The sequence below is a fragment of the Lissotriton vulgaris genome, chromosome 8 (genome assembly GCF_964263255.1).
Source record: "Lissotriton vulgaris chromosome 8, aLisVul1.2, whole genome shotgun sequence".
NCBI classification, from domain to species: Eukaryota; Metazoa; Chordata; class Amphibia; order Caudata; family Salamandridae; genus Lissotriton; species Lissotriton vulgaris.
In genome coordinates this window covers 384,254,605-384,326,693 of record NC_141696.1, presented here as the reverse complement: position 1 = coordinate 384,326,693, position 72,089 = coordinate 384,254,605, and positions in this window count along the sequence as shown.

Below are 72,089 nucleotides of genomic sequence, written 5' to 3'. Positions count from 1 at the left end.
AGAAAAATGCTTTTAAAAGCATTTTTCTAAGTTTTCGCTATTTACCACGAGGTTTGACCTCGCGGTAAATAGCGGGACAAAATTGCAAATTCGCAATTTTTAAATGGATGATGAATTGCATTTAAGGAATCTCAAATAGAGATTCCTTAAATGTAATTTCTCGCAAAATAGCGAAATCGCTATTACCGATTTTTGCATTTGGGATGATGAACCCCAAATGCAAAAATTGCACTCGCAAAGGGACAGATTTTGAGAATCTGGCCCTTTGCAAGCGCAATTCAGCTTGATGAATCAGTCCCTACATCTCGGGAGTACCGCAAACCAGGATTTCAATACCTTGGTGCCAAATGCTTTTGCGATATCTAGGGCAGTTGTAGAGTAATTGTCACCACATCAAGGTTTATTTCTGATTATGGTACAATTTATTTTTATTTTTTATTATTTTGAAATCTCTATTGCCTTTATTTTGTATACAGACCACTGAAGTTGCTGCATCAAATAGATGATGTGACTTTCCTGGAGTCCAGAAGTTTGGGGTGATAGCATTTCGACTGTCAGCTACAGCAGCTCAGCTCAGAGGTCCATCCATTTCATCATGAATCCTAGCAATAAATATTACAATTCCTTGAATTGATAATCTGCCCTCTGTTTCTGATGTCTTCTCTCCCCCTCCCGAACCGTGTGTTCACCCCTAACTCTGTACCTATTCTAGCTGTTAGGTGTCTCAGTAGGGGGCAGTAAGCCCTCATAATTACAGTGACACTGCTTATGGGATCTAAACTGAGTTTTCCATCATATATAGGAAAAGGGCTGCCATGTACAGATTTGAATTCTACTTTTCCTGAGTTCTAAAATAGTTTTCTAAAGACGGTATTAGATTATGGGGCTTATTTACAAGCCCCTTCCTTGTGCCCCATGGGGCACCAGTTTCTGTGACGCACCGGTGGCACATTTTGCTGCTCCATATTTACCGGTACACGAAAAACCACTCTGCATGGCTTACCTTTTCTTTCCTTGTAAATACGGCCCCTTTACATGTAGCACTTTGCATTAAAGGGGCATTTCATGGATGTTGCTGTGGGAGTTCTCACCCAACACCCATGGAACCTGACGCATTTCCATAATTTACAAGAAATCGTAAACCTGCAAATGCGTCTGAATGCATAGGGAGGCGCAACGATGTCTTGTTTTTTCCTGTTTCTATGCATGCTGTATTCTGCAGCACACATAGACGAAGGAAATCACCTCTTGTGATTGTTTATGTGCAGGAAGGTGTCCCTTCATGCACATAAACAATTATTTAAAAAATGACATTTTGCAAGTTTTATGTGTGCTAATGCAGCACACATACGAATTGAAAAACGCCATTTCAGACTGCTTATGTGCAGGAAGGGGCACCTTCCTGCACATAAACAATCATAAGCAATCATCCCTGTGATGCAGGCATCCTTGCACCATGGTGCAGGGGTGCCTGCATCAGTGCATGGAAGAGAGTTGCGCACCAGCACAGGGGAGAGCAAAGGGATCTGTCTTATCATCGTAGATATGACGCATCCCTGTGCTTTGGAATTAATACAGCGCAGCACAGCCAATGGCTTGCAGCACCTCGCTGCGTTAATTCTTTGTAAATAAGGCCCTATAAATCTCAACAAAAATTGGTGCCTTGCAAAATGCTGACGAATAGTAACTGGACACTTGGGCCTCAATAAGCACAATTAACAGCTGTGTCTGTCTGAGTTGTACCCAAATCAAACTCCGTTTGGGGCCAATACTGCTGGTTTCTGTTCACCGTGCTGAACAATGGGGAAAAAGTACTTAACATTTTAAAGATCAAACAAAAAATATATATATTTAGCCACGAGCTGAGAGTTTGCTTGAAATTATGAACCATCTCCAAAACTCCACATGAACAGGATTATAAGCCAAACAATGTTGGGCTCTGTTGCTTCACAAGTGGGAATCCATGGGGAATTTCCCCCACTTGATTCTTTTTGTAAAAATATAATAGTTTCTGAAATTATAAACAGCAAACAGAATTCAATAATCAATCAATCAACAAAGCTTTATTTCAATATTTGATATCATAAAAGCACATTTACAAATTAAAACACAATTCATAATAAATACATTAAAAAGAGGAATTCATCTAAAAAACTTTTTTTTTTAACAATGAATGGATAGAAAATATATTAAACTTTAACAGCTTTGCGGATATTTAAAAACAATTAATTATACAGTTTCTTCATAAAGCCTTAGTCTAATCAACCATGCCCAGCTGAAAAATTTAGCCACCCCACAGGCTAAGGTTGTACTGGCACCAGCCTTAAGTATTCTAAGTGCAACAGAGTGGTCCCTAGTTTCCAGCTGCAGGCACACAGGTTTAAGCCATTTTAACCTAGGTTTTATATAGGCTGGGCATACGAAGAAAAGGTGAGGGATATTTTCAACAACACCGGCACAGTGTGGGCAATCCACGGGCGTTTGACGCGGGGGCTTCCATTTGCTGGTACGATCACGAAGAGTAAGGGTGCCCATCCAAACTGCATAAAGAGAGTCCTATCTCTCTGCTTTGTAATAAAGTCCAGATTTGGCTCCAGGCGAGGTATAGGCTTGTGTTGACGAAATATCTCCTGCCTTGGTTCTGGTCCCTCTGCTCTTGATTATCAACCCATGCCCAAAAGGCTCTCTTGGTTTCTACCTTTGATAACGCTGCCCCAGACTCCCAAGCAGTTAAAAGGCCAGTGGCCAGGAGGAGCTTCTTTATATTAGCTAACTATCCGATCTTATGAGATACTTGGAGATTCATGACCTCTCTTAGGCCCTGGGCATACCTGGAAAGCTCTGGAGAGCGCCATAACCGGGCCCAGTATAAGAGAGGACGCAGAGTGACTAGATCCTTAATTGAACGGCGACCCAAATCACTTAAAAGTGGCTTGGTTGGGGTGCCCCTCGGGAGTAAGACAAGCTCCCTAAAGAACTTGTTTTCTTTAGTGACTATCACGTCTACACATCCAAAGCCCCAGAGTTCTGCTCCATATAGGGCACAGCCTACAGCTTTTGCAGCATAGATTTCTAGAGCAGGAGCAATGGGCTTAGAGGTGGGCGTGCGATGTTCCCTCCCTAATACTCCTACTTCCCGTTTATGATTTAGGGCCATTTTATCAATATGTAACTGCAATTTGAATTTGTCAGAAATTCTGATTCCCAAATAATCGAACTCTTTGACGTGCTCCAGTGGCAACCCATCGAGTGCCAAAGTAGATCTAGACGATCTGCTTGGGTTAAAATAAAGAATCTTTGTTTTGGAGGTGTTAATAAGAAGACCCCTCATCTTACAAAACAAGCAGAAGCGATCCAACAGCTTCTGTAACCCTGCAGGAGTTATTGATTCTAACAACGTATCATCCGCAAAAAGTAATGCGGGGACTTTATCACCTGCCAGGACCGGGGCGTCAGCATTAATTTCAAGCAAAAAGGAGAATACGCCGTTCACAAAGAGCGTGAATAGTGTGGGTGCCAATACGCATCCCTGGCGAACGCCTCTATTCGCAGGAATTTTATCAGTTTTTTGCTCCTGTGAACCCCATCTAAGGTGGGCGTAGTTTCCATCGTGCATACGGGCCAAGAGGTTCAGAATAGGCGGAGGAATCCCCATCTCCTGCAGGACCAGCCATAGCCGGTCTCGGGGAACCAAGTCAAAGGCGGTCTTCAAGTCAATAAATGCCAAGTAAAGGCCGCCTTTGCCAATGGTAACCTCCTTCCAATGCAAGAGTGCCAACCTAAATGCCTGGTCTATCGTGCTTGTGCAAGCCCTAAAGCCCGCCTGGAACTGTGAAATTATGTTTTTTTCATCCGCCCATCAAAGGATCCTCTCCAGAAGAACCCTGCCAACCACCTTCTGTCCAGCGTCGTTAAGACTTATTGGACGGTAGTTGGCTGGGTCTCCCCTGGAGCCCTTCTTATAAATGGGAATTACTTCGGCCCCCTTCCAAGAGTTCAGGACTGGTGAACCTTCCAACAAGGCATTAATGAGGAATACGAAAAAGGTGGCCCATTCCTCAGCATTAGCTCTGAATAAGTAGCCTGGTATGACATCTTGTCCCGGGGCCTTAGTGGCTACAATCTTGTTTATAGCGGCCACCACCTCTTTCTTCTCTATCCTAGGGAAGGAACCCTGAACAGGGGCAGCTACCATGAAGCCACTTAGGAGCCCTAGGCTACCTGTTTCCTCATCCCACTACATATAGCTTCCTAAAGTGCTCAAACCACTCCCTGTCAGGTATATGATTGGGAATTTGGTCCGGATCACAACCATTGGATCTTCTCACTAAGGCCCAAAAGAGCTCGCCGTTCTTGGACTGGCTCGCTACTTTTAGACTATCCCAATGTGATTCTTCCCAACCCCTCTTTGCATCTACAATCGCTTGCCTATACTGCAGTCTTGCCAGCCGAACCTCAACAGGGTTATTAGATTTGATAGCAAGTATCAAACTGTTTTTTTCCATTCTACAGTTTCTATCAAACCACTTCTGTACTGGCTTGGCACTCATCGGGCGCTTTTTACTGGGATCTACAAACAAGTTGTCAATCATATCTATAGTGTCAACATAGATTGTTTCCGCTGCAACGGACACTGCCTCGTTCTTACATGCTGCAGAAAGCCCAATAGTCTGGTCACTAAGTATTTCACCTAGGGTGCTTAATCTTTGCTCATTCAAAATGAACTTTGGCCATTTGAGGAACCTATTACAATTGGATGGTAGGACTACCTTTGTTAGCATTCTCGATCCAATAGTAGAAGTGTCCTCCTTCCTTTGCCACATTTCCAACATTGTGAGGGACAAGGGGTTATGATCACTGTCTATGGACGGTATAATGATCATATCAACCACAAACTTCCATGACCTCCTATCAACAAATATGTAATCAATTCTGCTTTGACAGGAGACCCTGTTGTATGTATTTGCTCCCATTATGTCGAACGACGTACACCCATTTACAGCTCTTTACCCAAATTCTAGCATTAAGGCATTCAATTGAATGACCACCGGCGACCATTTCTTCACTGGTGCAAGCGACAAAGAGGGAATGCCCCATCTGGCATCCTCCTCATAGATTCCTAAGATATCATCCACTGCCAAAGGCTCAAATGAGCAATTTAGGTCGCCGGCGACCAAGACAAAGGAATTCAATAAAGAAAGAGGGAAGCGGCAAATATGAACAAAACATGTATTGGCCAAGTAGAAGACTTTTACGTTGGCACTAACCACTAAAGTTTGCCTCCTTTTTCAAATATTGAGACGGTGAAGCACGGATATGGAGAAGGAAGGCACAATAGGTCCATTTGTCTATGTTTGTTGAGATATGGGAGAATGCTTGCTATTACCCTCATTAACTGTATGCTTTCAATTGTGAACAGCTGTTGATGGTCATTCCCTTCACTATGCACCCTCTGGTTGTAGGGCAGGCAATTCACAGCGGTTAACACACTTTACAAAGGGCATTAACTGTTTATGACCTGGTCAGTGGAAATAAGGCATAAGTGAAATTGATACATTTGTACTTTCATATTGCAGGAATTAAAGAAGAAATTACCCATACTAAATGGTACTACTTGCACGTAAATTATTACGAATAACTACTATATTTTCCCAAAAGTATCCTTTCTAATGAGGCAAGGATTAATAAAGCTGTGGCCCACTTTCAACTTTAAGAGTCGGATTTGCCAAAACTTTTATTTTTTTGCCGACGCTTGGACCATTTAGTTTCTTTGCAACTTTCCTTCTTAGTCGTATTTTATTCGATTTGAACACAGAAAATGTCCTTTTAGAATGTTATTTTTAAAAACGTCCATTTTGGATGCAATATAAACCTGCCAGATTTAACACAATAGATGGATTAGAACTGACATCATATTTCCACTTAAATGAAACAGAAACGTTTTTCGACATACTTTGCTACTATAATAAATGAACAAAGTGCACGTCCTATACTTTACTGATGTCACTTTTCAAATTAAATTTTGAAGTCAGTTCCTAAAATGAAGGAAGAAAATTGGTAAATGCTTACAAAATGCCTTAAAATAAGATACACGTTCGAGGTGTTGATTGGGAAATGCAGTAGATGGTACGACCGCAAAAGTGGGGGGGGGGGAGGGGGCAACATAAAAAAACCAATATAATCCTCAGGAATATAGGTAGAGCCTGCTAAAACTGCAGAAGCAAGCCTGTGTATGAAAGCTATCCGGGATTTATTTGCAAGTAATGAACTATATGCTGCAAAAAAATGCAATACATTTAAATAATGTGTAGTCAAAGTTGCTAATGAACATATCTGTAGACGAAGGTTAGATTTTAGTAAGGAAAATCATATGTGAAATGTAGCCCTTCTCTAATGGCTACAGAGACATTCTCTGCATTAAGTGCACCTCTATTTATGATCTTTTTAGCTTCCACTTTGGTACACAGTGAATTTGGAATACTTCTTTTTCCTAGAAAAAGTGATTGAAACGCGGTCTTTTTATTTAAATGAATTAACAAAATATCCGTTTATTAGTTGAACTATAGCTGGCATTTAAATGTCAAAAACTAACAAATCGAGCATGTATGAACTGATCGCGTTATTTTACACTGCCTGTGTTTTCCAGTGTTCTCAAAGGTTAATAGACACTTAAACGGAAAGGTTCCATGTCCCATTATGTCGAATAAAGAAGGTTTGTCGATGCTAATCCCCAGTTGTAGCTGACCGAGTCAGCTGGATCTGCTGAGCAATACTTATTATTTGCACATATCTCTCAGCTCTTCCACTCGCCTCCTTGCACTGTTTCCATGGTGATGCCGCAACAGACTTCCCCGAAGATGGTAATCAAGTGAAAGGCTGCAAATGCTGCCTTGACGCTTATTCATGTGAGGATGCCATGTGCTACCCTGATGTTAGTAAATGTGCCATACAACCACATTCTGCTGATCTGTTTCATGGAAACATTTAAGGAATCTGCTAGAAGCGAAGACACTGCGGTGCCTCTCCTAAATATTGTGAAGTAATACTTATCACTTGGAATGTTATGCAGTAGGTTGTCAGATGGACAGCTGGTCTCCTGCTATGACTTTCGGTACTTTGGCACCATGAATCTTCCTCGGCATGAGGCTTATTTCACAACACAACTCGAATCCATGCCAGTCTTAGCATCACCAATGAGAAAACGGTTGAATGAAGCATTCCTTTCAAAGCCGTGTTTATTTATCAGAAGCAGTGCAGTGGAATTATGACGACACAGAGGACCAAATTATGCAGAAGGGCTGTTCACATCATGATGCAAAAATAGCCAAATTGTGTGGCGCAACGTCACATGTTGTGGAAGTGTTATTTCATTGCCTACATATTTTAAAACATAATATTAGCAACTGGAAAGTGAATAGTTAAACTTTGCAAAGGTCTGCCATTGTGTGCCACCATGTGTGAGTTATTGTTGGTCACCTTTAACACATTTAAGTTATAAGCAATGTTTCTTTCCTCACAATCATATTACCTGAGTGAGGCAAAAACCTCACCAATTTTTGTCTATGCCCACGCTCTATAGAACAATTCAAAATCGACATGGAAATGACAAAGCGTGGCACTCCGGTAACTTTCACAGTGCTGCACTCTGCCATTTCGAAAACGCAGGGATGCACCATATTTACAACAATACAGTCAGCGCTGAAGCAAATCATCATTATTTAATGAATGTTTAAGTGCAGGAATGGACATCTTTCTGCACATAAACAATCATTAACAGCATTATGCTATTTATTTGTGTGCCACAGAATGCAGCACCCATAAAAAAGAAAAAATGAGGAGAAATAACATGCCGTTTTTGGATCTGCCTCAAATTTACACATCCTTGCATATCTGGGGCAGCATCAAAAAGCTATGGGGTTTGTGGTGGAACACTCACAGCAGCACCCATTACACAACCCTTTAATGCAGATACAGCATGAAAGGATAACATATTTGTAAAGTATTGTTAAGCCACAAAAAGTGCCTTAACGCCACTTTGTAAATATGGTGCAGGGCATTGCGCCACCGGAACGAAGTGATGGTCCATTGGTGCAATCCCTTTGTAAATATGGCCTAAAATTGTGCACCCTGAAAAGAAATTCAAAGCTTTGACAGAGTTTCACTATTGACATATTTAAAGCTAGAGGAAGATCAGTTTGCTAGCTTTTTATTTGCTATTTTACTACCACAGTTGTTTTCACTAAATTTGAATACCTGATTTCACACAAGAGTGACGTCAGCCTACATGCAGAACTGTCCTATTTTAGACAAGCTGTGGAACTGCCTTTTTAAGCATCACTTTGCCTATGATAATGTACAAGAAATAGGAGCAATAAGCATAACCCTACTAAGTAGACAAATTAAACCAAGACACTTCCTTCATATGGCTGAGATACCCGCCACCCCCTCTCAACACAAATCCCCAAGGATGGGAAACCGGAAACAATTCTGAAGTTTTTTGGAAGTCGGGAGGGAGTGACCCTCCCGGCCGTATTTATTAAAATATGAAACAAAATTAAAACAAAATTAACAGTTTCATATTATGTACAATTTCATAACCACATTGCGATGTTTGGCTAACCTTAACATATTCTCTAATACAAAGGTCCTCCTAGCCGAACTAACATCCTACAAAACATTTACTTGAAATTTTGAAATTGTACATCCTAACGTTTAAGGGCCAACGGCAAGGTCGTAACCGGTGTCAAGATCCCTAACCCAGAAATATCCCCCTCACTTGTGAGGGGCGGCACAGAGGCGTACCTCAAGTGCAACTTACCAATTTCCCTTGACTTGACGGGGGCCCCAATAAAACTCGACGCCACTTAAAGGTCGTACGAGGACTCGTGTGAGGTATCTAGAAGGTAGCGTAGACCCCCCCCCAAACCCCACACAACTTACCACATCTGCCGTCGCAGACGTCCTGGCCCCGGGAAATTCCCCAGGAGGGGGCTGTAACCCCTCCTACCCAGGAAGGGGTCTTGACCGCCTTTCCTTTCCTTTCGGCGACCCATCCTTAGAAGGGACCGCCTCCCCGTTGAGGGGCCAATGGCCACCTCCCCCGCGCGCTCCCATCCGTAATGGGTGACGCCCACTCATAGGGATCTTCCAATTAGTGCTCACCGATCATGACCTTACCGCCCGACCAAAATAAATACGACAATGCTAACTAAATTACAAATGACTAATTCTAAAAGACAGTAGCAACAACAACTTTATTAAATGCATGCTTACTCAGGGACACTAAAGCAGAATTACTTTATTTGCAAAACATAACACCAATCGACCATTCTTTATTGCATACTCAAAGTCATCACGATAATACGACAACCTGTAAACGAAAAAATCCGAATTAACATCAAACTTTATTCCAAACCAATCGCTGTCTTCAGGGGCTGGTGGGTGGGTCAAAATTGGCTCTTCGTTCCGTCTCGAGCTCACGTGCAGCGAGGAGGTGCAGCTTCAGAGCACAGGAACAAGAGGATGCCTTCTGGTCTTACTTCTCCTTTTATCCGTCTTCAGGGCGGGCGTAAACCCGCCCCTGCCTGCCCAAGGGTGTGGCCAGCCGCGTCCGTGTCTAGGCCAACCCACTCTAGGGCGGGAAAAGGCGCGCCCCGGCTACGCCGCTTCGGGCATACCAGCCGAGACTCGCCTCCCGCCCAAGATGGCTTCCCGGGGGGATCGTGGTACTCTGCCATACGTTCGGGGGGACCGAATGGTCGCCCCTTTCCATATGGCTGAGATACCCGCCACCCCCTCTCAACACAAATCCCCAAGGATGGGAAACCGGAAACAATTCTGAAGTTTTTTGGAAGTCGGGAGGGAGTGACCCTCCCGGCCGTATTTATTAAAATATGAAACAAAATTAAAACAAAATTAACAGTTTCATATTATGTACAATTTCATAACCACATTGCGATGTTTGGCTAACCTTAACATATTCTCTAATACAAAGGTCCTCCTAGCCGAACTAACATCCTACAAAACATTTACTTGAAATTTTGAAATTGTACATCCTAACGTTTAAGGGCCAACGGCAAGGTCGTAACCGGTGTCAAGATCCCTAACCCAGAAATATCCCCCTCACTTGTGAGGGGCGGCACAGAGGCGTACCTCAAGTGCAACTTACCAATTTCCCTTGACTTGACGGGGGCCCCAATAAAACTCGACGCCACTTAAAGGTCGTACGAGGACTCGTGTGAGGTATCTAGAAGGTAGCGTAGACCCCCCCCCCCAAACCCCACACAACTTACCACATCTGCCGTCGCAGACGTCCTGGCCCCGGGAAATTCCCCAGGAGGGGGCTGTAACCCCTCCTACCCAGGAAGGGGTCTTGACCGCCTTTCCTTTCCTTTCGACGACCCATCCTTAAAAGGGACCGCCTCCCCGTTGAGGGGCCAATGGCCACCTCCCCCGCGCGCTCCCATCCGTAATGGGTGACGCCCACTCATAGGGATCTTCCAATTAGTGCTCACCGATCATGACCTTACCGCCACAGGACCGGATAGTTGACCGGCTATCCGGACCCCCCACAACACTCCTACCTAAAGGTCATGTTTTAACGTTTTTAGCCAAGCTATGAAGTCTCCTATGAGTAACTCATTCCCCACCCGAGACAGATGCACACCATCACTCAAATACATACTGTCCCCATTAATACAACCATGCGAAATAGAATGCAGTGTACTGGAACGGAACAACCTACTCACTTTGTTATTAATTTTCCTTACAGAATGATTCAAAGCTGAAACAGAAAACGCCCCCCGCCACACTTTCCGTGGGATCATATGGGACCACGCAATCGTGCACCCTGGAACTCTCCTTGCTAACCAACTTACAGTGGAAAGCATTGCCTCAAGGAGAAGTCGTCTACCAGTGGTGACCAAATCATTGCCCCCAAGATGTACTATGACTACAGACGGCGGTGACCTCATCCGCCCTAGCAAACCCTCGAAAAACGATTGAAACTGGTCAATACAGAGACCGCCCCTTCCGTAGAAGGACACACTGTACCCGTATTCCCCAGCCACGTGAATCATGTCACCTGTCTTGAATACGTCCGCGGCACGCCTCACGTATGAGTGGCCCACGACCCACACCTCCCTTTTCACAGCCGGTGATGTCTGGCCGCTGGCCCGGTGTTGGGTCGACTGCATAGTCCGCCCCGCCTCGTAGGCTTGCGTAACTGAAAACCAAACAAACAAGAAGCATGAGTACATCATTACAGCTTCACAACATGTGCAAACGCACATACCTCTTATAACAATTGGAGGACCAACGCCCCACCCGTTTAACTTGTTCCACATTCAGACCCCTGGCTGTAGCCTCTGTAGCAGCCCCTATCCGAAAGGAATGGGTCCCAAACTCGCCCGGGTTCAAGCCCGCAACTGTAATCGACATCGCAAGCACCCGCTGAAACTGAAACCTTGTCAGTGGGGTGGCGTCAGCGTGTCTCAACAAGGTCCCCCCCCATGATGCCACCCTTCGTGTTAAATAATCCTCTAAACACTTCACCGGGCACATGGAGGACCCGGGAATCCTGCGTATGATTATGCAGTCACCCATCCCACTCTGATCGGTCTTGGACCTCACAAACGAGACAGTCATTGTCTCCCCTCTGATCTGTACGTGTTCTGCGCACAGCCCTCCCGTCACATCCTGCTTGTTCCTTGCCACTAATTCGCTTACCCGCATAGCCCCATGAAATGCCAGCGTAAAAGCGGCCCGGAATAACACTGTCTCAAACTGAGATGAACAAGTTGCAGGGAGTCTGGATAATAACTGGGCCAACCTATCCAAACCTATCGGGCGCCTTTCAACTACTCTGCGACCCTCAAGGCGTTGCCACCCACGTAGCGCTTTTTGTACAACGAAAGACGCTGTCGGGTCCTGGATCCCATGAGCCCTAGCAACAAAGGAAATGGCAGCCCGATGCCTCTGGGCCGTGGCCACCGATTTCCCAGCCAGATGTAAAGACATCAGAAAGTTCACTACCCATTCCTCCTGACCCCAAAGCTCCTCTCTAGCAGTCCCCAAGAAGGCAAAATAGGACCGGAACGCCCCTTCATATGCCTTCCTCGTCCTGGGTGCTAAACTCTCTCCCACGAGGTTACGAAGTTCGGGGCACCGAGAGACCAGAGAGCTTCGGGAAAGGGTGCCGGCTCCGGGTCCGCTGTGGGAAGAAAACCCCAGAAGGCCTGCATACGAAAACGAGAAAGGGCATCAGCCGCCTGGTTCATTACCCCAGGGACATGTCTTGCTTTGAATAGCACATTCAATTGCATACACAGTAATACGATTTCCTTGAGCAGCCTCAAAATCCATTTGCATCGTGCTGCCTGGCTATTGATACACTCAACCACGGTCATATTGTCAGACCAGAATACCACAGAGTGATCTCTGAACCCTTCAGGCCATGTTCTCAGGGCCACCAAAATGGGGAAAAGTTCCAGGAAAGCAATGTTACTTGTCAGTCCACTGTCATGCCACCATGCCGGCCACTTTTGTGCAGACCAGCGAGTGCCAAAAATGGCACCAAAACCTATGCTCCCAGCCGAATCTGTCCACAGCCCCAGCTCTTCAGAGGACACGGCCGGTTTGCTCCAGACGACTCGACCATTGAAATCCGCCAGAAATGCCAACCAAATGCGCATGTCCTGGCGGACCTCTGCCGAGAGCCTTGTGCGATGATGGCCCTCTTTCAGGCCGACCATGGCTTGAGCGATCGAGCGGGAAAAGGGGCGGGCCATTGGTATAACTCTCAGGGCAAAATTCAACTGTCCCACTAACTGCTGTAATTGATGCAGCTTAACCTTAGATTCACTTATACACATTTGCAGGGATGACCTGAACCTTAACACTTTGTCCCCTGGTAAACGGAAACAACCTTCTCCGGAGTCCAACTCGATCCACAGAAACTCGAGGCAAGTCGAAGGACCAACAGTCTTACCTGGTGCCAATGGCACGCCAAACTGATTCATTAAGACACAAAATGCAGACAAAGCCTGCCCACATTCCGGATCCCCGGCTGCCCCCAGGAACAAAAAATCATCGAGATAATGCATCACATGTTGGAAACCCGTCTTCTTTGTGAAGACCCATTGTAGGAAACTACTGAATTTCTCGAAATAGGCACAAGATATAGAGCACCCCATCGGCATACACCTATCCATGTAATAATGACCCTGAAACATGAAACCTAGGAGACGCTGATCGTCTGGGTGTACCGGGAGCAACCGGAACGCTGACTCGATATCAGATTTTGCCATCAGCGTACCGGGCCCCAGGCGATTCAAAATGGCTACGGCCTCATCGAAGGATGCGTACCGCACCGAACACACTTCCGGGTCTATCGCTTCGTTTACGGAAGCACCACGTGGGGCTGATAAATTATGTATCAGCCGAAACTCCCCCGGGTCCTTCTTGGGGACCACCCCTAAAGGAGAACAAACAAAGTTAGCCACCGGGGGTACACTAAACGGACCGGCGACTCGACCTCGAGTAACCTCCTTCCGGATCTTTTCCTGTACCACGGTCGTATGCTGCAAGACCGATATCTGATTTTTACATTTCTCTATTCCTTGAAAGTCCCCCACTGGGATGCGGAAACCATATGAAAACCCGTTTCGTAACACCCCAGCGGAAGTACGATCCGGATATTCGCTGAGCCAGGGAATCATTGCCAAGGTATCAATCGGGGTAGGTAAAGGCGCCCCTCGGCCTATGTTAGACCTGTTTGGCGCTTCCTCTACCCCCGTTATCACCCGTTTTGGCTCTGCACGTGGACTCAGGATGGGATGATTGCCCACACCCACTACATTCGTGTCTAAATTTGCACGACCCCTGGGGCCTAGTACATTTACCCCTGTTAAAGTTCCAACAGACCCCCCTTTTACCTGTATTGCCGGTAGGCCTCGAGTGACTGTCGGTACCCGTACCTGATCGAAAGGGCGTCCCCGCATACTGGCGGGAGGGTTCGCCAACGCTACTCCCTACCAATGGCAATTTCAACATACCAGTATCCTCCATTTTGGACCAGGACACAGAATCATAACAATCCCAAGTTAAATTCTTATCGTGTTCTTTTGCCTTTCTGAACAGATTATCATAGCAGAACCAATGATTACCCTCGTGTGATACAGAGTACCCCATGATCCGTGACTGATAAATCGGCAATTCGGGTAGCAATTCGGGCCTTCGTTCCCCCAAGATCGATGTAAATATTCCCCACGCTTTGCCCCAATTGCCAATGTTTTCATTTACCTTAAAGGCGGTCATCTTTGCGCGCCACACACTCGGATGCATGAGGTCTTTCTGGCCCTTAACATGCTCCATCTCATAATGATCAGTAAGCAACGAGAAGATGTTTACATACTCCCCTGCCCATATCTTTTCTTTAATAGCTACAGGGACATGCTGCCCCAACTTTTCCCTTCGAGAGGGTGCTGACTCATCCCTCGCAATCGGCAATGGCCGCTTACCTGAACCGGACGCTGTCTCTGCGACTGAACCAGTCCCCTGTGACTTCTCTACTGCCGCAGCCGGCGTGGATACCTTCGCTGCTTCCCGAGTTTCACGCAGTTGCTTCATCAAGACCTGCGCGTCGACAGCCATGGCGCCCTCGCTACCTTTACCCAACCACGCTGCTAATTGCGCTGCCAGTTCAGGCGGCATATCTTCCCCGGACACGGGAGTGACCACTACGGGAATCGGGTTCCCTTCTTCCGGCACGGGAGTGGGTGCGTCGAGCGGGGTACTGGGACCCGGGATGTCTCCCCCAGCTGCTCCCCTCCTGGGCCTCTTGCCTTTTCCTCCCGGGGCTGCTCCCGCCAAAGGACGTTTCGGCCCCCCTTCCTCGTCTTTATCCATTCGCCTCTTGAGGTCGGTCACCTCTTTCATGAGAACACGCAGCATCTGGTCGGTAGTCATTCGCTTTCCCGCCTTCTTCGGCATTCTCCGACAGAGTATCTGAAAAACAAACAAGAACGATTACAACGCTCAAAATTGGCTCTTCGTTCCGTCTCGAGCTCACGTGCAGCGAGGAGGTGTAGCTTCAGAGCACAGGAACAAGAGGATGCCTTCTGGTCTTACTTCTCCTTTTATCCGTCTTCAGGGCGGGCGTAAACCCGCCCCTGCCTGCCCAAGGGCGTGGCCAGCCGCGTCCGTGTCTAGGCCAACCCACTCTAGGGCGGGAAAAGGCGCGCCCCGGCTACGCCGCTTCGGGCATACCAGCCGAGACTCGCCTCCCGCCCAAGATGGCTTCCCGGGGGGATCGTGGTACTCTGCCATACGTTCGGGGGGACCGAATGGTCGCCCCTTTCCACTATTCCTCTTTCAATCTATCTAATCTGGCAATGAAAATCGATAAAAGAAAAGACTATAGACCACTTTAAAGCTAAAGAAAATACTAATATAACTGCCAAAAAAACTTCTCTTTAATGAGACCCGGGTAGAAGCGAAGAATCAAACACAATTTTGCTGATAACGTCGGGCATGATCTAAAAACAAGTGAATAGAATAGTTCTCACCTATTCAAGAGTTACTGACTTTGTCAATATCTTTTAGCCATGTTGTACACCAGTGGGGCTGTTGTTCAGCATGGCTTAAAGTAAGTGGCATAAAGCGTCGCAGAGAGAAGTAGGGGAAGTAGAGTGTCGTAGAGTGGCGTTGTGGAAATAGAGTGTCGCAGAGTGGAGTAGAGTGTTGTTTAGTAGTGGTAGTAGAGTGTTGTAGAGCGGAATAGAGGTAAGCAGTGCAGTGGCAGAGGATGTCATAGAGTGGAGTGGTATGTAGTGGTGTGTTGTGGGGTGGATTGGACTGCAGTGGGGTGGGTTGGATTTTGTGCACTGGATTGGAGTGGGGAGGGTTGGATTGGCAAGGAGTGGATTGGAATGGGTTGGGGTGGATTGGTATGGGTATAGTGGATTGGGTGAGGTTGGTTGGGGTGGGGTGGGCTGCATCTGAGTGGGGTAGATTGGGGTGGGTTTAGATGGATTGGGATGATTTAGATTGGATTGTAGTAGTTTGGATTGGAGTGGAGTGGATTAGCGTGGGGTGGATTAGAGTGTGGTTGATTGGTGTGGGGTGGATTAGATTGAGTGAGGTGATTTAAGTGGGGTGGATAGGTTTGGAGTTAGGTGGGGTGAATTAGATTGATTGGGTGGATTGGAGTGGAGACGATTTGATTAGAATGGGGCAGATTAGACTAGGGTGGAATCAAATAAGGTCTGGCATTAAGAGTAGTTTTCCATTCCATTGATGTTCTGTACTTTCTACACTTGATACAATATTTCCGTTCAGTCAGTTTTGGACAGTATTACAATAGTCTAGTCATTATAATGCACACATGCTCGTTTCTACCCGTAGTTGAGATGCAGTAGATCTAATATGTGCAATAGCATTTTCAGCTACTGTTGTGCTCTCTTAAAAATGTTCCAAGGCTATGAAGACTCGGCTGCACTTCAATATTATGAGCTAATTTGTAATTTTCTCAATGAAGCATCTTTCTACTGGTACTTTCTGACTCCTGAGTCAAGCCAAACGGGCACTTATACCTGGGAGAGATGCAAATCTACAAAGGCTTCAAGCACCCTATTTGTGCGATCAGGAATGATATGTGAAGTAACAAAAGTCCCTTTACCAATAACGTATTAACAGTGGTCAAAACCTTAAATCAATAAACAGCTCCTGAGTCTCCAAACAAACCCACTTATCAATCGATGTATACAGCATCAAAGGGGGCTAAAAAATGCTGTGAGGTCTGACATGGTACAAGGGTGTCTCAGTGGATCTTTGCTTCAGAAAGTTCTCGGTAACTATACATTTGAGAGAATGCTATGTTGCTTATTTGAATATCAATGTATACTAGCCTAATGTCACTTGAAATAAATCGGGGTGAGTAGGCAGGAGATGAGGGAGATAAGGAACACAAAGAAGGGGCAGGATGGAGGGGATGAAGTAGGTCTATCGATGGAGCAACCTTCCTGAAATGCTAATATCTCACTGGACACAGAAATAGAGCATTGTATGTAGAGAGCCTGAGGTGGCTGGTCAGCAGGGAGAGATGTAGAGAGATATTGTGGGTTATGGAGAATAGCTGGAAAGGTGATAGAAGCCAGAGGCTGGTGTACGTAAATGGAGGTTTAGAAAACTTGTTACATTGTTCAAGAGATACAAGAGCGGACCAGAGAGTCCTTGGGAGAGAGCAGACTCTCCACTCCACAGTGCCCACAATCAGATGTGCAACATTCACAAGCTTGTACATTTCATGTCAGAGTTTGCTACACAAAGGCAACAGTCTCCAGGTTTATCCTTTCCTTTTCAGAATCAGAATAGTTCTGTGTAGTTAATATTCTGTTAATCAACTAATAGTCCCGTTGGACTTTGCCCTTTTTGCAGGGTCTTCCCAGGACTTTTTGCCTTTCTTCTGTATTTTTCTGACCTGTTGTTGGTGGTTTTATGACTCTGGGCACTTTACCACTGCTGATCAGTGCTGAAGTGCATATGCTCTCCCTGTACATTGTTGTTATGAATTGGTGTTTCCATGGTTGGCATATTTGATTTACCAGTCAGACCCTAGTACAGTGCACTGTGCGTGCCCAGGTCCTGTAAATCAAATGCTGCTAGCGGGCTTGCCAGTCCCTAACCCTGTAATGCAATGCAGCATTGTGTGCAGCATTGTGATTGGAGAGCACCCAGGCTCCCCTGACCTATTGCAACGTTGCAATGCAGCCTTGTGATTGGTTTTGAGCATCCTGGTTCAACGCTGCACCAGGGAATGGGGGTCTGGGGGTTTTCTCTATGCAGGCTGTATTGCTGCCTGCATGGAGAACAGGGAAAGTGCGCATGACTGGTTTGGGCGGCCCGAGAGAGCTGACGAAACAGTTATTGGGCACTTTGGAGTGGGCAAACCACTCCTCCCCTGCCGTGTTCCATGAGCAGGGCAGCAAACCCGTAAAGAGGCAGGAAGCATAAAATGACAATATCTCTAAGTTATTATCATTTTATGTTTCTTCTTCCTTGCACTGTTTAAAAACAGAAGGGTGACATTCCTACGCAATAGCGGAGGAGCCGCACCTGCAAACCACGGCGCTTAGACAAATCTCAATGCTGCTGTTATTCTGGTGACAGCAGCGTCATGAATGGCTAGGGGAATCTGGAAGCCTGTGTGCTTCCGGCTTCTGGAGTCGAACGAAGAGGACTGTGAAGTGGCAGCCGGCCTGCAGGTTATTTTGTTTTTTAATCGCCCTGCCACCCACATTAAGTAGCAGCAGCCACCAATTGAAACACTACAAACGTCAGGACTAGCAAAATGGGAATCCATTCCAGCTTTTTATGAGAAATCTTTTAGAGGGATAGTGATATCGCTACTAGGAAAATATGAACATGTAAAGGCTATGAGGGTATATCAGTATGTTTTTGGGAAGGGCAAGTTATGATGGAGAGCAACACCCATGCAGGTTGCAAGCTGACTCACCAGTCCCCTCTCTCAACATTTAGCAGTCCAGTCAAGGAGATGCACATATCAGGAACCTGTAATGCATTAGTGCATTGCAATCGAGTCTCCCACAAAAGTACTTAGAATGTAATAATCACCCACAGAAAAAGCAAACCTGGCTGAGGTAAATGTGATTGACATAGGCACAAGCAGGCAAATTACTGAAACCCTACCATCCGATGCTTGAAATTATTTAAACAGCTTTGGAAAGAACATTCGTATGCCTGATGGTCATCAAGTCCAAGATAGTTTTTAATAGTTACCACGAACATGTTCATTCAAATGATAACATTATGTACTATGTGAGAAACAATAATTAGCTGCCATTGCTGGCTGGAAAAGGTCAGAGGAAAATCCCATGTATTCTATAAATATAATTGCTCATAGTCTTACTCTGTCCATTTTATATGGTATTGCCTCTTGAAGCGAGCATAAAGGAAAAACACATTTCCAGAAACATGAATTAAAAAAGTAGCATTGGAAAATGAAAATAGTATTCATATATGTGTTTGTTGTGGGGCACAAAAAATGCTATAAGGTATCACTAATAAACAGTAACAAATAGAAATTTGGTTGAAAAACGAGGTCCAACACAAAGTAAAAACACAGGAGGCAAAGGCAAACACACAGGGGAATCCCACGACAAGGCTGCCAGGTCTAACAATGGTGCTGATTGATTTTTTAATTAAGGAAAGGGAAACAATCAAATGTGCTTGATGTAAAAAACTGGAAGAAGATTTCTGATCGAAAATAATGTAATGCAAAACGTCAAATAAAATATGATTTTAAGAAAAGGTGATAAGGGAGGGAAAATGAAATACAGCTCTTTCCTTAATACAAAAAAGAACAGGGAGAAAAGAAATGACCTAGTGTCTGTTCCACCACAAAAAGGAATGCTTCATAAGAGGGAAGAGTGGAAAATGGCCAGGGTTTAGATAAAGATTATTTCTTAGTTGTGCACTGCAGTCTTATCTAACAGGAGGCGAGCTTTGGCTCAAGAGAATAGGTGACTTTTTTCAGTGAACACCAGAATCTAAATATTCCTTTTCAACATTGAGGTGAAAGAGGAGGCAATTCCAGAAAGACATGTTTTGTGTGTATAGTAAGCTATCTCCGGAATATTACAATAAGTTAAATGACACATAGTCTTTGTATTGCTAATCCGCAGGTAGGGAGTGATGTTTCTGGACTGTGCTGTGTTTTAGGGACTGATTTTACTCTTTTTCTGCTATTCACAAAGTTCAAGCTAATAGTAAGTTTAGGACTACAGAGTCTCCGCAGTGGGTGCGGATAACTCTGCGCATAAAAAGATAGGCCTGTCCTTTATGTGCGGAGTTTTCCTCCCCCACTGCGGAGGCTCTGCAGTTGTAAACTTACTATGTATTCGTACTTTGTGAAAAGTAAAAAAATGGTAAGTCCTTGAACAAGTCGAGCTACAAAAGCCACCACGGGGCTTACGTGTTTGGGTATAGAGGTCTGCGCAATTTAACCTGAAGTATTACCAGTTGCAAAGTTCTGGGTCCTATGTGGTATAGGTGTAAGGGCCACCAATATCTTGTGGTGTGTAATCAATAAGAGAGCCGCATGCCGGAAGGACACTAACATTGGAAGGGTCAGGGCTATCTTGTGGGGCATGATCAGTAAGGAAGAGATAACCACATAGAAGTTGAAAGCCATTTTTGTAACAGTGTTGATTTGTGGTTTAAAAATCGGAGACAATTTTAAGTGGAGAGTAAGGCTGTGGCCTGCTATGCTTACCATGTTGAAATTCCATTGTGCTTGGCTCATTGAATGCTAGTGCAGTAAAGGCAGTCAGACTCAACAATAGGATCTCTTTTTTGGACCAAATGAGGCCGCGTTTATGCGGGGGCAATCAAGCCAAGACATAGAATAAACTCGGTATCTGCATGGTATTTTTATACGGATCTGGTCACCTTGGGGCATATTACCAAGCAATAGCGATAATTATCGCTATTGCTTGGTTAGAGACAAAAATTTACCGCTGAGCTGCGGCGATTTTTACTGCAAATAAACCTTGGTATTACCAAGGTTTATCGCAAATGCGATAAAAATCGCCGCAATGCATGAATATCGCTGAAAAGTCAGCGATATTCATGCATTACCGAGCTAATGCTCTTAGCCATGTTATCCACCTCCCATTGGATAACATGGCTAAGAACTGCTCAGGGCAGGTGTTAGCTTTTGGAGATATTCGCGCGAATATCTCCAAAAGTTGGTAATAGGAGATAGCGATGTTAGCGACTGTTTTCAGTCGCTAACATCTTGGCACGCCCACTTTGCATGTCATTAGTGATAAATATCACTGACATGCAAAGTGGGGCCCAAGATGGTCGCTAGCTCCTACTAGCTGTCGCTAACTGGTGTTAGCGACAGCTAGGTAAAAGGGAGATAATATTATCTCTGCTTTCTTGGCTTTTAAAGCCAAAAAAGCGGAGATAAACCCCCTTGATAATATGCCCCTTAGTCCACTAGTTTCTGAGACTGAGACTACACCCTTCCTTTAAATATGATATTCAATAGCCCAACCAACTTTTGTATGTACATGAAAGCAAAACAAAAGTGTGTTAAGTATTTTTTTCTTTACAATATCATCTCAGCCACTCTGATGTCTGTTTTTCTGAAGTGTAGTAAAAATGCAGTATTCTCTGGTTATTTGAAATATAATTCCCTAGTTTTATCCCATATTCCCAGTCTGATCCTCCTCAGAAAGCTTTCTTTTGATTCTAATTCTTTTATGTGGGCCCAATGCATCTTAGCTTCCTTACTATGATGCAGTACATGTAGACATCCCAAAACAGTAACTAATTTACTGATACCTATACGTAATCTCAGGCAGTGCAAAAATATGTGTCGGTCCTCATAACCAGTAATACATATATCAAAGCATTCATATCACTGGACATGCAGACAAGCAGTTGTGTCCAGCAATCTTGTGACACTGGACAGTCTTGGTGTAAAGAGATGTTACAAGGCCTCAATTTACTGTTACATACTTTCTGAACTAATAATGGTACATGTGTTTATTGCCTGGAAGTTACATGACCCTAGATGTATGCATTATATCAGGCCTAGGGACCACCTTTTCTTCAATTTCCCTTTTCTATGTTAATTGTCATAGACATGCTTCCAATACCCTCTTCTTAAAGGCCTGTATTTAAGTAGAAATATATTGGGCGTAATTCTTCTGTTTCCTTTTTTATTGCAGAATTTAGTCTTTTTGATTGATTGATTGATTTAAATATGTATATAGCGCTCAAATACCGTGAGGCATCTTGGGGGTACTTCTAACACTTCCTCAGTGAAGTCTAGCTTAGCAGCAGATGATCTTACCTTTCTTGATGGAGGGTACCAAGTGAAGCAATTTCTCGGATAGTCTGGGCCGATATTATACAGCGCCTTAAAGGCTATGCATGGTGATTTGAATGTAATCCTTTTGTCGATTTGGGAGCCTTTGTAGTTTGATCAGTCCCTTGGACACAAATTGGTACATTTGCGTGGGAAAAGCAAACACCAACTTTTCTAAAGACTGCATATTTACATATGTTATTTACAAATTCTGACTGTGTCCTTGCAGTTGTCCTCACTTGTGAAGATCATGGACATTGATTCACTAAAATGCTAAAATACTGGTGTAGAGGAATTGACATCCCTAACCTATTGAAATCCAATAACATCGCATGGCTGACCCCCATCTCTCAATCTGAGCTCCTAAACCGCCTCCTATTTGCTTCTGATGGGAAAAAAGAATAGGCTACAGAAAATTCACTTCACTATATGTCCCCTAGGGAGAATAAAGCAAGATGTAGGAACTTGGAGGACATTGTGGACCAGATAACAAACCAGAAAGTGGACCAGAATTAAGGAGCTTCAAGGCCATGTCAGGGAAGGGGCAGAGCTCGCTACTCAATCTGGTTACGCAGACGGTGTAGGGTACTATTGTTCAAACAATTAAATAATTAATAATTGTTTTAAGCGTTTGAGTTGGAATGCTAAAAGGGTCAGATGCATTTCAAAAATCAACTGTGGTTCATTTGTAATATTCTATTTCTCGTTTGGCATCATTTATGATCCAGTGTGTTGCGTGTCTGGTTTTATGATAACCTGTTGCACCTCACCGGATTGAGTGCTCTGCTTATGAAAGAAGACCAGTCAGAGGAGAAATCAAGCTCGTTGAAAAAGCCACACAATTCATACAGGCTCATTTGTTTTCATTCAAACCTGCATGTTTCATTAGAGCAAAACAGCAGCAGATGGCATTAGGAAGCGTTTTATCCCCAGTGAGAATCTACTTAATGATATTTAGTCTGCCACTCCAGTGTTTATTCATACTGCCAGGCACTCTCAGCAGGTGATAAGGATCTTTAAGTGTCCAACCAAACAAAAGGATAATTTAAATAATCATTTCACGTCCTTTTTTAAGGCTACTTTGGGCTCAAACTGATAAGGCTGAAAACGTTTTTCCTAGAACTGGTTAGTTGTTCCTGATTTGCAAAATAGTGTACTCCATGTGTGCAATTGGTCTGGAAGTCCCCTTCTTTCACCATTGCACAGGCGTAATGCCCTCTCTGTGTGGCTCTTTTGCATGGACATTTACTGGAAATACTGTAATTAATTGTCAAGCTTCCAGCCTAAAGTGTGAAGAGAGGATCCTCCCCTACTTCTAGAGAGTAACAAATAGGCATCCATTCCATTTTTTTTCTGCTATAAATTATAAAATATCAGCTGTAGGATTTTAATAATAATGTGATTCATAGAGTGCATAGCTACTTCCTACAAAGTGTTCCAGCACTAAGGATACTGTCTCAGGTGATGGAAAAGTTGCCTAGCCCAAGGGAAGAAACTCAATCTGATGCAAAAGGCTAGGGGGCTTATTTATAATCCCCTTGCACCGCCGGTTCATCACTTTTTTAACACTCTGGTGGCACAGGAGCCTGCTCCGTATTTACCAGGCAGCACTAAGCCACTCATTTTGGCTTAAAGCTGTCTTGTAAATATTGTTCCCTTCAACGCAGTTTTTGGCGTTAAAGGGGTGTGCAATAGATGTTGTTCAGTGGAGTTCCCAGCAATATCCATGGCTTTTTGACACTGCCCCAGATTTACCAGAACCCATGGGGGAACTGATCCAAGACTGATTTGCATATGGCTGGGTCTGAAATGGAATTACATGGGGAGCAAAACACTGATGGATATAGGGCCCAATCTCTGTACTGGGGTGAATGTTGGACATTGTGCAGCATTCTGTCTAACAATTGTGCTTTTTGCATTTGTCACCCTGAGTGAAAAGGGTATGCCCAGACATGGGTCCAGTGCTCTCCATGCCACTAACGTAAAGCTAAGGACACACAATTATGTGTCTTTTGTTATCTCACCCTAAGTAGGAAGGGTATGACCAGACGTGGGTCCCTGGCTCACTGTGCCACTGAATTCAAGCTATCCTGGCTGATGAGGGGTGAAACCACAAAAACCGTTCTAGGATGTTTGTTTCCAGTCCAGGGAGGACCTGGCTTGGCAGTTTGGGCTGGACTGTTCCCATGAGGCACATGATCTAGACTCATTTGCATATGACCTGGTCTAAACTGGGGGGCATGGTGAGCAAAAGAATGATGGATTTAACCCAGAACTCTTAACTTGGGGTGAATTTTTTGATTTGTTCTGCATTCCGTCCATCAATTGTGTGTCTTTTGCTTCCTCGCACTAAGTGCGCAGGCTATGCCTAGACGTGGGTCCCTGGCTCACTGTGCCACTGGATTCAAGTTATCCTGGCTGAAACTGGTCCTGGGAGGCTTTTACCGGTTCATGGAGGACCTGGCTTGGCAGTTCGGGCTGTACTGTTCCCTTGAGGCACAGGGTGAAGACTGATCTGCATATGATCAGGTTGAAACTGGGTGGCATGGTGAGCAAAAGAATGATGGATGTAACCCAGATCCCTTGACTGGGGGCGAATGTTTTGATTTGTTCTGCATTCCGTCCATCAATTGTCTCTCTGTTACTAGAGTGAAGCTAGCCTGGGTGATGTGGGGTAATGCCCCAAAGCCGGTTCCAGGATGCTTGTTTACAGTCCAGGGAGGACCTGGCCTGGCAGTTTGGGCTAAACAAGGTAAAGACTGATTTGTACATGGCTGGATCTGAACTGGAATGGCATGTGGAGCAAATAAACAATCAAGTTATGCCCAAGTCTCTGTGCTGAGTGAATGTTTGACATTTTGCAGCATTCTGTCCATCAATTGTAATATTTGCATTGATCATTTATCATGCTCACTGTAGGAAATCACCATATTTTCCATTGTATTCCCCTAGATCTTTACCCGAACAGTTTATATCTCTATGCATTTTCCTCCTCTAACCAGTAGTAAAGTGATGTGCTTCCATTAATATGTGCTTAAATTGGCACATTTAATTTACTTATGAGATCCTAGTATGGTACAACATGTACCCAGGGCCTGCATGTTAAATAGTACTAGTGGTTTTCGGCACTCATTGTGCCACCCGCTACAGTAGCACTGCAAACATGTCTCAATGTCTGCCAATGTAGCCTGCTTGTGCAGTGTTTTGACCGACTGTTCAACCTTTCAAAACCACCCATTTGGCCGGCCTAAACCTCCCACTTTAAATATATATGTCAGCTCTTGAGGAAGACACATTAAGTAAGGGTGTATGGTATTTAAAAGAAGAAAATCCAGAAATTAATGTTACACATGTGTTGACAGTGAAAAGGTCCTAAAGCGTTTTCCACTGTGGAAAGGTTAGTTGCCCCATAGGAAAACCATGGATTACATTATAAAATCTTCTAATAATAAATTAGGGTTGGAAGCAGCTAACAATAAAATTGAAATACTCATTTTATAGTTCATCAAAATCCAATTTAATAGTGACATTGAATTTTGACTAGTTATGTTGGAAAAGCTACTTTAAGCAAAGTTACCTCTCCCTGTCTAAACCTCAGGAGGACTTTCTGCCAGTTTTCAACTGTCACTTGACTGCTGATAACTTCCTTGTGGTGAGATGTGGATTGCTTCCAGACCGAGGACAAAGGATTGGCTGTCTGGAAGTATTGGCCTTCCCTTGACAGGATGGCCTAGCACTGTGCCCACAGACTAATTACATTTAAAAGAGGACTAGCCTTCACAGGCAGATGGACATGACACCAGGCCTCTTTATTCCTTTGTCCCTCGAGTCATCTTGGCTCCAATCCCTATGGGAGGGGAAGCTTAGCTCCAAACCCAGTAGTAGGGGGAGCTGCCCCAGAACTCGTTTGCCATTATCAAAGCCACGCCTCTGGCTGTTTCCAGGGATTTATGACCATTAGGAAACAAAACATCCTGCCATCTTGCATTTAGGAAGAGAGGAGCACAGTGGGATAATTTATAGTAAAACATACAAGAAATTCTGTAAAGGTGGGTAAGGTCACCACTGGGAACTCCTACCTCATTGACCAGGATGTGGTCAGGGGTTGCCCACACCCAAAGGCTGCCCCTGGGCATGAATGTGGCATTCTCTGTACCCTTCTCATAGCACTCCTGGACAAGAGAAGAATCAGAAGAAGGACTGTCCTGCTGTCTGAAGAAACTGAAAAAAGACTGGACCTGCTTACAAAGACCCTAGGAGTGATTCCAAAGGTCAGTTAGCTGACCTCCTGTTTGCATTACATGGCTACAACAAGCTTCCAGAAACCTTTTCCTGCTTTTGTGGGAGTGAATACTAACGTCCTATGTCGTGTGCCATTGGCTCTGGCCAGAGGGTACTCTTCCCTGAATAATTGAAAGCTTAAACAAACCAGATGCCGAGTATCAGTGCCAACAACATTCATCAATGGCTTCATCAGATTCAACACCAATCAGCACCCCATTGATGGCTTAAGTGGGCGTTATGCAGAGCACCATCTGAGCAACGCTGACAACCCTCATCGACAGCTTTACTGGGTCCACACCAAGCAGCCTCCGATCGACTCTGAGACCTTGGGCACGAACTTTCCATTGATGTTGAGACCCTTCCTCGGATCCAGTAGGCGGTCTTGCCTCACTGAAGACCTTCTACCTCCTTAAAAGTTCCTAAATAAGAAGGTAACCCAGTCAAGCACGACCAGTCACCTGGGTTAGGGATTAATGCTCTTTGGTGCTCTTTTTAAATGCAAACTTTAATACTTCATTGTACAATTTCTACTAATTGGAATTTTGTAACTTTGGTGTCTTGGTGAGAAGTAAGCCAAAACCAATCAAGATTTCCTGTAATTACTGTCACTGGTGGTCTGGTATATTGGTGTGGTAAAATAACCAAAATTACAAAGTATTAGGACATACCAGGCAGAAATGTATCTTTCCATACTCCTATGGGGATTTCAGCAGCCCACATCTTAGCATAGAAAAAAAAGTTGGGATGTCGATGGGACTGGTAAGAACTGGGAAAATTACAATGTAATGGCCACGTGTAAGGAAGGCATGCACAGTTATGCGAGTATTAAAAATGTAACATAAGACGCACCAATATAGTAAGAAATGTACACCATAACAAATGATGAATCAAAATAACCAATTAAGAGAAACCAGGATTAAAACTAGACGAGAGACTGGTGACCATGCAAGAAGACAGGTATACAAATGTAAAAAGTGAGTAAGTCTTTGCTTTACCTTTAGTTTGACAAATACGCTCCTTAACCCCTTCAATGCTCATGACGGAACGGTTCCGTCATGAGCATCGGTCGAGCTGTGCTCATGACGGAACCGTTCCTTCATAACCACGCCCGTTTTCATTAGGGCCCAGCACCGGCGGTAAATCTGCACTGCACAGATGAGGTTAATAAGGGACATGGAAAATATAGAATAACAAATAAACATACACAAGAAAATGGAAAGAAGTACAGTAGTGTGAAGACAAAGATATTCAGTGAAAAGAGTAAAGTAAAGAAACATTCTTTATTTCATGCTCAATTCAAAGTGATTAGAATATGACCGAAATTAGCATATCCTCAAGCATGTGAAGATGTTCATTCTCTGCTGCTATTAGTTTGCTGCTTGCCAGCATTTTCAAAGTGAAATAATCACTAAGTAGAATAAAAGGGACAGAACCCTCTTTGCAATTGGTTACTCTATAGCATGGAGAAATATGCTTTGACATTTGTATTTTGGGTAGTTAAAAGTTATTGCATATGTTATCTCTCAAAAATCTAGGTAGATGCGTCACTTTTTAAACCCCTGCGCCACATTATACCTGCGTCAGGTATAATGTATGCAGAGGGGGCGTTCCCCCGCAAAAAGCCTCGTAATAGTGACGCAGTGAAATCTATGAGATTTCACTGCGTCACTTTTAGGACGCAGTTGCGTCAAAATCTTGCGCCTGCCTTACAGCAGGCGTAAGACTGACACAGGCCCTTTCACATGGTGCTTGCCCCATGTGAAAGGACGCATTGCTGGAGTTGCGTCACTTTTGATAACACCCCCCCTAGCAATGAGTCACTTTTGCGCTTACAGATACGTCAGAAAAACTGACGTATCTGTAACTCCTTGCGACATAATGCGTCATACATTAAATATGACGCATCAGGAATGTCGCAAGGAGTGCGCACTGAGAAGTGACGCATCGCTGCTTTCACGCAGCGATGCGTCATTTCTCATAAATGAGGCCCTCAGTTTTTTAACCCTGAGCTCAGACCCTGGTAGTTAGGGCTCCGAGCAAATAGGCACTACTTAGGAAAATGTGTCTAGCATTTAGTAGTACCAACACAGCTGAACGGTTAAAAGCACAACACAATAAAAATACTTCTTCAATTTATAAAAATAGAAGATCATTTATGGACAAAATGACACCAAAAGGACAAAAAAACAATAAGGGGAACCAGAGATAAGAGTTTTTAAAGTTTTGAATGAAATAGCACTTAAAAGCATTATGGCTGGTGCCTGGGTGCAATTTAAGGCCAACCCCGATAGAGCACGGAGCAGTCACAAAAGCCAAGTCTGTCTCAGTCGAATCTTTCACAACTGACTGATGATGTAACCTGTCCACCAAACTGTAAATTAGGCCTTTAATCTCTGAAAGGAAAGTAAAAAATCCTCAGTGAGGCAAGGCAGCAGGCTCGAGCCAAAAAAAGGTCTCCACGAGAGTGGATAGCTATGGGACAAGGTGCCAGGTGAAGCATTGATTTTTGGCAGGACAACACCCTCATTATGAACCTGGCAGAGCAGAATTCTCCCATGGAAATATGCTCTGCATGATCACGAATGGCCCTGTGTTTTCACATTCTGGCTGGAAAGCATTATAGTAAAACTGATTTTCAGTCTTCAGCTGGAACAACAGCCAGTGCTCTTCCACCAGACCAGCCTAGCCTTCTTCTCTGGCAAGGGTGGTACATGCAAGACGTTTTTCCCCTTTCCTCTCCTATTCGCCCTAAAGTCTCTCTTCACCCCCATGCTGCAAAGAAAACCCTGATAACATTAACATTAACCATCTGCTCAGATCTTCAAGCAAGACAAAGCTGCTGAGGAAGAAACCAGCAGGCTGACCTGTGTCAGATGTCCCACGGCCACATCTTCAACCACACGTCCAGCGCACTCTAGGCGCGAAGAGAATGGGGTTCGCTCCCTGCCTGTTGCTCGAAGAAGTACCGCAACCCAGAGTTGCCTTAGTATTAAGATGTAAAAAAATATACAAATGTACACAGTTAAATGGCATCATAAGGACGGAGGCCAAATAGGAGAGTAAAGGTCTCCTCAAGCGGATCCCCTTTACCTCCTATACTCTTGAAAGTAATGGTCCTTTTCCCTCAACCTATGCATATGTGAGTAAATGTCCACCTCGTACCCTCAAAGGAAGATAGAAATAAACAATGGTAGGCCTCAAGAAAGAGGCACAGCAGGGTATCTGTGTGGAGAGACACAATGACACAACAACCAGATCGGGAGGGGAGTGGTCAGGACTTAGAGGTAGGAAAGTTCTTCCCTCCAGGTGAGTCCTAAGCATTCTTTTTTTTTTCAGTCGACAGTCTGGGAGGCCTGGACACCTCACAACGAGGAAGAGCATAAAGAGGTAATGCAATTTACCACACCATGTGCTGAATTTTAAAATACTAAGGGGCAGATTTACAAGCCCCCTGCGCCTCTTTTATGCCGCCGTTGTGTCACTTTTCTGACGCAGCATCGGTGCAAAAGATGAACCATGGTGCAGGGTATTTACAACATGACGCATCTCCCAGATGCGTCACGTTGTAAAGCCCTGCGCCAGAAGGAGGCGTTCCATCGTAGTGGGGGGAGTTCCGGCGCAGGAAAGCCTCCCAAAGTGGCTGAGTGAAATCTACAAGATTTCACTCAGTCACTTTTGGGGCCCATGCTGCGTCAAAACCCTGCGCCTGCTTGAAGCAGGTGTAAGGATTGACGCAGCATTGTGGAGATAGGGCTCCCCAGAGCATTGCTGGAGCTCCAGCAATGCGCCGCTTTTACGGCACAGATGCGTGACGCATCTGTGCCGTTTTTGCCCCATGGTGCGCCGCATTGTAAATGCGGCGCATCCAGGGTGGCGGAGCTGCGGCGCACAATAACTGGCGCATCTCTGCTGATATGCAGGGATGTGCCAGTTATTGTAAATCTGCCCCTAAATACATTTGCACTATATTTTGCTTGATGATGACGTGCACACCCTAGTAAAACTTTAGAAAATATGAGCCTCAGAGTTTACCTTTAAAAACCTGCACAGATAGTTCGCTCTGCCTTATAAGAAGGATGAACGTCTCAGTCGCGCCTTCATTTGCCTGCAGGCTGCAAATCCAATGCAGAATTGATCAGCAATCTTAATAGATTATAGGTGGCTATATTTAATATTTGGCGTCGGAGGGGCTTCACAGTATGGATCGTGGCAGGGGCCGGATACAAAAGAGTGGCCCCTGTGCATTAACTCAATGCAGTAAATACTATTTTTGATATAAGCGACCGAAGATATTTACCAAGCAATGAGAATTATTTCATGAATGAGCAGGTCTAATTCCCTGCAGCCTTCATTGAACTGAATGCATAATCTGCGCGCGCGCCCTCCCACACACACTTTACCAGGCGCAGATCTCCAAGCTGCAATTACGGGCTCTTTCACTTCCAGGTTAGTCATGACCTTTCATAAGTTGATGACTTTGTAACCTTGTTGGACACCTCTCGCTGCAAATCTGACACGGAGCGACAGCGCCTGGGAACTGAACATATACATTAGGTTAATTTAAACCTGACTCTCGAGTCTAGTGTGCAATTTAATTTTGATAATTCCGTCAAAACATTGAACAGTTATAACTGTTTCTTCGTAAAAGTGGAACGACAATTTCCTTTGCAGAAAACCATTCAGAAGGGTTTCTAAGGAAACATGGCAAGCGCGCCAAACTAATACCTAGTTTTATGTAACAGCCAGCACCGCAGAGCGGGGAATGGAAGTGATTTTCAAGCGACATGTGCTGGAAACATGAATGCTTTATGGAGCATTGGAAAATACAGTTTTCAAGGTGTCTTCATTGCGCCCTCAAAATTGATATTTACCAGAGCAGGTAAGGGAGGGAAATTGCCTTCTCGCTGACGAATAAATACACAACTGTTGCTTCGCTTCTGAGGGCTCTGGAAAAATCCTGTTATTTCCCCGCCCTGGAATTACCTTTACTGGTGGTCTGGTAAATTGGGAGTGGGAAAAAAACGGAAGTTACAAAGTTTGAGGTCATTCCAAGAAGAAATCGATTTTTCCACACCAATCTCTCCATGTTTCCTAAGGAGATTTCAGCAGCCAGCACCTTAGCGTAGAAAATAAAACTTAGAATTTCGATGGAACCGGTAAATACTAGGTCAGTCACGATTTAAGGGCCACTTGTAATGAGGGCGTGTGCATGGGAAAACAATCTTCATTTCCACTTCAAGTTACCCAGTGGGAGTGCGTGAGCGGGAGCGCTGGGTGGAGGGGGTTGTTATGATAAAAAATAATTAAAAGTAAAAACATACCTGGAGCTGTCTCCCGCGTTGAGTTCCTTAGTCTCTGTCCTTCCTGGTCCCAGCAAGCACTCGGGCCATGTTACAAACTCCCTGCAATCCCTGTGCTGCTCTCTCTTGACAACAGCATGGGGATTGGTCTGAGCAGGCAGGAAAGATACCCTCCTCAGACCAGGGAGTCTGTGGGGTTTCTCCAGCCCGGCTGCTCAATGCAGCTGGGCTGGAAAAAAACTAAGTGTGCATGTGTGTTTTGGTCGGCCTGAGACGCCTGGCAAAAACACTTATGTACATTAAGGGAGTGGAGTGCACGTCGCACTCCTTCTCCCAATGCCCCGCCCTCCTATCGCAATCTGGCTCAGAGGCAGAAAATGTAAAATAAAATGATGACATCATTTTATTTTTCATTTACTTGCTCTGAGCCAGGAAGTGGGGCGACGCTCCTCCGACATTGCGGAGGCGCCGACGCTGAAGTTACATTCAGCTTTTTCCAGCTTGCTCAGGTTATTCTCCCCACATTTCAGAACTAAACATTCCCCCAGACATTCGAAATCACATTTACTTCCTACATAGCTAACATTCTATCAATGTCTGAAAATATCAACATGGTTATGCGAGTTGGCCTCTAAATTCCAAGCCCTCACTCAATGCCAACATCCCTATTGGTTAGGCATTCGTGCTACAGGGTGGAGGAACTTATGACACTGAAATTGACAACTTATAGTTGCCAGAGGAGTCCCTCCACTTACAGGGATCATATCGTAACTTTGGTCAGAACTAAGTACCCTCAATGGCATTTTGTGCGATTGAAATGGAAGTGCTTTTTAATATCTAAAGTAAGTTGCTTTATTTCATGGTTCTTCTAATTTCTGACTAGGAGGTTTCTGTCAGTAAAGATTTTGGAGAGAGTATATTTGCCTGTTTTTTTTTAACCTATTGAGCATTGATTTACATCAATAAATATTTACATGTAGCATCTGGGAAACTTATTTGCAGACTGGTCATCAATATATCCCTGTATGGTGATGATTCTCAAACATATATTAAAATATCATGCTCTGGGCAATCAGAAACCAAAATGTAGTAATCTGAAAGAATCTACTTGTGGATGGGCAGCAATTTCTTTTAAATGTATTCCATCTACGACAGAGGCCACTCTCATATCGTACTGTTTAAATTGTCAGTTCTCTTTTAGATTAATAAATAGCATTGAGTTTAGTAATTTTTTCTTCATGCAACCAAATGAAAACTATGGGATTGTTGTGAAATTCCCACTTGTACTGATACTAACATGTAAACTCTGTCACAAAAGGTTGTGAAAGTAGTTGTTTTTTTTATCTTAGACAAAATCAATACTGTAAAGTAAAGTTTCATCTCCTCCCTTTTCCACCTCCTATATCTCACCAACATGCACACTTTCATCTAGACTAATTAATCACTCAATTATGAACTGTACAAGTATCAAGAGGGCTGTTATTCAGATGTGAAATCATTTTCATTTACATTCCTGGCTATTGAGAAAAACCTGTACAGTCTTTGACATCCTACTGGCCACCCATTCAAAGTAGAGTCTGATAATGACTACCAACATGGAAGATTTCACTCAGTGAATGTTTTTTTCTATGCATATACTAGGATTGTAAAAGTAAGCTTTAGTACGATGGAGCAATGAATTTCCCCATGTAATTTAAAGTGTTTCCTGAGACGTGGCTGAGGAGTGGATCATGGTTTAGAGGTCACTTTTGTTTGGTTTGACATGCACCTGTAGTTATGGACTGATCTTGACGGCTAAAGCATGTATAGCTTGCGCATCCAGGGCATATCCATGGGTATAACTGTAAGTGACCCAGTGATGGGCATTCAGCACTTACAAGACTACAAAGGATGAATGCCCAATATACTGGGATAGTGCTTGGGATAGTGGAATGTAGAAGCTCGGTCACTACATCAAGTGGTCAAACTTCAATCATCACTTCTTTCACTTTGCCGACAGCATTTCTACTAGCTCAGATCTAAAACTGAAGATTCGGCTGTTGGAGGTAGGAATGTTTATTTATATAAATGAATATTTATATTTTTTATATTTTATATCTTGTATATCATTTGCTGTGTTGAAGTGTTGAATGTTGCTAGGAAATATATATATATATATATATATATATATATATATATATATATATATATATATATATATATATATATATATATATATATATATGATATTTGTAGGATTATGCTGTTATGTATACAACAGACAAATGAGGACACCCTCTGTTGTATGTCAGCTTATTTAGGTATATTTTGAAAAGGCTTTTGCTAATTTCATCAAATGTGAATGCCTGAGAGATGAATACATTGTGAGGCTTCCCTGGTATACTAAGTAAAGTAGAGTTGAACATTTTGTCCGGAACTATGATACACATGTTGAAAATTGCCAGCATAAACTTGAGGAGCATCCATCGTCATAGATCTAGACATTAGAGGAGTGGTAGTGCCATTGCTTTATTAGATGAGCTTACATTTCTCCCTGCAACTGTGGGGTTTTCACCGCATCCATGACTCTGAAGGCAAGCGGTCAACATGAGGGGTGCTGCTCCTTTCTGTATTTTATAAGGCTATGTTTGCTCCCTCTCCCCTCTTGATTCAAACCTATTTATAATGAAGTCTGCGTCTTTCTTCTTCTGTGGGTGGAGTAACATGGTGCTGTATCCCACCGATTCTTATGTTAAAGGTGATGTTGCCAAGTTTGCTTAGCAACTTGCGTGTTTCCCAAGTCAGGCATTCATTATGAGCAGTCCTGTAATTCCAATGGGGCCGATAACAGAAGTTATCATAGAAGTGACGCAAAATCACTCCAACTGTTAGACTGTGGTGTTCCAGTTTCCCTTGGTAAGTCCTAATTTCTGAGGAAACCCTTGTACTACACCTCATAATACCTTATGAATCCACCTTTTAACCTCCCCGCCACATCCCTGCCACTGAGTTAACAAGATCTGCTAACGGTAAGCCTCAAGGGAGAAATACTGAGCCATTCACAAGGGGGCTTTGTCAATGAGGCCTTAAGCTGCTTTTTCATTAAAATATAAATTACTGAATGAGTATGCAATGCTTTCTTCAGTCAGCCATGGCGGTAGTGGATTTAATGTAAATCAATCGTGGTTATTAGCCAACAGCAAGCAAAGTTCAGAAACTTATAGTATTGCTTTTCTCATAACAAGTATCATGTTATGCATCAGAGTGCTAAGGCTAATGGTGTCCCTCTACACAAGCAGACACTTTGCAGTTATGAACTCAAATGTTATTTTTGGTCATATGTTAGGCATAGAGACATCCATTTGAGTGTGAATGAAATCATTGATCTCTGCTTGGAGAAATTTGCTACGTGCAAAGGCATACATTTTACTATCTATTGCTTTTAATGAATCTGAAGCTCCATGTTTTAAGAATAAGATGATAGCAAAGAAATTGGAGGTATTGACAGCACACATTGTGGCACAGCCCCCGGGTTGTCCATGCTATATAAGTGTGGATCACCCAGCCCTGTTTTTGTACATTGTATCAGGAAACATGTAGTATTTTTTTTATGTCATAATGAATGCGTGATGACAAGTGTCAGAAACCAGACCTGGATGAGCTTCTTACATTTAGGGGAGGAATTTGGAAAGTTGTGTTATTTCAGTGACTTCTGGTGCATACAATTGAAATGCCTTGGTCACCCATCTGCAGGTTACACCTCTGATGGCCAGCTATCTCAATACCGCCATCATTATTTATATGCAAGCTCACCCTATTGTAAATAGTTATCATATGCTACCGTAAGAGACATCTTTTTAAGTGAGAGCCTCTTTATCTTATTAAGGGAATCTCAATCATCTCCCCAGGAGTGGTTAGTCATTTTGGGCATCTTGTTTAAATTATCATATGAAACTCACTGAGGGGATTTAGGTTGTCATGCTAAGAAAGGCCTGTGCATCTCATCAAAACATGTTTTCCAAGTGGCCGTTTGTTGTGTGTGATACCTTCAACCACCTTGGGATCCTCCAGAGCATTTTTCCCTGCTAGGACTTTTTGAGCAACACTTTCAATGACGAGAAAAAAACACATCCTCCTCTCCGCGATTGATCCATAAAATTAAAGTTCCAAGAGAATTGTGATGCATGTGTAAGAATAGGTGTAAGTAATTTGAGACCAATTCAATAAACCAAATACAAAAGAAATTATTAGTTAACATCAGGGGTGTGAATGTAACAAATATCTTCCTATCAAATAGCCAAAATACTAATAATAATAGTTGTAAAAACTCTACTTGTGGCAAGCAGTGATTTGACAAATGATGGTTGTGTTGTTATTGCATCCTAGCTTTGATAAGACCTGCTTAAGTTGTAGCATGCTTTGGGTATTAGAAAGGCTGTGATAGGGCCGCCTCGCTGACTATACCTGATTCTGAATATACCAGGGCACTCTTTATGGCAAATCTTAAAATATTTGTAGACAGAAAGCTATCAACTCCCTCCAAATCACTACTATATGTCTCACCCTATACTTCTCTCAATATATCCTCTACCTCCACTCTCTGACTCATCCTAAACCTCATTCTACTTCTACGATCTCCCTAAGACCTTTTCTGGACTCTTTCCTCCTCTGTCCCTCCTTTACTCACCTCAAACTTCATTCTACTATTATGATCTCCAAAATAACACTTCCTATGCTCTTCTCTCCTGTATCCCTCCTTTGACTCATCACAAACCTCATTTTACTACTATGATCACCCTACAAACCCTTTCTGGACTTTTCTCTCTTCTATTGCGCCTTTGACTAATCCCAAACTTCATTTTACTAATATGATTTCCCCAATCACACAATCTAGACTCTTCCCTCCTCTAGCCTCTTTTATCCTATTCAATCAAACTAACAGACTCACATGTCCAACGCTCAAATTAACAATTGATATGTCCATTCACTAGTCCAACTCTAATTCTTTGGGTTCTGGAGTAGAGTGCTATTCGCTGACAAGCACTTCAACGCCTCATCAGGGGTAGTAACCCTTATATAAATACAATTACAATAAACATATAATTTATATATGTTTAGATGTCTGCTGACGCACATTTCTTCATGCCTCTATAGTATAGTGAGATGAATAAATATTAATAACGTTTAGAAATCTTTAACTGGGTTATGGAGTATCCTGCGGTTTCCTGAGCTACTCGCATAAATGCTACAAAGGGATTTAGCTCAATCATTTTTATGTAAGCTAATTGACTCAATTAACCTCTTGTAAGCTTTACTTTACAATAGATCTTTCTTTCAGAAACAGTTCTTGTATAGCGAAAACATGCTTAAGTGTTGCAAGGCCCATCAACATACCTCAGAACTTGGACGCAGCAACTTGCTACTGACTAGATGCCAATTGGTTTGAGGCAATGATTTTCCCTGTGCAATAATAGAACATGTATTTGTATTATACACATATACCAAAGTGTGGTGTCTCTTGCCACTGAAAAAACTGATTTTTACTGTTACGCAACTCAATGGTCCTCATTTTATCAACACAGTTTTTATTGGGAGCAGGGTCAAGACTGATTTACAAATGGATGGGTCCATACTGGGGTGACGTGTTGAGGAAAATAACTATGGATTATTCCCAGATCCGAGACTGGAGGTGAGTGTTTGAAAAGTTTCTTCACTCCATCCATCAATTTATTTTGTGATGTTGCCAATTTTGAAGACTACATTGTAATGTGACCAATATACTTGCCCTTCTGTTAGGGTTATGAAGTCACTTTCACTGGCCATTCTTCATTCAAAAGCCTTTATATAAATTAATAAATTGATGGACAAATACATTCGTAAAATTGGGTGCAATTGAATCTTAAAGCAGTGCTGACATGAGCAGGTTTAATGGCAGGACTGGAAAACAAATTGAGCTCTGGCTAGAATGTTCACACCAACCCCACACTTCAGAAGGCTGGAACTAGAATGGAGCAATTGGGGTCTCTGATGGTTGTGCTATGCAAGCCGATGTATTTATTTTTTTATTATTTATTTATGTTCTTGGTATAGCAGGTCAAGAAAATGAACACAGCGTAGCAGAGCATGCTACAAAGACATGGCACAGAACAACAGTGAGGCAATAAGAGAACATGTTAGGAAAGGAAAAATTAGACTTTCAAAGGGATGGAGTTATCTTTGCAGGGCAGAACAAGACCAGATACAATAGGGGGGCGAATTTCGAACGGCTTTTTAGTAAATGCTGTTTGAGAACAATTTTTAAAGCAAACTGTGTCAGACTAGCATTCGAATCCTTGCATTTCCCGAGTATAAGTGAACAGGATGGATGACCTTTTCAAATCTGAGGGTGTTCAGGTTGAGCACGGCTCTAAAAGGTGTTCCTGGTCTGCAGTACCCTGCCAGAGTAGCAGAATGTCCTGATCTGACTGTATTTTAGTCCGGAATATAATTCAGGCAAAAAGCATGGAGAGGTGTGGCACAGCAATCAGAGCGGCTGACTCCAGAGTAGGGGGCTCACGGCTAAAGTCACTAGTGGCAGCTCAGCATCATGTGACTCTGGGCAATAGCTTGCGTAATCTCCCTGATCGCCCCCAGCGCCTTGAAACCCTTAGGAGGGTGATATGGTTGCGCTTTACAAATAGCTATTCTTCTTCTTTAAAGAAGTGTACTGCATTTTGTAACAGGCTGGCACACCTTGGTTGCCACATATATACTCATATTTGATCCTCTCAGTCATGAACCTAAATACAAATATAAACCGGAATATTTCTGAAAAGACATTTGATTCAGTGGTACCACTAATGGTCAAATAAAAACACATGTTGAGCTATCGAGAAACACAGTTACAAGAAAATTCGAATTAATAGACACGAAGTTGTTCTGCCTTCAGAAAGGAAACCACATAAAACAGACAGTATAATAAATATGTGGAGCAGGTAGAAAAGATATATGTATTTTCACCTCCAGGTTTTACGAACAAGATAATGTTACTGTCATATAAATATCCTAAAATTATCATTCAAGCAACACTTGTAAAGAAACGTAGCTACATTCTGTGTATGTAACCCCACTATATCCACCTCTCTTTCCCCCTCAAAAAGCACACATGCACACATTTTCACGTTTTTCTCTCTCTTTCGTTTTCGTTCTCTTTCTCTATCGCCCTCCCTCTTTCTCTCTCTTACCCGCTTTCTCTTTCAATCTCTTTCACTGCCCTTCTTGGTCTCTAGCTATCCCTGACCCTTCGCCAAACTAAAGAGAAAAGGATAACCACATTGTAATTGGTGTTGGTAGTATTTGTCAACCAAAGCAGAAATATCTTGTATTGATTTTCCATTAATTCCCATGCATCAGCTAGATTGAGAATATATAATATATTGATGCTCTTTGTTGTTTCTATTTATGTGTCAATTATGTTCCTGAACCGGAAATTGCTCTACAAGATGTATCCAACATATTGTTGAGTGACCTGAGTAGAAAAAGTTGGAGTGGAAAAGTATAGCTGCTTTCAGTTTGTTTATATAAGATGAATTACTTTATTTGGATATGTAACTAATACTAATGCTGTTTCTATCTCAATTCGGGCTCTATCTTTTTATTGGTGGATACCATTTAAGGCACGGTAGAAAAGGGCAATATGAGCTGCCAGTGTGATATGCATCGTACTATTCATCCATCTAACTGCCTCAAAGCACTCTGAAGGTCACAATTTTATTTGCAGTGTCTGTATATTCTGCAAATGTCTAGTTGTGTTTACCATGCAACCTGTTATTCTTTCAAGGTCATTTTAAATGTGATTAATAGCCTTTAAAGGGATATCTTATAAATGATGTCCAACATGCTGTGTTCACGTTGTGTGCATCAGGCATCAATGCCTTTTTGAATATTTCTTTTACCATTAAGTCTGTCGTTTACATTGAACTTGTTATTCTGCTTTCCTACTACTATGTGCATCACTTAGATGCGCATTTAAGTTACTTTTCACATGGCATACCGTTTGCCTTTATGAATGATTCTAGTTAAGAAGAACTAGTTTGTGACTGTAATTGAAATGTCTTAAGTACGTTGGCAAATACATACGTCACATTTAAGGCCTCAGTTACTCCTCATTGGTAGCTTCCTAGAGAAACCACTTACAAAGCCGTATGTGCTAATATTTTATTAAACTCTCAGGTTTCAAACAATATAGTTGTGTTTTCAACCACAGGGTGTATGGTACTTATATTAAGAGTCTTTAACGGTTTAAGTTAGCTTTCCTCAATAGTCAAATAATCATTAAAGCACTTGTGCAATTTATACCAATGGGGTGAAAGGCATGAACATTACTAAAAATACCAACATCACGGATATGATAATAAAAGGAGTCCCTTCCAATAAAAGGCTTAATCTCTAGTGTACGCCATTTGCAAGGGAGGATGACAATTTTAAATTGTGGTTGGATGGATGGATGGATGGAGAGTGGATTAATTGGTGAGTCGAGGAACATTAAAACACATAAACAATGGATGGTATAGAGAAGTTAAAGAGATGCAAAGCAAAAGGTAATGAAAGGGAGAGAGAGATAATAGCATGCATAGTAAAGAAAGAGAGATACAGAAAGCAGAAACTTAAAAAGGTAATGGAAAAGAGGCTGACAAGCTGTAAGGGAAAGAAATAACTAAAAATAGGGCTGAGATAGACAAAGAAAGTATGAGAGGTAAGAAGACAGCAAAAGAAAGAAAGGATGCTAGGTAATTGGAGCACAAGAGAGAGACCGAGAGATGAGAACACAGTTTTCCCTCCATCAACTGATGTAGAAATAGCAACGCCAAAGCTATTGCAATAAGTACAATTGACACCAGTGAATTACTTGCCAAGATATACTATAAACAAACGCCCTCTAATGCATTTCTTTTACACAACCATTTCTTGCATATTTGGAAACTAATATCAGGATTCAGAAGTGAAAAATATAAAACAGATACTAACATATCAGCTAGACATAGTAATAATTAAGCCATTCTTGTGACACACAGGCATGTGACCTAAATATAATTTGCAATATCGAACAAGTGTGTAGTGCTATAGGTTATAAAAACAATATTTTAGCTTAAACAAGAAAAAACAAGCTAAGGGATTTAAGCACCATGTGCACACTTCTTCATGGAAACATAGAACTGATATATAAGGATGCATTGTGACAGAGTTATTCTAGTAGATTTGCATTACATCAATGCAGGATTCCTGAGTACCCCATAATTACAAATAGGGTACTGACCTTTTAAGATAATTTAGGAATTAATGTAATAAAAATATTCAAACAATATCATTTTCTGAGCTCATTTGTAAATTTAACATAAAGCCACAATCTACATTTGTTGATTAATATGTGCCAAGTAACATGTGCACAAACTCAATTCACACAAATGTGCATGTTTTGGAAACTCCAATTGTTCCCATAGCAAAGTACCAACAAACTGTTAAAACATCTTTGTGTGAGGGCAGCATGAAGATTATACGGGAACTTCAAATATTCACCTACAATGGTTTAGTTTATGCAAAGAGTGTACCATACTCCATATTTCATTCACATGTACAAAATGTACATCGTTGGTTATATCTGCGCATGTTATGACATTTTAAGATCTGTAGTCTGGTAGGCATCAGGGTGCTCAATCTACAGATACATGTCCAGCATATTTTGAACCTAATTATCAAATGTGCTTTTAAATAAATCTTATGTGCACTAAAGGTAATTTTCAACCATAACTTTTGTATCCTCATAAACAGAATTAGAATTTGCAGGATTATTTGATTGTAAATGGCTTCCATGTCATTTTTTCTGTTGGTGAAATTAAATTTATGGGCATTATAATTTGAGTTGTAAGGTAGAAAGCCCAGTGGAAGTAGGGATGTGCCCATTTTTTCCAACTCTGGAAATGCACAAAAATGTACTTAAGTAAATCTTTTTCTAGAGGGCAAAAGGGAAAACAAATAATTCCATATGTATTGAGAAGAGAGGCTAAAGAGTTTCGCTATGGTGAAAAATAGATAGTAATTGGATGTGCAAAGAAAAAAAATGTGCATCATAGACTCATTTAGATTTTTCAACTAATTAAATCTACATGAATAGAATTTATAAATTGTATCGCCTTGGGATACCTGAGAGTGTTGGGGATAAGAAGACGTTGGAAATATATTCTAAAGAGGCCAGCAATCCTTTGGATGTAAGTGTTGAACTTTTCTTTAATTGACATGAAAATCAGAACTATTGTTTTATTTCACTTCTTGAAAATTCTGAGCATGATTTCTTAAGGTTTTAACATATATCATCTTTTACAATTTATTATGCAAACAGTTGAAATTATCTGCCCAGTTAAAGTCTTTTAACTAAATACTTCAAATATGTTTACAAAGTGTACAATGTTACAGAAATACTTGCTTGCCAATTTTATTTGTTTGAATATTTCTAACTATAAATCTTAGTAGGTTTGTAAAGTTTTCTAGATGGAACTTTTAACTTTATTAATAAAATTCTCAATTAATTTTTTTTAATATGTTTGAGACATAAATGTCAACATGATTGTATGTTACTGGAGAATAGTTTCTATAAATGTTGGAACGTAGATTATTAGTAGAAGTTGGTAAGCACCTTCCACTCGCAATAAGGCCACCAACGCAAGTTAAGGTCCAGACAAGGTCTCAATAAATTGTTCCCTTGCTTAAGCCTTGGTAGCTGGCAATGAGCAGACAGGTTTAACTTAGGAGAAAGGCGTGAGAAGCATTTAAAAACACCAATACATTAAATAAGTAAGACAAAACACAAAATAACAATCCACAACCAATTTATAGAAATAGGAAGTATTTTTATGGTTAACATTACACAATTCCAATATAGAGAACTGGAGAAATGATTTTTTAAAGAATAAATACTTTCTTGTGCTCAAAAACATATAGTGCCAACTTGGGGCATCTGATCGCGCTTGACTGGGACAAGGTCAAATTTTACCTTTGCACTTAGAAATGTTTCTGGAGGACCTTCTCTCGTTATCAAGCAAGGCTACTCTTCAGGCACAGATTTGTGTTAACAACAGCTGCTTCACTCATAGAGAGGCCTTGGTGAAATCCTGAACATCTTGCACTCCAGATCATTTAGCAAAACAAACCTGAAATCCAGGCTGGGTCGCAGTTTGACATCGCAGACTGACTCCTGTAGGCGGGTTGGTCACCTTATGGAGCTTCTATTGAGGATCAAAGTGTTTAAAACACAAATTCAAGGGGATAGAAGCTCTGAGATGGTCCTTGGAAATTTGGAACTACAATTTCCACACTGCACCTGACCAAATCCTTAAAAGTCCACTAGACACACTCCAGACTAGGGACGTCTTGCGGGAGATGGTGCAGGTGAGCTCTCTCAACCTGTTGCTTTCAGGGAGTCCACTCCTTAATCCTTTTAAAGCAAGGCAACGACCTCAGGACTGTAGTTCCAAGTGTGCAGCAGCAGCAGTCCTTCAGAGTGCAATCCTTTTGGGGTGCAGGCCAGGGTTCCAGCAGGGCAATGCTTTTTCTCCTTGTAATTTCAGGAAGCAGATCTTAGTTGCTTTGCAGCTCTCACATATTTATTCAATGTTCTGGAGTGACATACAGAGGGGCACCCCTGACCAATGGGTACAGGGTGCTACCAAAAAGATTGACAGTTTCCTCCAAAGTGTGTCATATTTTTGTCACACAAAGCAGTGCACTTTAACATTCAAGATGGAGAATTTCTGTCTTTGGGAGTAAGAGCTAGCTAAGCAAACCCACTGGTGTGTCTCTTTTCCCTTAACACTTCCTTTCCAGACATCCAGCACAGTGCATTCCTGGGCTATCTTGTTTCTGGGGTGTACAGGAAGAGGGGGTAGGCCTGGCTGGCACTTCTTACTGTCCTGCTTTCTTTGAAGCCCAGTTTGATTCACCTAGCCCCCTTCATGGCCTGTGCTCTGCAGCTGCCGAGCAAACCCCATCAGATGCCTATGTCTCTGTGCATGCCACTTATCAGCTCATTCAAAGCAGTTTGGCTAAGCCTGTTAAGGGCTGGCCAGTCAGGAGAGGCTGCTAGAAGGCTAGATTTGGGCTCACAGAAAAAAAGGTTCTTTAACTTTCTTTATTAGTTATGATAAATTCAACACTGGCAAGTTGGATTTATCATTAACAAACTTTCAAATCCTTGCAATATTGTTTTAGCTCACTCCAGTCAATAGTTACACTGTCTTACAGTATTTCCATGTTAGCCTATAGAGCTACAAGTACTACAATGGAGAAAAATGAAATTGCTAGTTTTTCCCTAACCAAAGCACATAAAACATATTTTAAAATGTCCCTGCGTATCTGTACATGGCATCCCACACTGGTGGCACCTAGGGTAGACCTTAGGGGTGACTTATATGTACAAATAAGGTAGTTTAACACTTTGAAACTACCAGTAAATTCAATGTCGAAGTTTATGAAATTTCAATTTAAAAGCAGCTTGCAAAGCAGGGCTGACCTTTAAAATGAGAGCAGGAAACACAGGAATGCACACATAAGTGCCTCAAAGCTGCTGAACCTCTAAACCTACATGCCTTACCATACAATAGGCATTTTACAGGTAGGTTTTCAGTGCAAATTGTAATTACAACTAATTACCATATACCTTTTGTCAATTACCATCAGTATCGGTCAAATAGTTGGGTAATCAGAGCAAAAAGGATGACTTTTTCACATGAATCATAACAATTACCTGGACATATTGTCTCACGGTTTTGTAAAAGCTCAAATTAAAATAAAGAAGCTTACAATAAGCTCTAATTTTAATATAGCATGTTTTAAAACCAGGACTATTCATTCAAATAAGTTCTAGAATTATTCAGCCAACAAAACAGCATTATAGAAAATATCTAGTTCAATCTTGTATCCAATATAATTTCAAGAGATAGCCCTAAAAATCTTTTTGAACTATTAGAATGAACATTTCAATTAAAATAAATCTTTCTTCTTAGAACAATTTATCTAACAATTGCAACATCTGAAAAGTGTTTGCAAAATTGTGTAGCATTAGAAGTAATTTGTCAAATGATTCATAACTCCTTTTCATAATCCATTTTTATTGTGATTTTAAAAAGCAGAACAGCTAAGCAGGTTACATAAATCCATATTGCTTGCCACTGTAGTAGAATTCCTTGTTTTCTTAAGAAAACCTGACTTTCAAGAAAAATGAAGACATATTTTCAACTATGTGTAAAAAACATGAGAGGTAAATTATGCATTTATGTATGTGTAACTTGCCTGTAGACTTTTTCACAAATCTTTCCAAGACAAAAAAGCACAATTTAAAACAATCAGAGGACATGGGAATAGGTTATGTTATTGTTGGAAAAAACATGCATCTCCCTGTTTATATTCCTGCTGGTTAGTGTTTACATACTACAACGATTGTCATCAATTGTACATCCCCATTTCAATAAAAAGAAAAAAAAACATGTAAGAAGACTTCATGTGCAAGCTTTGAAATGGTTGTTCTTTTCAATTCATTTTTGTAAACTGCTCATGTGCGGGAGCCTGCGCATGTGCAGTCCGGCACATGCGCAGTTTACAAAAATGAAGCCGGGATTGGGAAGATGGGGCGCTATAAGGTAAGTTTGCTTTAAACTTTTATTTAGCCTTTTAATTTAATTTAATAATGAGGGCGGGAGGCGGGCGGCAGGCGGGAGGCAGGCAGGTGGGAAGCGGGAGGCGGGCGGGCGGCCAACTTCTGTTCCGCCGTGGCATGGGCGGAAATTTGCCCCGTTTTTCCACCTTCTTTGCGGAAGGCGGAAAGTTCAAATTTCCGCCCATTCAGTTGGCGGAACGGAAATGTCCGCCCACCCCTAGTAAAGAGTTACAGTTTGAATGTATACATGGGAGTGAGCAATGTAGAATGTAATTAGGAAAGCAATTCCTTTTGATGAAAAGGAGTGCACAAATTCAAGAGGTGAATCAAGAGGAGTGGAGCGAGACAAAAACACAAATAAATCTTCTAATACAATTTCAAGCCAACCCATGAGCCACTGCAGGTCTATTTCAAATAACATTTGGCCATTCTGATGGATTTCTTAAACAATAAAGCTGTGAACTTCACATCATTTTCTAAATATGTTTTCTAAATATGTTTACAAATGAGGTGCAAGTGAATGGGCATCCATTGCCATACTAAATGCATTCGGCATATCTGTGCCTTCCTGTCATTCATTTTGCCAGTCGGCTGAGCATTACAGCTAGCACTGAGTGTTAGCACAACTGACAAGAAACTGCAAATGGCCATATTTTCTTGCTGCAGAAAATGTTATAACAAATATTTCATGTCTTTTCTGAGCTGCTGGTATGTGTATTTTGAATTTATGGCTGGAATAGTACAGTACTAAATAGGCAGGGCATTATTACGTTATCTATAACACAATACCAAGAAAAACCTTGGCTGCATTCAGTCTGAATTAGAATGAATAAATCATTTATTATTATTGATCATGTACTGTACAATTGAAAAAGCACTAAACAACAATGGTAATTATTGTTTTGCATCCTTATTACAGTAAACATGTCAAAAATAATCAATGGTGTATGAAATAGTATAGGAAGTCTGAGTCTCTGTGGTTAAAATTAGGCATATTAGAAAATATAAGGTCTACAAAATGAAGATGCCACTCAAGTGACAAATTTGGTTAGTGGTTTGCGTGCCAGTAAGGTCTTAGAAAGCGGGTGCTAAAAAGATTTGGGATCCATTAGCCTTATTAAATGCATTTTACTAGTGTCAGGGCAGTGTGTGCCACCATTTGCACTGAATGATCACTGTAAAACAATATCTGCACTTACTGCTCAGTATCAGAGTATTTGTATTAGATGCCTATTTAAGTTTGCACTTATCAGTAACTCCCACAATCCACTCAGTTGTAGCTTTGTGTAAATTCCCAGAACTTCTTCAGAAAGTTTTAAAATTGAATTTAGGTGAAGTCAGAAGTCGACGATTTTTAAACATTTTCAATTACTTTATTATTGTTATAATTGTCTAGACCTATATGCAGCATTTTACAGAATGGACAAATACAGGGAGCTTGAATTCCAGGGAGGTAAACTCAAGCAAGTTATTTATGCAAATATCAGTCATTTATGCCTGTTTCTTTGGGCTGTTGTAAGTTATAGTTTTGAAGAAGGAAGGTTTTGGTAATGACTCAATTGTGTATATTTTACATTTATTTTAGGTTACAAGTATGCAGTAAATTATGTGTTTTCATGAATCAAACCTTGGATTCATAATTCTGGCTTTCTGTATTACAATTATTTGAAATGTTGCTTTACAAATGTTTTCTACTTAATATCATTTTGGGGCGAAACCAATTATTGTTTATTGTGTTAGAAAAATAAACTTAGGTTATGTAAACATATGTTATGGATATTATTATTTTACATCTCTTTCTTCTGAATGTCATGTGTAATGCTTGTATAAGTAAGAATATTTTGGGGAAAAATCTAACATGTGCAATGTACACCCATGAGGTGCTGTAAGTTACATATAGATTAAAGAAATTTCAGCTCTATAAGCTACTTATGTAGAGAGTTCAGCTTTTCTTTACATATGATTTCCACGTTTATTTGCAATTCCATTACTTGCTCATAGTGCTTTAAAAGTGCTTCATTTCAATACTTATAGGAAAACTCAATATATCCACAAGGAAATCTAGGTTCTTACATTTGCTACACAAAATAATCTTTTAAGTAACCTGCGCCTTAGTGCTACGCACCACAAATGCGTAAGTATTTTAAATAGTTATCACTATATCTATTATTTACAGTGGAGTTTAAAAACATATATCTGTATAGAGACAACAAATGTGACTGTTTTTAATTTATGTTTTGATAAATGTATATGCCAATTAACAATCCAGCAAGTGAATGAAGAAGACATCATATTGGCAATGTTTTACCCCTGAGTGTACTTAGTTTTACTATTCGAAGCAAATAAAGGTGCACAATTTAATAATTATCAATATAAATTAACATACCAGACTGTTAAGCTGACAACAACTTAAATTCTAAACAGTCACAAGTTATTAAAACATTTCGAGGAATCCCAAAATTCTTTGTCATGTTTTGCAACTTTTTTGAAAATATTAATGTTTACAGCTTTTAAGCTTAGGATTTCACATTTCTGGACAAGAAACTACACTCGACCTAAAGTAATGTAATATATTATTTGGCTAACAATTATACGTTTTGCAATAGCAGTTAACTAAAAAAGTAATTGAATTGTTTATCAAACAAATTCAACTTTTTTGCCATATTTAAAAAAATATTTTACGTTGTAAACACAGATATTTTGAAGTTTTTAATCAGAATTTGCAATGTTTTTAGGTCTATGGCCAGTTGACAATTGAGTATGTGAAAAAAGAGAGCTTAATAAAAATGATAGATTCCACCATGTTTCCTACACTTAAGAGATCGAAAATCTACCCAATCTAAGAGGGAACATTACTATGAAATCTAATGCCTACACTCAGCTTTGAATTTTTTAGAAGAGCTCACACCACAGCTGACCATCATTACAAAAAACTGCATTAATCACGTGAGATACACATGTATAGATCACTACAAATGCATGCAGCCGTTAAAATAATGTATGTGTCTAGTTAATACTTAGGCTTTATAGTATGAACCTAGTTTATACATAACATTAGATATATACATATCTGTTGAGTCACTCTGCAGAGATTTAACATTATTTGAGAAACTATAACTATGTGATATGTAAAACAAAAATTATGCAGCAATTGTTTCTTTATTGTGCAGCACAATAATGCAAATTATGAAGCACATCTTTGGCAATAATATTTTAAATCATTTCAGCTAGAAACAATATAATATTTTAACTGCAAATGTTGCTAGTGATGCTACAAACTATGTGAAAAATGTGGTAAACTCACAATTATGTTGGAAATGCTGCTACCAAAGTATAGCACAAAACCTTTGTCCCTTATCATTGTCCATTGTTTTATTGTTTATTCATGAAAGGTCAACTTAAATAGTCTAATTATAACCAGTGCTCTCTGTTAGCTGGCATTTGAAGAAAACACGTTTTTAAAGCTAACTACCACAAAGTAAACATGATATATACATATAAAAAATATATAAGGCTACACATGTATAGAATTGTCCTATGTTGCCATCTCAGGGTTCTGGTGAAATTTACAAGCAGATCGGCCTTCTTCCTTGTGGTTTATGATGTTGTCAGAACTGTTTGTTGGCACTATTGGACCATAGTATTACCTAATATGATTAACAGATAGATAGATAGATAGATAGATAGATAGATAGATAGATAGATAGATAGATAGATAGATAGATAGATAGATAGATAGATAGATAGATAGATAGATAGATAGATAACATGTGTCAGTGCATGTGAAAAGTCATTTTCAAGAGTAAAATTGTATGTGCCACTTCAGATTATATGTTAATTCAAGGCATAAATACAGAGGTCAAGGCACATAGGGGTATGCAGACTGTCACAATTAGACAAAAAAATGTATATGTGAAATCTCAGCAGATGGCATCCTCCCCTCCACTGAAAAGCATTTCATTTTTAAGTGTCTTTGACATTAGCCATGGTTACATTTTCATCAGTTTTAAAGCATATCAACTACATCCCACTGTGGATCAATACAAAAGATAAAACATGCCTATGAACATTATTTTGTGAATCACGCCTTTTGTTGTTCAAGCTGAAGGTCTTTTATTTTAGGTTATAATATCTTTAAATTGTGAAAATTACTAAACTACATAGAAGACTGTAACAAGTAGCGAGTTCAAACATGTTCACTGGGGTTGGGAAGAAATGCTTTTTGGCAACTGTTTTGGGTCACAAACTCATTGCATAACTCATTTCTGGTGCTGTAGTCTTGCTAGAAAAAGTCTCTATCCAGCAACATAAGACTGCACCTTTTTTCAATGCATCATGTAAGAATTACAGGTGCTTAAGGCAGAGAGAATTTACAATTAAGTGCTGCGAGCAAGGAGAAGCACTTGTGGAGAGAGGAAAGTCACATGCCTTTCAGAATGCTGTTAAAGTATCATGCAATCATGTGGTGTTGTAGTATCATGTTTCCATATGTTACTATTGCTCAATTTATGGTCTTCAGTATATCCTCCCTGGAAGGATGGAAGGCTGAGTCTGCATTGGGCAGAAAAGCCTTCCTTCTGATTCTCATAGGCACTGTTTCTAGAGATTCTGCAATTAATGATGTACAGACAGGCTCAATTCTTGACAATGTTCAACTTATGAGCATGCCTCCGCAGAAAACAAAAGTAATGCATATCAATGTCCCTCCCAATTGACATGTTTGAGTAGACTTTTAAGCAGTCTCTCTTGTTCTGACGTAAACAGGTAATCCTCGGCTACCAGCCGATTAGTTCTTTCAGTTCTTATGAGTCTTAATAAAAGATAAGCAGGTTTAAAAACAAAAGGTTAAAGTACCGCAATGTTCCTGGGAACATAGTTGGGAACTGGATTTTGCAGCTCTGGTAGACACCTCAGTCCTGGAAAGTCTTTGGTCAAAATGAGTCTTGCTACCCTAATTCGTGGGCCAGGAAGTGAGAAATGGTCTTCTCAAGATTATGATATTTCTAGCTTTGTAGACAAAGCATGGTATTCAATTAAGTTTCCTTAATGGTGAATTTTTAAATGTTTCAGTGCCATTCCCTATCCTTCCTCAAAGTGGCCTACACAACTGACCTATGACTTTTGTCACTACATGTGGCGTTGTCCAACACCAAATGATTTCTTTTTCAAAGCTGGCAAAGTCATAAATTACTTTTCCAACCATTTGAAGAATGACTTTGGCTGCCTCCCTCTAATAAGAGCTGTTTTTGTCTATGTCTCTTACTTTACAGGCAGGAGCAGCTATCAGTCACAGGCCCCTGGATTTATGGAAGTAGTTAATTGAAACCTCCTAATGTGATACATCTGAAATCTGTCCCATTTCTTTAAAAATCATTTGGGGGTATAACACTTCAGCAAGGAATATCACTGCAAGAGGAAAGCAAGTTAGCATGAGAGCTGTGTTATGCACATGTACTTTATTAACACAATATAATTGAAATAGAGTTATATTCATGAGGTCTAGATAAAAATATACAAAAAAACTCATATTTGGTGTACATTCAAGATGTCACAGCAGGACGAAGTTGAAATTTACACACTTCTCTAAACTGTGTGTAGCATGTGCTGACACATGTAGCACAGAGGAAGACTATGGGGCACATTACAATGTCGAGCGGACCTAAGTTTGCCCGCCATTGTTGTGGTGCTTGGGACCACCCGCTAGACATGCAGCGGTCCCACCACTGCAATTAGGATGCGCCTGCCAAACTGGCGGGTGCATCCAGGACCCTTAACATTGCGGACGGTGCTACTGGCTGCAGCACGGTACGCAATGTTAAAATGAAATGCACTGCATTTTCCTGCACTACGTGGCAGGCACCATGCAGTGCCTGCCATATAGTGCAGAGAAATGCAGGGGGTACCATGGGTACACCCCCAGTGCAGCACCATGTCCCCCCACAACAAGGGGGGCCTGCTACGGGCCTCCAAATCCCTTTCCGCCTGTCTTTTCACGGTGGGATGACCACCATGAAAAGACAGGCGGAAAGGGATATCTTTATCCCTACGGCGGTGCCTGCAAGGCACCACGCAATGCTTCCCTACCTTTTGGTTCCGCAAGGCGGACGGAAACAGCCCACCTTGCGGAACCATGGCAGGCGGTCTTTGCATCCACCAAGCTTCCCTGAGGTTTCCCCCACCATCATAATCTGGCGGTGGAAAACTGCTGTCAGATGGCAGAAGGACTGGCCCGGCAGTGGTGGTCCTTCCGCCATCATAATGACCCCCTATGTACTGGTAGGCGAATAATCATTTTCCAGGCTAGCCTTTAAAAGGAACACTGTTTGTTGTAAATGATTGTTACTCACTAACCTTGAACAATGTCATAAGTGCACTTCAAGACTTACTCGAATAATATATCACTTTTATTATAGGTGTAATTTGTAAAGGGGTGAACATCTGTTCTATATCGAAATACATGAGAGACAAAGAAAAATCAGAAGTCTCAGTTCTTGAAGTAAATCACAATATAGGTACAGTAAATCCTGAGGACTTCCTTACCCTGAATATATTCCTATAATAAATATTTATGTAATGCATTTGATATATTATGGCGCGAACTCCAAACAATCAGCAAAGTGGTTGATGAAGAACTTTTTTTAATTGTTGCTGGACATCTCAAGTGTGGAGGTCCAAGAATAGTCTAATGCTTTGGGTCTACTTGAGACCTGATTACAGCAACTAGGAAGAGTACATGTAATTGGGAAAGCATTAGACAGCACATTATATGGTTGCAATTTTACTGGGAAGATCACATGTAATTGGGAAAGCATCAGATAGCACATTATATGGTTGATATGTTACTTTTTTTACATTGCACATATTCAGAATTTGAGGTACGTTAGAAAAAAATTATTTGGCCGCAATGACACCATAATATGCCATAATAAAACAGTATACTAACACATTGTATATAATTATTATTTGATTAATAATTGTATTATTGTTTGATAACAAATGATCTATCAATTCATAGTTTGATGACTAAACAAAGGAAAAAAGGAGCAAGTGTTCTAAATGTCAGAAGAGGGGCGAATTTACATTTCTGTTCCTCTGCTTTGAGCCAAATGTATTGCTGATCTGACTCAAATTCAATCAAATCAAAATATTCTTTTACAATATTCTTAGTTCTGTACGAAAAGGACAAATGGCTCATGCTGGATTTCTTCAGCACATTTCTGCCGGATAATGCCCTCCCTGTAGCCATAAAACTGCATTATTTAAATGCATTAGATTATTAGATTGCTCTTCTAAGAGGCAATTTGTTATGAAATGGCATCATTCTTGGCCAGAAAAAATGACTTTTTACCTTGAAGAAGGCATTTGCATTATTGCCACTACATTTTAGTACCTTCCACATTTGCTCTTTTGCTCTTTTATTCTTGATGTTATGGCTGAAATGATATGTGTATACAAAAGGTCTCTAAAAGTAAATATAACAAATTAATTTATATCTTTGTTTATTAAGAAAATTTGCCTTTTGCTGTTTTACTGTAAGAGAATGGCAGTGCACTAATTTGTGCAGCAAAAGATATCGAATACAACACATCCATCAGTCCACGCATCCCACCCTTTTGCACTACAATTATTCTTTGAAATATTTTTGTTTCTTCAAACCTATTTAACATAGAAGAAATACGAATTTTTTTCACACATTGTTTTGAGAAAGACCCAGAGTATCAAGTCAGAACAAGGAAAAAGAAGGCATTTTAAAATAAATATTCTTCTTATGGTATAGGTGGAAGCCAGTATGATGAAGAGCGGGTTCGGAACAAGCAGATGTTCATACAGACAGGACAAAATAAATATATACATATTTGTACTGAAAAAAACCATGTTACCATGTGAGGGCCCAATTCACAAAAGTAAACTTAGGCATTAGTTTAAGTTTACTACTCTGGGGTATTAACAATGGCAAAGTTACGAGTAGTAGTGTGGGAACTCTGCCCTGTAAAGTTACTTCTAGTAAGTTTACCTCTGTGAATACGCAAAAGTATTAAAAGGAGACTAAAGTCTAAGATTACTTTTGTGAATTGGGCCCTCTGTAAAGGGGCAGGCTCAAATGGGACAACCTACAGAAATTGCCCAGACAGTGTTACAAATGCACACAATAAACTCCATAACTTGTGCACCTTGACATCTCTTTATTGATCTTTTTTCTGAACCATTTGCAAATTTGTGTTTTGAAAATGGAGGTTGGCACAAGTTATGTGTTTGTTGTGTGTGTTGGTAACCATAACTGGCAAAGTTCTGTGATTTGTCACTTTCAAGTCAAACCCTAACTCAATTTTCTACTGTCATTCTTTCACTGAATTTGTTTTTTTATGATGTACTTACATTTCCTGACCATGAATAGAAGGAATTAGGCAGTTGGGTGTGGGCCTGAAATGCAGGCCCTGCTCTGAACCTCCTGCTGTTAGCCAACCCCTCTGTACAAAGGTGAGAGCCAAATGCAGTGTGGGTGGGAAGTAGGGCCTGACTTGTGCTATCAGCCTACCCATTCTGAACACAGCCTCGGGCTGTGGGCAGCCAGGCCCTCATCCCACTACCCAGCCCTCTAGCAATTGGGCTGCATATGGGCTTTGGTTAAGCACAGTTGGGTTGAGAGGAGAGCCTGACCTGCTTCCAGCCCCTTGCTACCAGCCCTTTGACAAACCAACTGACATCAGCCAACCCCCTTCACAAAACATTCAGCTGTGCACTGTAGGGGTTTGGTGCCGGGCCTGGTCCGTGGCCTTGCACCCACCCCCTGCCAATCGCCAACCCTGTCCGGCACAGCTTGGCCTGTTTCCTCTTGGTTCCTTGCCGACGGCCTTTTGCTACCTCCTGGAGTGCTCAGCCTTCCAGCATTTACAGGAGGGTTTGGGAATAAGGGTTCAGACTGTGGCTTGGTTTTAAATACTCATTATAATGTCTACCATTCTATTTTGCCAGCAGCATTATTCTTGCAAGTCAGAATTGATTCGGGGGTCAATTACAAAATGGTGTGTGATTCCAGCACCTGAAATGGCCGCTCATCAAATCATGATTCTTCTGTGACTCATGATCCTACACTGAGTCTGTTTTTTTTTGGGTGTGGCAGTTAAGCATGCCATGCCTCTAGGTACCGCTCAAAAATCCTCTGGTGCAGCACCTCTTATGGTGGCTCCCATCCAGCGCAAAGCTAAAGCGTTATTGTCTTCTGAGTTTCAAAATGGTAGAAACAAATTCTGACTCCTTAGAAGCTGCTCAATAACTTTCATGCAAAGTGTGTTGGCATGCCCATTTTTCAGCAAATGTGTCCCGGGGAAGAACACAGTTAACAGAAAATGTTGCTCTCTGCTACATCAAGCACCAGTGAAAGGCTTTCTACCAACCTTGGTAACAAAGAACTATACTCTAAACAAACAAGCATTTCATAGTTTATTATCAATCCCCTGCAAAAGTTTTAGAGATAAAGGTGATGCAAAAGGTGCCAGAATGCTTGAGAGGATCAATTTAATGAATATTATAGCAGTTAAACTTGCAAATTATGTGCAAATTCTGTCAATTATATTAGCATTTTTCAATACATGTGATTGGCATATAAAGGAGATAAAAATGTTTCTTCCATCTTACAAATTGAGACTTCCTTCAAAATTGAATGTACCCCCCTCATGAGCCAAGTGTAGAAAGCTCTAAGAAGAAAGGAAAATGTGGAACAAAAATGTCAAACTTCTTATGATAAATTAGCAAATGTTATTTTTATATTTTTCTTGATAACTTAGATGCCTTTCCATGTGATGATAGATGCCACTTCTTGTACTACGTGAAAAACATTGACGTTGCACATTCCAGAACATGAAAACAAATGATAGAGTAAAAGCAACAAAAAAAAGCTCACTGAAAAAGTATAGTTAAAATGCAGTTATGGTTCAAATGTAATTCAAGGAACAGTTAAAAGGAAAATGCCTTAGAAATTTTCAAGAAATAAACACAATTGAAGTACAATTAGGGTTCAAGCTTGAAATCTAACAACTTCTGAAATCCACCATCTATTGTTCAAAATGCAATCCATAACTTATGCCCCTGCCATGAAAACCATAACTTGCCACTAAAAAGTCCTGTTCATAGCCTAATGCATGATATGGGAAATGCAGTTAGAAATTACATTGATGACATAACTGGTGATATTATAAATACTGTTAATGTTAATGTTATATTATATTTATAGAGCGCCAATCACTAAAGGTCTCTAGGCGCTTGCAGCGTGGACCCTGAGCCTGGGGTCCCTTGGTCCTGAGGATATACAGTGTGCAGTAGGTGGAGTTAACCAAATGTCTCAGTAAACAGGATGGTTTGAGTTTCTTACAAATACTGTTGTAGTTTATAAAGAGCCAATTCCGTGGTCCATTATGGTTTTGAATCTAGGGACATAAAATATGGTTTGCTTCACCAGTAATACCCTGCAATTTTCAGAGGTTGTGAGCATAAGGCATAACAGTTTGTCCATTGGAAGCCATAGTATCAACCTGATCACTTGTGTGAAATATTGATTTCTTCCACTGGGAGGGGAAACCTCAGGATGGTTCTCTTTTGTACAGTTTATTATTCTTGTACTCAGTAAATGTGATTGTGGATGTAGAAATGACAGTCCTAAACCCAACTGCTAAGCTTTAGCATTGCTTTTGTTTAAACTTTTCATGAAAAGTAAATTAAAAACTGAACATTGTAAATACAATCAGAGTCCATTGTTAGCTGGAGCTGAATCAGAGAATGTGTGTTTTAAACAAAAGCAAAATATTATTTTACTAACCCTCTCCTGCCCCCAACTTCTCAAATCCACCATCAGACATTCTTTCTCAGCTAAGTGAAACCAACAGACCATTATTTCACTTACCTCTTTGAATAAACATGGCATTGTTTAACCTGTGCATGCATTTCAAGAGTCTCAAAATAAACATGAAATACAAAACAACATACATAACAGGTAACATATAAATTATATTCACTTATTGCCACCTAGGTGGGTTCAGTAGGTAAAAATTAGAAACCACGCTGACTTGCCTGCAAAACCTATTGGGGGAATGCACGTATATGGTATTTATATAGCAAAATCTAGCTGATGTATAAAGTCAACAGTAAGGCCACAGTCGACATGTGATAGAAGGTGTAGCTGATTTGCCGACTTTTACTGCATCATGATGTAGTGTTCTTTAAAGATGCAGCTCTTTCCTAAAATGGAGGAGTGTTAGGGCAATCCTGATGAATATTGGGATATATTTCCAGATCCTATATTCATATTTGGACAAGACCAGCTGCTTTGATTTTTCTGTTTTGCAATTCTTTGCTTTTAGTCAAATGGTGTCCTTGAGAACGATGGGCCAAGAGCCACCAGAGATGGTGTGCTTCCCAGCAAGGTAGACAGGGATTCCCATTATCATGACTCTGTAGATGATTAAGCTGATTTTGAAGAGGTTTGGACTGGAAAAGGGATTATTTGCAGACCAACGGTATGGGGGGGGGGGTGATGTGGTCCCATTTGTAGTGATATTAGACCCTCTATCTAGTCTAAAATAGCTACTTTGTAGGTATGTCTAATTCTCACTTTCTGTGAAAAGTACTTTATTTGTGTGCTAATACCTGTGATTCCATTTGACCAATTTGCACAACATTTGGAACCCACAATTTAATCATGTTGTCATACTTTACACCAAATTTAAGACATTATTAAACTATTCTTGGTGGATTCAAAGACAGGTTATTTCCATACTCTAACTCCAAGATACAAATGTATTTATAAAAGAATAGTGTGGGTTACCTGATTAAGTAAATGGTGATAATTGAATTATGGGCCCAGGTGAGTATTGGTAAAATCCTAGTTGGGTGACCTGCGCGCTCTATCTCTTCTGTGGGAGAAAAGGAATCACCTTTCTAATCAATCACAACCAGAAAACGTAGATGACACCAATGCATTTACGTGGGATTACAAGACAATGACTTTTTTATACAATGAAACCCAATCACAATAAACAATCTTATAAGATACCATGTTGAGCAGGACCACACAGACGCTCATTCTTGCTGATGACCATCACTTTTATTTTGTTTATGGCAATAGCTAGTTATGACCTAACCACTTCTTCTCCCTTGCCAAGCGATTCTGAAAGTAGTTGCAGATCTTGCAAAAACTCAGTATAGCATGTGGCTATCAACATCTTAAGAATACAACTGAACTTGGAGGAATTGCAAATTGAGGACAGTGGCTAACCTAAACTTTGAAGAAAATTGATGAAAGCAATATATCATGTTACACTACCAGTAAGAGGAAATTCCTTAGATAGCAATGGAAATGAAGGCAAATACATTTAGCATTATGGTAAAAATGATCGGTATCAACCTTGCGCTACCATTTGATATAGATAGAGCTTGGTATTTGAAAAGAATATCAAAATTAATGATATTAAATGCCAAAGAAAATTCCAAAAGTATCATGAATAATAATATTAGGTCATCAAGCACTGCTACCTATACAGATTCTGCAATGCTTACCAGTCCAGGACTAGCCAATGGGGGGTTTCATGAAGTGTGATGTTTCAACATAATTTTCGAAACTTCTAGTTTCACCTTTCTTGGTTACCTTTGTCACAATGTGCATTTGGACAAGGATCCAAAATTTATCAGATGTGCAGAATCCATAGTAGGCCTCTTTACTATTTAATTGCCAAATTTTGGTTGCATGCTTCAATAATGCATGAGTTATGGCCATTTGGAAGAATGCATTAGCCACTTTGCTGAGTGCAGTAAGCAGGTCAAGTACCCTAAAAAGTATTGTTGAACATAGGTCTAAAGAGGTACTTAATTGAAAGATTTAAGAAACATTGACACATCTTCATCAAAAAGAAGGAGAAAGTGGCTACGTTTACTAATAACCTGATTAAATGTGTATTGTCCTAAATGCTCCTTTTTAAAAAAAAATGCAAAATATACATTTGTCCTTAGCAGTAGGTCTAAAAATGATTTTAATGTGTAAGAAAATAAATTTACCAAACTCATCACCTGGAATTTGAAAATTAGGAATAGGATTTATAGAAACTGCATGGAAAAGTTAACACCTTCGCTGCGGCGGCTATTCCGCCGCAGCGCTAAGGGGGCGGGGCGGCCGCATGGCACGCCCATGCTGGTGACGGAACCGCTCCATCACCAGCCTCGGTTGAGCTGTGCTCATGACGGAGCGGTTCCGTCATGGCCTAGCCCGCTCAATGGAACGCCCAGCGCAGGTGCGGAATCCGCGCCGCGCAGGCGCGGCGAGCGGGCCATGACGGAACCGCTCCGTCATCAGCACAGCGCTACCGCAGCTGATGACGGAGCGGTTCCGTCATCAGCATCGAAGGAGTTAAAAATAGTTGGTAATAAAGCATGTTGGTCCAAAGAGGACCCTATGGACCTTTATAAATTCATTTTAGACCTCTGGGCCCCCTTATAGTTCATTACTTTAACTTGGCCTGTAAAACTGGCCTGTCACAGTCTCGGAAAACAGCTGCTATTGTCCCAGTATTTAAAAAGGGGAAGCAGGTGGACCCATGGTTCTATCAGATCTTTTTTGATTCCATGGTTAAGATTGTAGGGATGTTTTTTTTTATGGGCTGGCCACTTGGGTCAAGGATAAGGGGGTTCTCTTGAACCTGCAGTATGGATTTTGAACTAACTGATTTGGGGACCTTGAAAAAATGCCTTCATCTCCATTTAGTGATTAGTATGTATACTATTGAAAACCAAGTGTGTATGTTTGTTGCATTTATGGACAACTCTTGTGCTTTTGACACTGTAATGAGGTCAGTTTTATGGGCTAAGCTTCAGGCCTTTTGAGTTGATAAGAGGCTACTGAGTTTTTTGCAGGCTCTCCTTATAGATCTTTAGGCCATTTACTAGATATGCGTAAAAAGGGGCGTACACCAGAACATTCTGCTTGGGACATATGGTGCACCAAGGGTGTGTGCTTACCCAAGTCTTGCTTCTACTGTATGTTTCTGGGCTCAAGGAGGCTTGATGGTTATGTCAGTGAATTCCCCAGTTATACACAAGATTCATTTTCCAAACACTCACCAATGCAGAAAATTAGGTCATTTTGTCAAGGACACCTCAGGGGCTCCAAACTCTAGTAGTGAGTTATATTGAATTCATGACCAATTTGAAGCTGGAGGTTAATATTGGTAAAACAAGTAATGGTTTGCCAACCAAGGAGTGTTAAAATGAGGCAACTATATATTGGTGTGAACCCCCATTTCTAGTGTTTAAGAATTTTCGTATTTGGGGATCACCTTTGACTCTTTAGGAACCTGATACTATTTTGTCACCACAACTAGTAAACGTTTTGTCCATAGCGTAAGGTTTCTGGTCAATTCAGCCTAGAATATTGGTAAGAAGTCGATTGCTCTCTTTTTTGCGGTTTACAGGAGGAAGTATATCCCTGTTATAGCACGCGGGTACAGCATATGGGGCATTAAATAAGTCCCAAGGCTCCAGGCCAAAGAGAATAAAGTCTGTAGAAGTCTTGTTTGCCTCCCACCTAGCTGCCACTCCTATGTATTGCATGAGGAATTGGGGCTTGAGTATGCTGAAGACCTCATAAATCTGGCCCACTTGCTGCTGCAGTGTTCTGTCTAGATAAATCCTCTGGCTATGCTTGGTGGAGATTGCTTATCCTGTGCCAAGGGACACCTTATCCCTGACTAGAATATGTCCAAAGGACTTTCAATACCTTGAGCAGACCATCTATATTTTTCAAACCTGCAGGTCTGCCTAAAGGTGAATGTCTATGGTAAAAAAGGAAGCATGAGTGGGAATCAATGGAGTTAGTGGAAACTTAGAATAAGGATTAGATTCTGATTCAAACTACTCCAGGACTAGAGCATATCTTGACTTTATTTCACACACTTGGGACAGGTCCCTTCTTATCAGATTCTGCTGAGTGATTATAAGTTAGCAGCTATGCTTCCCCTTTGGCTGGTATGATTGTGCATCCACCTCTCTTTGTCCGGGTGATGAAAGTTCCCCTTAAAGCGATCTTCACTTCGTAATCTTTTGAGAGTTTTATTCAAGTTTTACCAAGTGTTTTTTAATACTGTTTGAAGAGGATCTGGTCTTTTCAAGTGTAAACTGGCCCTGCTTACCTTGCAGAAGGTTAGCACTCCTGTGACCTGTGCTAATGACTGTTTGTTTCTCAAAAATGCTTTATGCGTTAGGAATGAAATGTTTTAACCAGTGTTAGTGTGACGTACTTGTTTGTACATACTTGGGGATGCATACGATTGTATGTTACATGAATTTACTAATTTATTGTTTGGGGCTGTATATGATTTTGATGTTTATTGTGTTTATTGTTTTAATGTGTGCTTGCTGTATTGGTTGCTTGTATGATAATGTTCGAATAAACCTTACTGAACTTAGCTGAACTGAATAATAGGTAATAAATGTAGGTGTGGTGATAGCATTAGTGACACAATTAGAGCAGTATTCTGTTCTTTCTTGCTGTATCAGAGTTTCACAGTGCATAAATAGTAATCTGTACATTTCTATGTTGGTAGTGAAAGACATTGTCTTAAATTAATTACATGTTCTTTATGCTGTCTTTTCTCTAAGTCAGTAAATTTGAATCCCTTTAAGTATTGGTGGCAAAATATTTAGTAGAGCTTGTAACTATATCTTTAATTGGAGCTTACTATAAAAAGAACACAGCACTATCCCTATGACAAAAAAGCTTACTTAAAAGTTTGGCCTGAGTCCTTTGTGGTCTTGAGTCTTGATCACAGCATTTCCCAAGGAGGCATGTTTATGCCTTTCATGTAGCCGCAAGGAAAAATGAGAGAAACGAAAATTGTTTGGTGATCAGACCAAATAAGTGCTATGATCGGCAAGGTTTTTATAAGGGAAGGTCTGCCAAATCCTAGGTGTAGGATAAGAGCAAGTACATGTATTGACCTATGCAGTTTTGCCACAAGATGAAAGTGTCATGTTATTAAGCAGATTTGCAGATACTGACAGAATCATTGTGAATGACAAAGTGGACAATAGCAAATGACAATTGCCATCATAAATTGTCCATATCATCTCGAAACTCAGATTTCTATCCTAATTGTCCAAAAGGCCAAATTGGTTTTAGCTGAATATGACACTTTAATGCACATGAATTTAGAGGAGGCAAAAAGATCAGGATGAGACCTGAAAATGGTTTACATAGATCATGTTTGCACCCCTTATTCATTGATTTAGTCAGTTTACACTGAGCCACCATTCCAGTACAGAGCATGCTAGTCTGGTCTAAGAGCTTTGTGTGTCTATCTCTCTGAAATAAAGAAATTGCCCAGAATCTTTGTTGATAACGTAAGTATATAAATCAATACAAGTTCCTATACTAATGAATACCAATTATGAAAACCATGCAATCGTATCCTCACCCAGCAGCGGCTGCCGCCCCCCCCAACAAAAAAAAAATGATGGGGCAGGGCAGTGGCAAATAATAGAAAAAAAACACTGACCTGCTTCTCCTGCTGCTGCTCCCTCTGCTTGTCACCTCAGTGTTCCTCTCTTCCGGAACTCCCTGGCCCAGCACAGGCTCCCAGACTCCCCACCCAAAAAAGAAGCTGCTCTCATGTTGTTAGAGAAGTGCCTGGATTGGTCAGAGTGGCCTGCTTAGGCGCTCACTAAGGGACTGGGAGACTGTGGTATTTCTCCACCCAGCCTACGATACATCTGTATTGGGGAAATCTAAATGCGCATATCTGTTTGGCCAGCCTAAGCCCTCCACTCCTCCTCCCAGTCCCTGCTCTCTCAAGAGAGGATTGCCCGACCCCGCTGTAGACTCAGTGCATCGACAGCCAGTGAAAAATAAAACGATATAAAATTGTTTTATAATCGTTTTTTAAATTTCTTATTCTGCAGTGGGGCATTGCTCCTCTGCCATTACGGAGGAGCCACCATTGCCCTCACCACAAAACCAGTTAGTACATTACCATTATCAATACCATTTCTTTCAGTGAAAATTTGTTGCAATGCAATTAAAGGTATGGCCTGTGTACGTAAAGGTTTGGTTTAAACTTTACTGCATAACTATCACCAGAGCCTCTTCACACCTAACAAGCTGCATGACAAAATGTAGAGTACAGTGATGCTGTACACGATAGTTGAATATACTTGCAGGGATGATGATGGTGAATCAATGGCAGAATTATAACTAAAGAGTAACTGGGAGGTACTAGATTGGGGTGATATTTCTGAAACTAAAGGGAATGTAAAAGCCATTGTTAATCCAAAAGCAATATCAAGTAAGCAATTGAAAAAAAATGCAAATATTTCCTTTTGTATGCAAATGAAGTAATCATTTTTAAACTCTATAACCTGTATTTTAACACAGATAGAAACATCTGTAGTCTCTTTGTATTTTTCCTATAGGGAGTTAAATGTTTACAAACAAGCTTTCTATAGGTAATAGTTAACCATCTGAGTGAAAGTGTCTTTGGTTATTCTGCCATGTTCACTTGGTGCACAAATAATCTTAACCATATTTGTTTAAAACAAGGTTAATACATTGGCATCAATGAACATCCTTCAAATAAGTATGATATAAATCTGTTCATTCAACCAATTCTCACTGCAGACTTGAATGATAATATTTGGTAATATTCTTTAGCCAAGTTGTTTCTTCCGTTCACCAGCCAGTACCAGATCTTTAAATAAAGTGCAATGCACTGTGCACATATGTATCTAGTTCCTATTTCCAACAACTGCGAGATTTTTCAGCTAGAAAAATAAACAAGGCTCCTAAAAAATTAAAAGAATCATGAATCTATTGCATTACTTTGCAGACTTGTGATTTACAAAGTTCTTAATGCGCAAGAAGCATATCATGTATAAGAGTGAAATGAGCTATGTGTTTCTTTAACGGAAACCATGTGAGGGGATGGGGATTCGGTCATGTTGTGGCATCTACCCACTGCCCTACAGTCAGAGAGGTGTTGGGATTGAATTGCAGGGTTTATTAGTCCCTCCATCACATAAAACCTATAGAGTTATTGTTCATGTTTAATGTCACTAGCTAACAAAAGTGAAAAAGCTAAAGAGTACATTAATGCTCATGTCAGCGAAAAGAGCTGAACAAGCAGGCGGGTGTCAGATGTTACTGATGTGAAAAGAGAGGAATTAGGTGTCTCTCACATCTATCTTTGGAAGAACCAGGTCAATCCGTTTCAGCCAACTTTGTGCCCTATGGGTCCATGGCTTTCACCAGGACCGAAAGGTTGTTTTGTAGGATCCCTTCATGAAGTCAAATTAAATAAAATGGGGCACTTTGCCACCAATTTTAGAGGTTTTTTCTTATTTTTTGGTCCTATGGGACTCTTTGACTTTGTCCTATCCTAAAATGAGGCAAAAAGACTTGGAGAACACTGTGATATGTATTAGAATATAGTACTGATGCTGTCCCATATTTCTAATAATGCAGGCACCCAATGATTTCTATAAATGTGTATTTTTACTCCATTAAATACGAACATTTTCAACCTTTTTGGCAAATGTAATAATTGCTCATGTATTCCATACTAGGATGGATCCTAATTTGGGAGGCTTTATTATCAAAGCCTCCTCTATGTGAATTTTGGACACCTTATGCTGTGTAGATCTCACTGTGTTTTGAAATTACTAGGAGTTTGAGCCTCCGTAGATGTAAACATAGACATTACATTGAAAATGATCAGCAAGGTTAAAGGAATCTGTGACCGCAATGTTAAGTGTGTTATTTTTTAATGGAGTGAAGTAGTAAAGAATGTCCGAAATGTGCCCTTTTGGAAACTGGTAGAAAGCTGTCTTGTAAGACTTCTGCAGCATACCTTAGTTTCTGTTTCAGAAGGTGTCCATGGGTCTGGGCAGAATCGCTGTATTACTATTCTTTTCATTAGAGAGGAGAAACTATAAAAAATGGAGAATAGAGGGGTATCTAAATAGATATAGGAGTGCAAGGTGGTTTCAAAATTACTCCACCTATTGTGGAGATGCTTAGAGAGTCACCCTACATTTGTAGCATCCCCTTTTAGTCCTTCAGTGTGCACTCCACAACATGTGGTCTCCAGCCTGCATTTTAAAGCAAGTGGGGAAAGCTGCCAGGTTTTATAGCAGTGTTTCTCTTCAGGAGTTCCCAATCTGTAAAGCAGGAAGACAGGAGTGTTTTTTTAATCAAGACTCACTTCAAGCTGATCTTTTTGGGTTGAACGATGGGGAGCAGAACCCTTAGGATTAATCGAATATAGGGCATAGTGTGTTTGTGCAAAGACACAATAATATTCATGGTAAGGGAGAGAAAAGCCATCTCTTTGTTTTTTTCCCCAGGGGATGGGGAAATATATAAATAAATCTAGACATTTTGGCAGGATTATCACCCTTACAAGCTCAAACTGGTCCACTGAAGACATGGAAAGAGTGACCCAGCACTAGAACCGTGCCTCCAATTGTCCAGCACCGTGCCATGATTGTCTCAGAGGATTGATCCGAGAGGTATAGTAATCCATGTGCCAAGATGGCAAACTGAGCCACATCTTGATGCCAAAGGGAAATCCAAGTGGCCCCAGACATTATAATCAGTGAGGGTGAATATTTCATATTTATGTCAATTAATGTGCAAACCTGCAAAGTCATTTGATTCACTTGGAGAAGAGTGTTGGGACACAGGGACACTTCTCCAAAAACGGGGACCCTCCTGGGTAAACGGGGACGTCTGGTCACCCTACTAAACTGTATAATGTACAGAATGAATTCACCAAAAAGGGGTCCCTAACAAGCAATAGTCTTCGGATTAGAGGAAAAGGAGGTACTGCCATATCGGAAATCTCAAGCCTCTATGGATATGTTTCACATGTATTAAGGAAGAAAGGGGTTCAATGCCAATGTGAATAATAATGGTTACAGGAGTCAACCCAGCTGCACACCTCTAATCACCTTTATGGACCTCAGTCAGTCAGTCAAAATACACTTTATTCGATTTGATTAAAATCATAAAAGCAATAAAAACATTAAAAAGACATTTTAATATTACTGTGCAAATAAAGCAGGACATAGTTCATACAGGATACAGTGGTACAGATAAAATGCATAGTACAGGAAAAGTGCCAATCTGAATATGATTTAAAAAAGAAGCAAAGGTTACATAAATACAGCGTTATAAATACGAGCTTAAAAACACCTTTATGGACCTAATAACACAGCCATTGACTCTAAACCTAGCCATTGGGCCCATATGTAACAGCTTTGTCAATCGGATAAAATAGTCCCATATCCTCATCACAGCAAAAGAAATGCTAACAGAAGTCAATGAATGGCTTGGAACGTAGATATCTGTGAGGTAATCACTGAAATCACCTGCCTAAGCACAATGATGAGAAAGACTTCTAAGCCTTATTGTAAGTGCCTTACTAGACCAAAATGTTACTCTTGACTTGGACAGAAATGGATGGTGACTAAGGAACTGATTATGACTATGGCAGTCTGATGTACCGCTATAGCCACAGTGGTGATGCGGGCGCTACCACATCGGCGGTCCAACCACCCTATTACAAGTTGGGACCTCCACAACCGCCATGGATCAGAGACCCTGGCTCTGTTGCAGTGGTCTTGAGGGAGAAATATGCTTGCTGGTGCTGCTGTGGCACCCTAAGCGTATTATGAGTTCCTTCTCCACCACGATTTTCATGACAGTGAGTCCACCATGAAAACAGTGGCGGAGAGGAAATAAATTATGCCCTACAGGGCCCCCTCCTGCCTCAAGGCCATGGGGTGCATGCAGGTAGCCACATGTTGTGCCCCCCTGTGTGCATGCACCCCAGTTCATGCACGGCATGGAATGCAGAGTCCAGGCCATGCAAGAACTGCCTGTGATGCCCCCAGTGTGGAGCCCTTTTTCAGATGCACCGCCATGGGACCACCAAAGAAACGCTTGCCAGACTCAAGAAAACTCGTATTCTGGCAGGCGGTGCTCACTCAGCTAAGGCGGCGTGGGAGCAGAGCGGTGGCATGGTGGCCCTGCTCCTACACCACCAAAGCTGTAATCGGGCCTAATTGTTCTACATACATATCGCAATATATAGTTCTGAACTAAAAGATCATTTGGTTTGCCCGTATGTCAACTGAATGCTGAAAGCAATACAGGTAGCGTCTCTCTCTAAGTGTAATGTCACTCTATTATGTTGTCATGTGATGAGTATTGTGTTCCAGGAGGGAACTATACAGTCAGAAGCATAAATAATGTAATTAATTTTCCAAACTAGGGGACATATTATCAAGGGGGTTTCTCTCCGCTTTTTTGGCTTTAAAAGCCAAGAAAGCAGAGATAAAATTATCTCCCTATTACCTAGCTGCCGCTAACACCAGTTAGCGACAGCTAGTAGGAGATAGCGACCATCTTGGGCCCCACTTTGCATGTCAGTGATATTTATCACTAATGACATGCAAAGTGGGCGTGCCAAGATGTTAGCGACTGAAAACAGTCGCTAACATCGCTATCTCCTATTAACAACTTTTGGAGATATTCGTGTTAAGCGCGAATATCTCCAAAAGCTAACACCTGCCCTGAGCAGTTCTTAGCCATGTTATCCAATGGGAGGTGGATAACATGGCTAAGAGCATTAGGTCGGTAATGCATGAATATCGCTGACTTTTCAGTGATATTCATGCATTGCGGCGGTTTTTATCGCATTTGCGATAAACCTTGGTGATACCAAGGTTTATTTGCGGTAAAAATCGTCGCAGCTCTGCGGTACATTTTTGTCTCTAACCAAGCAATAGCGATAATTATCGCTATTGCTTGGTAATATGCCCCTAGAAATCTTGTTATGGTTGTACGTTAAATAATTAACTTTAGACTGAACTGCAGAAAAAAGCTTGCGCCATTGTTTGCTACAGAAACGAAAGATTCTCTCCGTGCAAAAGAAAGTCACCATTTAGAGCCCATCTGGTGCAAATAAAGGTGAACGCATTTACACATTAAAGTGAGAAGTGCACTGGTTGCCAGGTACATGTTACCACCACTGTAACCCTTGAGGGCAGCTGAGCATAATCTTCGCCTATTCAAAATACGCAATTCCACTATTTCCCAGGGAGAAACCTTTTACTGCAAAAGCACTCTCAGCACAGTGTTCCTAAATGTAGGACTATTAAATATTAATTCGTGACTAGCTGTATTGCGGTAAGGATGTTTATAGATTACCGTTTTTTAAGTACATTTTCTTTTGATACAAACGCATTTTAAAAGCAGGCGGAATGCTTTGATTTCCGTGGATGGACAAAAGGCCGCATATCATAAAACATTGATCACTTTAGCCTGGAATAAAAAAGTGAACTACTAATATTACGGCCTATGTGTATAGTAGCATTATAGTTTGATGCAGTCATGTAACAATAGACTGCACATTTTTCACTGAAGTGGAAAGTTCAAAATCTGAATTTCATTCCTTTTGCAATCTGTTACAATTTCATGAGACAGGTAGTTTCACTTGTTTTCATATTCTTCGTAATTGTTTATGTTTAGTAACTATGTAGTTAGGGATTATTTACATTTTGAATTTGCCGTTGCCAAGTGGATGCTTGTTACAAAATGAAGTATATGGCATGTAAAGTTTCGCCAGAGACCGATGCAAGATTTACAAAGAAATCCCTTAAATCTCCAGATGCATAGGCGTATGCGTAAGTATTGACGTCATTTAGAGGTAGCCCAGTAAGCATCTTCTACTCCTGACTTCCCCTTTCTTAAACTTTGGTAACGCAGAAATTGCCCTTGCCATCCATTTGCTCTTAGACAAATGGGCTAGGTCTGCTGGGTCAGGAGAGGATTCCCCTTTTGAGCCCATGGTCCCAGGTTAAGAATGGGGCAGGTCCACTCAATCTTTCAGCCTTCTGAAGTTGACAATTTATTACCATTGAGTTGGGTAACAATAAAATCTGTTTTTAATGAAAGAGTTCTCCTCAGGTTCAACTTCTGCTTTACACATTCCCATGCTATGTTATGAAGGCAGCAGCAGGAACATAAAGTAAAGAGGACACTACGACCTTTGTTCACTTTTTTTGTATTTTATACACCTTGTTCATCCCCTTTTCATTTAGCAGTGAAAAGGAGGCATTTGAGAGGGAAAAGGTGGGGCAAGGAGAGAACACTGTGATGTAATTATACACCTGTTTTTCTAATCATACATACATAGCAGACAATCTATTTGTTAACTATCAAAAGAACTTACATTCAAAATAAGAAATGAAAACTATGAGGCCTATTCACGAAAGTAATTGTAAATGTGTAGTATTTACTAGTAGTAAATACTACTAGACTTCTGAGTAACTTTAATACTTTGTATTATTCACACAATCTCAGTGTAAAGTTACTTAACCCCTCCCATGCTCATGACGGAGCCGCTCCGTCATGAGCATCGGCTGAGCTGTGCTCATGACGGAGCGGTTCCGTCATGGACCTGCCGCCGCGCCTGCGCGGCGCTGATTTCGCGCCTGCGCGGCACGTTCTATTGAGCGGGCGGGGCCATGACGGAACCGCTCCGTCACGAGCATGCAGCCGCCGCTCGCCCCCCCCCCCCTAGCGCTGCGGCGGAATTGCTGCCGCAGCGAAGGGGTTAAAGATGACGACTTCCATATCCCACCACCTTTGAAAGAGGGAGTGGGTCCAAATTTACAATGTAAAGTGTCTACTGCCACAAGGAAGCCATAGTAAGTTCAGAATCACACATGGCCAACCACTAATACTACACCACCCTCCCATGGAAACTAATGGAGGATGGGACTTAAAGTAAAATATTGTAGGAAATAATGTTACAATACATTAATGTATTTCTACTTCCTAAATATATAAGCTAAATTAATTTAATGTTAAAAAATGTAAACATACTTCAACAATACATATTATTTCAAAAAGCGTCCGGTGACAGGAAATTTGACTTGACAAAAATGGAGCAAACCCATTAGCACTATTTGTGTTACCTGTGTAGCATGCAACAGTGTAAGCATGGGACACATTACATGATTATTTTAGCTTCGAGCAGGAAACAAACCGACATCCATCCACAAACATATGCACACAAATATGTGCATGAACACACACATACAAATGCAAATGCACACACAATTAGCAAATCTTAACAACAATGTCACAAGGCAGGTTCTCTAATCTTAAACTAAAGAGACACTTGTCCCTTTTCGCTAATGCTTTTTCGATGTTCGCTACCATCGTGTACATTCCTCCTGAGACTATGGCTTTCTGCCTCAGCAGAACAATTTACCCCCATGGCCCCCACCAAACGCATACACACTATGCTTAGGAAAAAGAAAATTAATTATCCTGAACTGTCTCAAAGGATTTTTCCTTTTATGGCATTAACAAATTACGTGAATCATATTTTGTCACTATATGTCTGAAAAATCAATAGTGCAAGAGAATAAGGTTAGGACCACACAGAAATGCAGGATGGAAAACAACATTAGCCTGCCATTGACTTTAAATTATTATCATCAGTCAGGCCAAAGGAAACTGGGACATTTTAGCACCCGTTAGCATCTACTTCTTCACTAGAGTAAGGATTATAAACAATAGTGCAGCCACTGTAGTGGGTTCTACTGATCTTTAAAATGGGATGTTCTATTTCTATACACCAGTAGAAGTAACATTGACTGTAGAATTTGCATCTGATATCAATAGTCTCCTAGGAGAAATATACTCTATATCAGCCTATATCTGTTGCTGACACTGAAATTCTGATTGAATGCCACAATTTAATTTCTTTCGAGTGTAAGTTTCTTTTTAGGTCCCACCTACGGGCAGTTTTAGCTGCCTGGCGCGGGCCCACGTCACCACACATCACTCATAACACATATAGCATACAACATACATAGACACATTCAGAAAGGAGCATTTGGACAGCCTCTTTTAGCCACTGGCTACTGTTGTTCAGCCAGTTTGAAGCATTGCCCACTAGGCTTCTCCATCGGTATCTGTATCAGCCCATGGGAATTTACAGGTGTGAACTTTCAAATAGTACTCCAAACTCACATTGCTAATGACTCCTTTGTTACTAACATTATTTTAGCCCTCTGCACTCCCTCTAGATCCTCCCCCTTTTTGTGAACTCTCCTTTTCTTGCTTCGCACTTCCTGCTGCTTTCATGTTTGCTATTCTTCATCTCTGCATCACTCATGGCAGATTTGTTGCAACTCTATGTGGCTTCCTGTCTGTCTATTTGATGTGAGATAGAAAGTTTATTTATATGTTACGCCTTGAATAATAATAATAATATTAATAATAATAATAATAATAATAATAGTAATAATAATAATAATAATAATAATAATAATAAACTATTGCCTTTATTTTAGAGGCAATGATTTCAGGCTTCACCCTTTCCCCAGAATTCAATTGGGCAATAGTCATAGCATAGCACTAGATAGGTCTATGCAGTTTTGCTTTTGCAACCTGCTGTGATGTGATTTCCACTCTTTTCTTACACCTTTGCCCCAATATAAACCATTGAATTTCTTGGTTCCGATGTTTTCCTTTGGTTAATGGCGTGTCGGGCTCGTCTGTATTATTTCACCAAGATATAAACTACACTGCCCTGGAATCCTGTAGCCTCTTGTGAGCCCTCCTGTTTCCAAGGTCTTTTCCTGCCGGTGGCCACAGTTCGATCTGCTGCAAGATGAACCCATCCATGCTGTCTTCGATGACCAACCTATCCCGGTTTAGTCAATATCTACCTTGAAAAGGCAGAGAATAATGACATTTCCACCATATGCACGTTTGAATTATGTTACGTATAGGTTTATAGCACTATCATGAGTATGTTCAAATGCAATGGAAACTAAAGAATCAACAGAAATGTCAGCACTTTCTTTAAGTTAACTCACAACTTTATTTTGCATCTTTTTCTCAATGCAATATCTGCATAACTGCCACGTTTTTATCTTGAAAACACCCATGCATTCATTGAAGTCCACAGAACTGCAGAACATTTGCTCACAAACATAAGAGACCTGATTCACAAAGTTTTGTGCATTTTTACTACTTTTAGGTTTTCACAAACTAAGTGCAGAGTTTTAATACAGTGAACACACTATATAATTCTCCACCCAAATTGTTGAGTCTCCTGGTGTAGATAACTCTACACACATAAGTATAGGGAGTGTGCAGTCTTAAACTCGGCAAGGAGTCTGTGAATACCTAAAAGTAGTAAATTTACACAAACGTCCAAGTTTACCTTTGTGAATCAGGCCTCATAAGTAGGGACTCTAACCAGTCTTGCTACACTGTGGGACACAGCCTAGTTTTCACCTAAACAAGTTTTGAAAATGATCTTTCAGCACTTGCACAGCTAAGAGGCAATGAAAGAAACACCGCCATTCTCTTTTCTTATGCTGCTGTACGCCACAGAAAAAGGTTAGCTTAAGCACATATTAACTTTATCACTGAATTTTGTGTTCCCTCATAGAATAGACTATAACTCTTCAATAGCATCATTATTGAAGCTAGTTGCCATGAGAAACATCACAAAGCAGACTCCTTGAGAGAAATATATGCAAATGCATATACAATTGTCTGTAAGGATCATTCACTGAGTTACCATAGAGTATTGTCAAACACTTCATAAAACTCCTGAACAGGGCTGTTCATTGCTCGGGTTACTGCCATATGACGCCACCACCCTCCACGCTCTCGACAACGGCCAAGCCTACCGCTGTTTCCAGACCACCCCGAAACGCATCCATGGACCCTTCTCCTGCCACACCTGCAACTTCACCTGTGACAGAACTACCAAACCACCAAGGACCGGTCCCAACCACCTCAGCTGCATACTCCTCAACACCCGCTCCACACACAAACACGCCGTTGAGCTCCGGGACCTGCTCGACACCT